Source organism: Oncorhynchus gorbuscha, unplaced genomic scaffold, assembly GCF_021184085.1.
Source record: "Oncorhynchus gorbuscha isolate QuinsamMale2020 ecotype Even-year unplaced genomic scaffold, OgorEven_v1.0 Un_scaffold_2455, whole genome shotgun sequence".
NCBI classification, from domain to species: domain Eukaryota; kingdom Metazoa; phylum Chordata; class Actinopteri; order Salmoniformes; family Salmonidae; genus Oncorhynchus; species Oncorhynchus gorbuscha.
The window spans coordinates 1-72,089 of NW_025746964.1; the positions used below are offsets into that span (position 1 = coordinate 1).

The 72,089-nt window shown below is 43.1% G+C and overlaps 2 protein-coding genes and 3 pseudogenes across 2 annotated transcripts; 1 reads left to right on the top strand and 4 right to left on the bottom strand.

Moving 5' to 3' along the window:
* Positions 1 to 3,483: 3,483 nt before the first annotated feature.
* LOC124025809 (eukaryotic translation initiation factor 5B-like) lies at positions 3,484 to 31,299 on the bottom strand. The gene is made up of 8 exons (XM_046339131.1): positions 31,182 to 31,299; positions 10,943 to 11,808; positions 10,028 to 10,588; positions 4,882 to 5,160; positions 4,531 to 4,635; positions 4,179 to 4,221; positions 4,017 to 4,092; positions 3,484 to 3,736 (listed from the first exon to the last, which is right to left on the bottom strand). The coding sequence occupies exons 1-8, from the start codon at positions 31,267 to 31,269 to the stop codon at positions 3,514 to 3,516; spliced, it is 2,241 nt and encodes a 746-aa protein (XP_046195087.1). The 5' UTR covers positions 31,270 to 31,299; the 3' UTR covers positions 3,484 to 3,513.
* Positions 31,300 to 43,434: 12,135 nt separating this feature from the next.
* LOC124025808 lies at positions 43,435 to 49,984 on the top strand (annotated as a pseudogene).
* Positions 49,985 to 50,539: 555 nt separating this feature from the next.
* Positions 50,540 to 54,734, bottom strand: LOC124025810 (serum paraoxonase/arylesterase 2-like). The gene is made up of 7 exons (XM_046339133.1): positions 54,667 to 54,734; positions 54,181 to 54,346; positions 53,206 to 53,335; positions 52,866 to 53,066; positions 52,651 to 52,732; positions 52,380 to 52,508; positions 50,540 to 51,323 (listed from the first exon to the last, which is right to left on the bottom strand). Exons 2-7 carry the CDS (start codon positions 54,326 to 54,328, stop codon positions 51,162 to 51,164), a joined length of 852 nt encoding a protein of 283 aa, XP_046195089.1. The 5' UTR covers positions 54,329 to 54,346; positions 54,667 to 54,734; the 3' UTR covers positions 50,540 to 51,161.
* Positions 54,735 to 59,029: 4,295 nt separating this feature from the next.
* LOC124025807 lies at positions 59,030 to 63,990 on the bottom strand (annotated as a pseudogene).
* A 2,655-nt stretch (positions 63,991 to 66,645) lies between these two features.
* LOC124025805 overlaps positions 66,646 to 72,089 on the bottom strand; it is a 10,224-nt pseudogene continuing 4,780 nt past the window's right edge.

The window sequence follows — 72,089 nt, forward strand, 5'->3', positions numbered from 1 at the left end:
GGTCTTTTCTACATGACTCCAGTATATAGTCTGGCTCCAGTATATAGTGACTCCTAGTCTGGTCTTTTCTACATTACTCCAGTATATAGTCTCCCTGGTCTTTTCTACATTACTCCAGTATATAGTCTGGTCTTTTCTACATGACTCCAGTATATAGTCATTACTCCAGTATATAGTCTGGTCTTTTCTACATGACTCCAGTATATAGTCTGGTCTTTTCTACATTACTCCAGTATATAGTCTGGTCTTTTCTACATTACTCCAGTATATAGTCTGGTCTTTTCTACATTACTCCAGTATATAGTCTGGTCTTTTCTACATTACTCCAGTATATAGTCTGGTCTTTTCTCAGTATATAGCCTGGTCTTTTCCATGACTCCAGTATATAGTCTGGTCTTTTCTACATTACTCCAGTATATAGTCTGGTCTTTTCTACATTACTCCAGTATATAGTCTGGTCTTTCTTCATGACTCCAGTATATAGTCTGGTCTTTTCTACATTACTCCAGTATATAGTCTGGTCTTTTCTACATGACTCCAGTATATAGTCTGGTCTTTTCTACATGACTCCAGTATATAGTCTGGTCTTTTCTATTCCATTAGTCTGGTCTTTCTTCATGACTCCAGTATATAGTCTGGTCCAGTATATAGTCTGGTCTTTTCTACATGACTCCAGTATATAGTCTGGTCTTTTCTACATGACTCCAGTATATAGTCTGGTCTTTTCTACATTACTCCAGTATATAGTCTGGTCCTCCCTGGTCTTTTCTACATTACTCCAGTATATAGTCTGGTCTTTTCTACATTACTCCAGTATTTAGTCTGGTCCAGTCATATAGTCTGGTCTTTTCTACATTACTCCAGTATATAGTCTGGTCTTTTTACATTACTCAGTATTAGTCTGGTCCTCCCTGGTTCTACATGATAGTTCCAGTATATAGTCTGGTCTTTTCTCTGGTCTTTTTCTTTTCTACATTACTCCAGTATATAGTCTGGTCTTTTCTACATTACTCCAGTATATAGTCTGGTCCTCCCTGGTCTTTTCTACATTACTCCAGTATATAGTCTGGTCTTTTCTACATTACTCCAGTATATAGTCTGGTCTTTTCTACATGACTCCAGTATATAGTCTGGTCTTTTCTACATTACTCCAGTATATAGTCTGGTCTTTTCTACATGACTCCAGTATATAGTCTGGTCTTTTCTACATTACTCCAGTATATAGTCTGGTCTTTTCTACATTACTCCAGTATATAGTCTGGTCATGACTCCTGGTCTTTTCTACATGACTCAGTATATAGTCTGGTCTTTTCTACATTACTCCAGTATATAGTCTGGTCCTCCCTGGTCTTTTCTACATTACTCCAGTATATAGTCTGGTCTTTTCTACATGACTCCAGTATATAGTCTGGTCTTTTCTACATGACTCCAGTATATAGTCTGGTCTTTTCTTCATGACTCCAGTATATAGTCTGGTCTTTTCTACATTACTCCAGTATATAGTCTGGTCTTTTCTACATTACTCCAGTATATAGTCTGGTCTTTTCTACATTACTCCAGTATAGTCTGGTCTTTTCTACCTGGTCTTTTCATGACTCAGTATATAGTCTGGTCTTTTCTACATTACTCCAGTATATAGTCTGGTCTTTTCTACATTACTCCAGTATATAGTCTGGTCTTTTCTACATTACTCCAGTATATACATGACTCCAGTATATAGTCTGGTCTTTTCTACATGACTCCAGTATATAGTCTGGTCTTTTCTACATTACTCCAGTATATAGTCTGGTCTTTTCTACATTACTCCAGTATATAGTCTGGTCTTTTTCATGACTCCAGTATATGTCTGGTCTTTTCCAGACTCCCAGTATAGTCTGGTCTTTTCTACATTACTCCAGTATATAGTCTGGTCTTTTCTACATGACTCCAGTATATAGTCTGGTCTTTTCTACATGACTCCAGTATATAGTCTGGTCTTTTCTACATGACTCCAGTATATAGTCTGGTCTTTTCTACATTACTCCAGTATATAGTCTGGTCATGACTCAGTGTATAGTCTGGTCTTTTTCATACATTACTCCAGTATATAGTCTGGTCTTTTCTCTGGTCTTTTCTACATTACTCCAGTATATAGTCTGGTACATTACTCCAGTATATAGTCTGGTCTTTTCTACATGACTCCAGTATATAGTCTGGTCTTTTCTACATTACTCCAGTATATAGTCTGGTCTTTTCTTCATGACTCCAGTATATAGTCTGGTCTTTTCTACATTACTCCAGTATATAGTCTGGTCTTTTCTACATTACTCCAGTATATAGTCTGGTCTTTTCTACATTACTCCAGGATAGAGTCTGGTCCTCCCTGGTCTTTTCTACATTATTCCAGTATAGAGTCTGGTCCTCCCTGGTCTTTTCTACATTATTCCAGTATAGAGTCTGGTCCTCCCTGGTCTTTTGTACATCATAGTTCCAGTATATAGTCTGGTCCTCCCTGGTCTTTTGTACATCATAGTTCCAGTATATATGTCTGTCCTCCCTGGTCTTTTGTACATCATAGTTCCAGTATATAGTCTGGTCCTCCCTGGTCTTTTCTACATGATAGTTCCAGTATATAGTCTGGTCTTTTCTACATTACTCCAGTATATAGTCTGGTCCTCCCTGGTCTTTTCTGGTTTTCTACATGATAGTTCCAGTATATAGTCTGGTCTTTTCTACATGATAGTTCCAGTATATAGTCTGGTCTTTTCTACATGATAGTTCCAGTATATAGTCTGGTCTTTTCTACATTACTCCAGTATATATTTCTGTCCTCCCTGGTCTTTTCTACATGATAGTTCCAGTATATAGTCTGGTCCTCCCTGGTCTTTTCTACATGATAGTTCCAGTATATAGTCTGGTCTTTTCTACATTACTCCAGTATATATTTCTGTCCTCCCTGGTCTTTTCTACATGATAGTTCCAGTATATAGTCTGGTCCTCCCTGGTCTTTTCTACATGATAGTTCCAGTATATAGTCTGGTCTTTTCTACATTACTCCAGTATATATTTCTGTCCTCCCTGGTCTTTTCTACATGATAGTTCCAGTATAGAGTCTGGTCCTCCCAGGTCTTTTCTACATGATAGTTCCAGTATATAGTCTGGTCCTCCCTGGTCTTTTGTACATCATAGTTCCAGTATATAGTCTGGTCCTCCCTGGTCTTTTCTACATGATAGTTCCAGTATATAGTCTGGTCTTTTCTACATTACTCCAGTATATAGTCTGGTCCTCCCTGGTCTTTTCTACATGATAGTTCCAGTATATAGTCTGGTCTTTTCTACATGATAGTTCCAGTATATAGTCTGGTCTTTTCTACATGATAGTTCCAGTATATAGTCTGGTCTTTTCTACATTACTCCAGTATATATTTCTGTCCTCCCTGGTCTTTTCTACATGATAGTTCCAGTATATAGTCTGGTCCTCCCTGGTCTTTTGTACATCATAGTTCCAGTATATAGTCAGTCCTACCCTGGTTCTTACCTGTATGTGCGGTGCAACTCCATGACCTTGTCCTCCAGCTCTTTGCCCTGTCCCGGGGCCAGCCTCAGCTCCTTGGTGTAGTGAGAGCCGTGGACCTCTGGATCATACTCCCCCAGCTCAGACTGGGCCGTGTAGGAGCCTAGCATGGCCAGAGTTACAAAGGAGCATGGCAGCAGGCCACTCAGGATGTCTTTACGCAGCTGTAGACACAGGTAGTACCTGCGAGAGGGAGGGGGAGAGAGGGAGGGGTAGATGGAGGAGAGAGAGAGAGAGAGAGAGAGAGAGAGAGAGGGGGGGTGGAGGAAGAGAGAGGTGGGTGGAAGGAGTGAGAAAGGAGGTGGGTGAGGACAGAGGGGTGGAGAGAGCAGGAGCAAGAGAGCAGAGAGGTGGGGGTGAAGGGTGAGAGGAAAGAGAGAGAGAGAGGGAGGGAATGGGAGTTAACCACTGACACCCTGAAATTGAGTTAACGGCAGATATTTAGATGTGTGTGTAGATTAACCTGGTGAGGTCTTCTGTGAGCTGAGCTGGATCAGGAGGGTAGAACTTCACGTTGAAAGTGAACTCGTATGTATAATCTGGAGATGAATACAGTGTGAGTACTGTTGGTCATTTGAGTTAGAAACATGTATTTACTGTAGGTCATCGTATTGACATCACCCACCTGCCACCTGTTTCCGGATCTCTTTGGAGGCGTCCAGCCACGTCTGTAAATGACAGCGGGAGAACAGACTCAATGAACGCCATCGTACTGGAAGAATTACTGGAAGTCATTTTGCCCTATGTGGTGAAACTGCACCTTCCACCCTATAGGTACTGTTTCTCTAATGGGCAAGAACATGCAGTCAAACTACACGCAAAACAACACACTCACTGAACATATCTTTCTCTCCCAAAGGAAATCTCCACAGATGAGATGCCATCTACCCTCCTTTCACTTGGAAGGTTAAGATTACTGTTCGCCACTTCACCCTAGATTAGCACCCCATTCTTAAACCAGGCAAAGTTTACTGTACCCTGGAAGTGGGGGTATCCCAGACGGCCAGGCCACAGTAGTCTCTCTCCAGCAGGTTGAGGTGGTCACACACCTTCACAAACAGATCCGAGCCCGTCGCATGTTTCTACACAGGAGACAGAGGAGATCACACAAACATTCAGTAAGAAAGAAATATTACTGGTTGTACTCATAACCAATCACAAATAAGCATTCAGTAAGGAAGAAATATTACTGGTTGTACTCATAACCAATCACAACTATGCATTCAAAAAGATTAAGTCAGAAACAGAGTTGATGGGCAATTATTTGAAGTGTAGAAAATACTAGAACAAGGCTGAAAAGACAACGGTGTATTTGAAAAGTGTCTTACACCGAGCGCACACTCAAACAGAGTGTCATCCAGGAGGGTGACTTTACACTGCATGATCCGCGGACGCTTGGAGGGTTTGGGCTCCTCTGCTAAAGCCATCTTGTCTTCTCCATTAGTGTTCTCCCCTTCCCCTCCGTTCGCCTCTCCCTCCTCCTCCTCCATCTGCCCGGCTGGCTCTTCCTCTGTTTCTTCTTTCTTCTCTTTCTCCTCTACTCCCGCCTCCTTCTCTTCCCCCTCCTTCTCTACCTCGGCGTTCACCTTCTGCTCCGCCTGTGCTGGCTAGGGGGTCACAGAAAGGTCATATGACAGACATGTTGTTAGGATATTTCATTTCTAATTACAGACAGTTACATTTATGTAATAGACAGAGTGACTCAAACTATAATACAGTCATTATCCTCAGGAAATAAGGACAAGTGACTTTCAGTGTAGCTGTTAGAGAGAAGAGCATGGCACGCACTGTAGTCCTTCTTCATACCGCCATGCTCTTCTCTCTTCCAACTACACTACACACACTGTAGTCCTTCTTCTGTGTTATAATAAACAACTTTCATACCGCCATGCTCTTCTCTCTCCAACTACACTTCACACACTGTAGTCCTTCTTCTGTGTTATAATAAACAACTTTCATACCGCCATGCTCTTCTCTCTCCAACTACACTACACACACTGTAGTCCTTCTTCTGTGTTATAATAAAAACAACCGCCATGCTCTTCTCTCTCCAACTACACTTCACACACTGTACCTGTGTTATAATAAACAACTTTCATACCGCCATGCTCTTCTCTCTCCAACTACACTACACACACTGTAGTCCTTCTTCTGTGTTATAATAAACAACTTTCATACCGCCATGCTCTTCTCTCTCCAACTACACTTCACACACTGTAGTCCTTCTTCTGTGTTATAATAAACAACGTTCATACCGCCATGCTCTTCTCTCTCCAACTACACTTCACACACTGTAGTCCTTCTTCATACCGCCATGCTCTTCTCTCTCCAACTACACTTCACACACTGTAGTCCTTCTTCATACCGCCATGCTCTTCTCTCTCCAACTACACTACACACACTGTAGTCCTTCTTCTGTGTTATAATAAACAACGTTCATACCGCCATGCTCTTCTCTCTTCACACACTGTAGTCCTTCTTCACTCCAACTACACTTCACACACTGTAGTCCTTCTTCTGTGTTATAATAAACAACTCTTCACTACACACACTGTAGTCCTTCCATATAATAAACAACGTTCATACCGCCATGCTCTTCTCTCTCCAACTACACTTCACACACTGTAGTCCTTCTTCTGTGTTATAATAAACAACTTTCATACCGCCATGCTCTTCTCTCTCTCTCTTCCTGTGTTACTAAACAACTTTCATACCGCCATGCTCTTCTCTCTCCAACTACACTTCACACACTGTAGTCCTTCTTCTGTGTTATAACAAACAACTTTCATACCGCCATGCTCTTCTCTCTCCAACTACACTTCACACACTCTTCTCTCTTCCAACTACACTACACTACACACACTGTAGTCCTTCTTCTGTGTTATAATAAACAACGTTCATACCGCCATGCTCTTCTCTCTCCAACTACACTACACACACTGTAGTCCTTCTTCATACCGCCATGCTCTTCTCTCTCCAACTACACTTCACACACTGTAGTCCTTCTTCTGTGTTATAATAAACAAGTTTCATACCGCCATGCTCTTCTCTCTCCAACTACACTACACACACTGTAGTCCTTCTTCTGTGTTATAATAAACAACTTTCATACCGCCATGCTCTTCTCTCTCCAACTACACTACACACACTGTAGTCCTTCTTCTGTGTTATAATAAACAACTTTCATACCGCCATGCTCTTCTCTTCCAACTACACTTCACACACTGTAGTCCTTCTTCTGTGTTATAATAAACAACGTTCATACCGCCATGCTCTTCTCTCTCCAACTACTTCACACACTGTAGTCCTTCTTCTGTGTTATAATAAACAACTGTAGTCCTTCTTCATGCTCTCTCTCTCCAACTACACACACACACTGTAGTCCTTCTTCTGTGTTATAATAAACAACGTTCATACCGCCATGCTCTTCTCTCTCCAACTACACTTCACACACTGTAGTCCTTCTTCTGTGTTATAATAAACAACGTTCATACCGCCATGCTCTTCTCTCTCCAACTACACTACACACACTGTAGTCCTTCTTCATACCGCCATGCTCTTCTCTCTCCAACTACACTTCACACACTGTAGTCCTTCTTCATACCGTTCCAACTACACTTCACACACTGTAGTCCTTCTTCTGTGTTATAATAAACAACGTTCATCATTCTCTCTCCAACTACACTACACACACTGTAGCCATCTCTTCTCTCTCCAACTACACTTCACACACTGTAGTCCTTCTTCTGTGTTATAATAAACAACGTTCATACCGCCATGCTCTCTCCAACTACACTACACACACTCTCCAACTCCAACACTTCACACACTGTAGTCCTTCTTCATACCGCCATGCTCTTCTCTCTCCAACTACACTTCACACACTGTAGTCCTTCTTCTGTGTTATAATAAACAACGTTCATACCGCCATGCTCTTCTCTCTCCAACTACACTACACACACTGTAGTCCTTCTTCTGTGTTATAATCATACCGCCATGCTCTTCTCTCTCCAACTACACTTCACACACTGTAGTCCTTCTTCTGTGTTATAATAACACAACTTCTTCATACCGCCATGCTCTTCTCTCTCCAACTACACTACACACACTGTAGTCCTTCTTCTGTGTTATAATAAACAACGTTCATACCGCCATGCTCTTCTCTCTCCAACTACACACACACTGTAGTCCTTCTTCTTGTGTTAGTCCTTCTTCATACCGCCATGCTCTTCTTCTCCAACTACAACAACTGTAGTCCTTCTTCATACAACGCCATGCTCTTCTCTCTCCAACTACACTACACACACTGTAGTCCTTCTTCTGTGTTATTTCATACCGCCATGCTCTTCTGTAGTCTTCCAATAAACAACGTTCATACCGCCATGCTCTTCTCTCTCCAACTACACTACACACACTGTAGTCCTTCTTCTGTGTTATAATAAACAACTTTCGCCATGCTCTTCTCTCTCCAACTACACTTCACACACTGTAGTCCTTCTTCATACCGCCATGCTCTTCTCTCTCCAACTACACTTCACACACTGTAGTCCTTCTTCTGTGTTATCCAACTACACTACACACACTGTAGTCCTTCTTCATACCGCCATGCTCTTCTCTCTCCAACTACACTACACACACTGTAGTCCTTCTTCTGTGTTATAATAAACAACTTTCATACCGCCATGCTCTTCTCTCTCCAACTACACTACACACACTGTAGTCCTTCTTCTGTGTTATAACAAACAACTTTCATACCGCCATGCTCTTCTCTTTCCAACTACACTTCAACTCTTGTCCTTGATTATAGTGCTGATAATTGTTTTGTTTTTTAAGTCTGGTTCGGTTTCGGTTCGATTATTAAAAAATAATCTCAGTTTTTGATTTGGGTTTCTATAAAACATTTTTTTTACAATAAATGCAGCATGCATTATGTGGGTTAAAGGTCGTAACAACACAGAATCAAACCATTAATAAAAGTCCCATGATGGTAATGACTGACCTTTGCTTATCACTTATTAACCATTTCTTCACAGTAATTTACTTTAATAAAATATTTGTTTTATTTGATGACTTTATTACTTCATTCCAAGTCATCATCTCATCTGTACAGAGCTGCTGCCTATGCTATCTGACAAAATCACTATTTTAGTAGTTCTTTAAAGTAAATAAGGCATACTTTTATGCTTAATACCAACTATCAATCACTTAGATGATGTATTTTCAGGTAGAGATACCTCACAAAGCAACTGCTCTCTATCCCTCTCTCTTGTTCTCTCATCTCTGCTCCACACAGACCGAGAACAGACAAGCAATGGATTATGTTCATTGTAGTTAATTACCACATTTCTGCTGTAAACTATGTCCAATTTTGGTCTGTTGGAAACTTTAACCCCCTACTACATCGTCACACAAACTGAGCATCAAGTTGTTTTTTTTCGCTCAGCACTACTAGATTAGTAGTACTAGACTACTATGTAACAGCAATGTTACTTCAGTTATTAAATAATTACTTGAAGCGGTACTTTTCCTAACGCAGACTAGATCTAGGTGGCTCTAGACCTGCACAGAGCAGCTAGTCAGTTCTACCGAGTCAGCAGCCCAGTCAAGCACCAAACTAGTTGATGTTCTGTCCTGTACCTCTCTCTCCTGCTACGCTGAGTGTCTTCAGTGTAGCTATTCTCTGAATGCTATGGTTGTTGATCAGACTCTGGGAAACATGTTCCTTCAGTTTCTGTGCTTGATGTTCACTTCACTTATTTTTACTCCAGTCTCTCACTTGAGACTCATTGGCCTACATCTTCAGTCTGCTGCAATGCAGGCCCTCAATGTGCAAAATAATAACAGCATTGTAAAAAAATATATTAAAAAATGGGAAGGCAACTCATTGACACGTTTAATAATATACTGAAGAAAATATAAACGCAGCAATTTCAGTTACAGTTCATATAAGTAAAAAAGTCACTTCAGCAATTCAGCAAATAAAGTCAATTCAGCATGGCAACAGCACACTCCCTCAAAATGTGAGACATCTGTGGCTTTGTAGCCTTTTATTGTCCCTAGCACAAGGTGCGCCTATGTAATTATCATGCTCTTTAATCAACTTCTTGATTATACCACACCTGTCAGGTGGATTAATTATCTTGACAAAGGAGAAATGCTCACTATCAGGGATGTACAAACCAATCTGTGCATACCATTTCAGAGAAAATAAGCATTTTGTGCATATGGAACATTTCTGGGAGCTTTTATTTCAGCTCATGAAACATGGGACTAACACTTCACATGTTGCGTTTATATTTTTGTTCAGTGTAGGTATGATAATTCTGCATTTTTGTTTTTTTGCGCACTGCAAAAGCTGTCTCCCACAATCTAAATCAGAACAAAAAAACCCAGCAGGATAGCATTCCCCTAGGAAAAGAGTTGTGCACCCATGCCCTAGGTGAGAAGTTCACTGTGTCTGTCTCCCTCACTCACCTGTGTCTCTGCACTGCTGATGGAGTGATGGTCCTGGGCCTCTACCTGCTCCTCCTGCCTCTCCTGTTCAGCCTCCCCCTCTGCTCTGAGCTCTGGCTCCGGGGCCGCGATGGGGGCTTTCACCTGCACCTCTGTTGTGGACTGCTCCCCTGCTTTGTGCTCCTCCCCTGCTTTCTTTTTGCCCTTCCGTTTTTTCTTCTTTACCTCTTTATTCTCCTCGTTCTTCTTTACCTCTTTATTCGCCTCGTTCTTCTTCCCCTTCTCCTCCTCTTTATTTTCTTTCTCTTTCTTCTTCCCCTTTTGTGTTTTTTTCGTTGTCTTTTCCTCCCCTTTCTTCTTCTCCTCTTTCTTTGCTGCCCCTTCCTCCTCTTTCTTCTTCTCTGCTTTCTTTGCTGACTCCTCTTTGTCTTTCCTCTTCTTCTCTGCTTTGTTTGCTGCCTCTTCCTCCTCTTTCTTTGCTTCCTCTTCCTCCTCTTTCTTCTTCTTCTCTGCTTTCTTTGCTGCCTCTTCCTCCTCTTTCTTCTTCTTCTCTGCTTTCTTTGCTGCTTCTTCCTCCTCTTTCTTCTCCTCTGCTTTCTTTGCTGCCTCTCCCTCCTCTTTCTTCTTCTCCTCTTTCCTTGCTGCCTCTCCCTCCTTCTTCTCTGCTTTCTTTGCTGCCTCTTCCTCCTCTTTCTTCTTCTCCTCTTTCCTTGCTGCCTCTCCCTCCTCTTTCTTCTTCTCCTCTTTCCTTGCTGCCTCTCCCTCCTTCTTCTCTGCTTTCTTTGCTGCCTCTTCCTCTTTCTTCTTCTTCTCCTCCTCTTTCTTTGCTGCCTCTTCTTCCTCTTTCTTCTTCTCCTCCTCCTTTTTCTTTGCTGCCTCTTCCTCTTGATTCTGCTGCTCTGCCTCTTTTTTCTTCTTCTCTGCTTTCTTTGCTGCCTCTTCCTCCTCTTTCTTCTTCGCTTTCCTTGCTGCTTCTTCCTCCTCTTTCTTCTTCTTCTCTGCTTTCTTTGCTGCCTCTTCTTCCTCTTTCTTCTTCTTCTCTGCTTTCTTTGCTGCCTCTTTCTCTTCTTTCTTCTTCTTCACTGCCTCTTTCTTTTCCGCTTCTTCCTCTTCTTTCTTCTTCTTCTTCTCTGCTTTCTTTGCTGCTTCTTCCTCCTCTTTCTTCTTCTCTGCTTTCTTTGCTGCTTCTTCCTCCTCTTTCTTCCCCCCCCTTTCCTCTGGCTCTTTCTTCTCCTCCCCCTTGGCCTGCTCTAACTTTTCCTCCTTTGTTCCAGCCTCTGCCTTCTCTTTCCTGTCCTTCTCCGCCTTCTCGACCTCAGCCCACTCTACGTCTGAGCACTGCGAGCGCCGCTTGAGGAAGGAGGAGAAGAGGCGTGAGAGGCCCCGGCTGGCTGAGGTGCGCTGGCGGGGCTTCACTAGCTGCTCCTCCTCAGTGGTGGTGGTGAAGATGGGGGTCTCTGTGGAGCCAGGCTCTGAGGCCTGCTCCTGGGTCTTCTGGCTGGGCTTCTCCCTCTCTGGCCCCGCTGCTGCTGCCTCTGGGCTCTGCTTGTTCTCCAGTTGTATCTCTGCCTCCGTGCTCTGCTTGTTCTCCGGTTCTCTCTCTGTTTCTGGCTCCGGGCTCTGCTTGTTCTCCGGTTCTCTCTCTGTTTCTGGCTCTGGGCTCTGCTTGTTCTCCAGGTGTATCTCTGCCTCCGAGCTCTGCTTGTTCTCCGGTCTTCTCTCTGCCTCTGCTACACTGGGCTTCGGCTTGCCCTCTGTGTCCGCCTCGCCCACCGCGCTGGCCTCTGTTGTCATGGTACACACTGCAGAACATGACATGGAGGAGTCAGCGATAGGAAAGAGAAAGCTTGTGTGTGTTGTCATGTTGGATGATGCACAGCAACATACACACAAGCAATACATGATTATGGACAGTCAACAGTGATGCACTGGTGCCATTCTATAGCATGAGCTACTACTACATTTTCTCAGACTGGAGTACTCGATCAAATATGCCACAAACACTTTTTCATATGGAGTTATGAGTGTATCCCACTCCACAATGGCACCGCTTGTTGAATGAGTGTGTGTGTGTGTGTGTGTGTGTGTGTGTGTGTGTGTGTGTGTGTGTGTGTGTGTGTGTGTGTGTGTGTGTGTGTGTGTGTGTGTGTGTGTGTGTGTGTGTGTGTGTGTGTGTGTGTGTCTGGGAGGACCTCTTGAGAGACAGGCAGCTCACGACAGTGTGTGTCTACCAGAAGCTCATTAGAAACACACACAATGGAGTCTTTCTGCTCCGTCGCAGCCTGGAAGTCTATTAGTACAGCTCCAGTCAGTATCATCCTCAGCACTAACCCAACACGGCTCTTTCATCCGTCCGCTGTGGCCCTGCCGGCTTCATACGGTGGGCCAAGATGTCCCAATCTTACATTGCATGACAATGCATCGCTAAATTGGTTTAGAAATTCACAGGACATACAGGGCTTCTGAGAAGTAAATGGCCAGTTACTGTGTTCACTTCAAGGTGTGAACTTGTCTTGCTGTTGTGAGGCTGTCATTGAAAGAGTTACAGCAGCATCAACGTACTTGTGTTATATCATAGCAGTTCATCATCATGTCTAGTAGCCCTCCATGCAGTGTTAACAGAGATTGCATCTACTTAGCCCACTGTTAGCATCTAGGCTAGTCTGATGCTGCTAGTTGTTGTCATTGCTCAACATCTAGGCTAGTCTGATGCTGCTAGTTGTTGTCATTGCTCAACATCTAGGCTAGTCTGATGCTGCTAGTTGTTGTCATTGCTCAACATCTAGGCTAGTCTGATGCTGCTAGTTTTTGTCATTGCTCAACATCTAGGCTAGTCTGATGCTGCTAGTTGTTGTCATTGCTCAACATCTAGGCTAGTCTGATGCTGCTAGTTGTTGTCATTGCTCAACATCTAGGCTAGTCTGATGCTGCTAGTTGTTGTCATTGCTCAACATCTAGGCTAGTCTGATGCTGCTAGTTGTTGTCATTGCTCAACATCTAGGCTAGTCTGATGCTGCTAGTTGTTGTCATTGCTCAACATCTAGGCTAGCAGTTCATTAAATGTCTAGGTCTGCCATACAGTGGGGGGCAGGGAGACACTTCGCTAGACAGGATGGCAGATCTTCCAGCTGCCCACATACGGCTGTCCTTACCCCAGAGGGTGCCTGACACACACACAGTGCTCCATCGCTATAGGGACAGCAGGGGTATGGGGAGGAGAGGAGGGGGGACCACAGAGACCAAATCCTCTTTAGTCCTCCCATTGTTTGTGTCTAGTGACCAATAACTGTGGTGCACTCTAACTAATCCTGGCCTTCCCTTCCCCCACCGCAACAACCCCCATAGGCCTGTTCCCTAGGTCAACCCAAACACTCACACACACACACACACACACCGAGCAGCGTGGTGTACGCCTCAGTGCTCAGGATCTCCTCTGGGTCTTTTAATGTAGCGTAATCTCAATGGTAATAGTCAGGAAACAGACATGGTGTTAATGGACCAGATGAGACGTCTTGTGTCTGCTGCTGCCTCCTACATGACTGCCTCCTCCATTGTCTTCACTAGGTAACATCTAGATTCTCTGCTAAAGGCCAGGTGAGCAGCTCTGGCCTGGCTTCTAACCTGAGGAAGTAACAGGGACTCTCACAACCACACTGTGTCCCAAATTGTACCCTATCCACTATGTAGTGCACTACTTTTGACCAGGACCCAACTACTTTTGACCAGTCAAAAATAGAGCAATATACAGGAAATAACGGTAGTTCTGCCAATCTTGATCAAACTGGTGCCCTTTTGAAAACACTTTTCCATAGTGCATAGAGGCCCTATCATTTCTCACATAATGTTCTACCTCCAGTAGGCCAGCTGACATCCCGATCATCATTACTACTGTATAAATCAACCATCATTACTACTGTATAAATCAACCACCATTAGGCTAACTAGCTGCCAGATATAAAGATTGCCCTGCAGAAATGGGTGAACAGCGTGTTCAGCTGTTGGGTCAGGTGCACGTCAGATGCTCCGACCATCTGTGTGTCTCCCAAATGGCACCCTATTCCCTTCATAGTCCACTATGGCCCTGGTCAAAAGTAGTGCACCATGTAGGGAATAGGGTGCCATTTGGGGTGCACCTATGACTAAAGAAAGGGAAAGGGGTTGAATAAGATGCTATAGGAAAGGAGTTAAGATGACGCCGGAGAAGAAGGCTGACATTTTACGTGTTTCTATCCAATTGTGTTGTTTGTTTCTTTGTATTGTTTGTAACTTATTTTTTTACTTATTTTGTACATAATGTTGCTACTACCGTTTCTTATGACCGAAAATAACTTCTGGACATCAGAACTGCGATTACTCAGATTTTTTCTTTAACGAGTCCGACGTGAATGACATACTGCTTTCCCGTGAAGAGAAGGCTGAGAAAAAGGGGCCGGAGGGTGGGCTGCCTTCTGAGAATTTGAAGGCGATCGAATAAACCCCCACTGCCTTCCATTCTGCTAGCAAACGTGCAATCTTTGGAAAATAAATTGATGACCTACGCAGAAGACTAAACTACCAACGGGACATTCAGAACTGTAATATCTTTGCTTCATGGAGTCGTGGCTGAGGGACCATATTATCAACATACAGCTGGCTGGATATACGCTGTATCGGCAGGATAGAACAGCCGCGTCTGGTAAGACAAGGGGAGGCGGACTATGTATCTCATGATAAGCTGTAGACCACACCATCTACCTAGAGAGTTTTCATATGTATTTTTCATAGCTGTCTACATAGTGCCAGTATCAGTCTGTGGTGTTAAGACCGCAATAAATTAGCTGTAAGCAAACAAGAAAACGCTCACCCAGAGGTGTCGCTCCTAGTGGCCAGGGACTTTAATGCGGGGAAACTTAAATCTGTCTTTTTTATCAGCATGTTTCTATCAGCATGTTAAATGTGCAACCAGAAGGGAAAAAACTCTGGACCACCTTTACTCCACACACAGAGATACCTTAAAAGCTCGCCCTCCATTTGGGAAATCTGACCATAATTCTATCCTCCTGATTCCTGCTTACAAGCAGATGCTAAGCTACATGAGTGTTCTGCTAGCACAGACTGGAATATGTTCCAGAATTCCTCCGATGGCATTGAGGTGTACACCACATCAGTCATTGGTTTCATCAATAAGTGCATCGACGATGTCGCCCCCACAGTGACCGTGCGTACATACCCAAACCAGAAGCCATGGATTACAGGCAACATCCGCACTGAACTAAAGGCTACAGGAATGGGACTGTATAACCCGGAAGCTTATAAGAAATCCCGCTATGCCCTCCGACGAACCAACAGGCAAAGCGTCAATACAGGACTAAGATCGGATCGTACTACACCGGCTCTGACGCTCGTCGGATGTCGCAGGGCTTGCAAACCATTACAGACTACAAAGGGAAGCACAGCTGGGGGATACCCAGTGACACGAGCCTAGCAGATGAGCTAAACTACTTCTATGCTCGCTTCGAGGCAAATAACCCTGAAACATGCATGAGAGCACCAGCTGTTCCAGAAGACTATGTGATCACGCTCACGATGTGAGAAAAGACATTTAAAACAGGTCAACATACACAAGGCCGCAGGGTCAGTTGGTAGAGCATGGCGCTTGTAACGCCAGGATAGTGGGTTCAATCCCCGGGACCACCCATACGTAGAATGTATGCACACATGACTGTAAGTCGCTTTGGATAAACGCGTCTGCTAAATGGCATATATATTATTATTATTATTACTGCGAGCATGCGCTGACCAATTAGAAAATGTCTTCACTGACATTTTCAACCTCTCCCTGTCCGAGTCTGTAATACCAACATGTTTTAAGCAGAAAACCATAGTGCCTGTGCCCAAGAACACTAAGGTAACCTGCCTAAATGACTACCGACCCATAGCACTCCAGTCTGTAGCCATGAAGTGCTTTGAAAGGCTGGTCATGCCTCACATCAACACCATTATCCCAGAAACCCTAGACCCACTCCAATTTGTATACCGCCCCGTGCCTGCTCAGTCCCCTCCTGTACTCACTCCCTGTTCACTCATGACTGCATGGCAGGCACGACTCCAAAACCATCATTAAATTTGCCGATGACAACAGTGGTAGGCCTGATCACTGACAACGACGAGACAGCCTATAGGGAGGTCAGAGACCTGGCCGTGTGGTGCCAGGACAACAACCTCTCCCTCAACGTGATCAAGACAAAGGAGATGATTGTGGACTACAGGAAAAAGAGGACCGAGCACGCCCCCATTCTCATCGGCGGGGCTGTAGTGGAGCAGGTTGAGAGCCTCAAGTTCCTTGGTGTCCACATCAACAACAAACTAATATGGTCCAAGTACACCAAGACAGTCATGAAGAGGGCATGACAAAGCCTATTCCCGCTCAGGAGACTGAAAATATTTGGCATGGGTCCTCAGATCTTCAAAAAGGTTCTACAGCTGCACAATCGAGACCATCCTGACTTGTTGCATCACTGCCTGGTATGGCAACTGCTCGGCCTCCGACCGCAAGGCACTACAGAGGGTAGTGTGTACAGCCCAGTACATCACTGGGCCAAGCTTCCTGCCATCCAGGACCTTTATGCCAGGAGGTGTCAGAGGAAGGCCCTAAAAATTGTCAAAGACTCCAGTCACCCATGGTCATAGACTGTTCTCCCTGCTACCACACGGCAAGCAGTACCGGAGCGCCAAGTCTAGGTCCAATAGGTTTCTAAACAGCTTCTACCCCCAAGCCATAAGACACCTGAACATCTAATAAAATGGCTAACTAGACTATTTTCATTGCCCCCCCATGTTACACCACTGCTACTCTCCGTTGTTATCATTTATGCATAGTCACTTTAATAACTCTACCTACATGTACATATTACCTCAATTACCTCGACTAACCGGTGCCCCCGCACATTGGCTCTATATACAGGGGGGTACTGGTACAGTCTCGCTATTGCTATTTTACTGCTGCTCTTTAATTACTTGTTACTTTTTAAAAAGTTTAACTGCATTGTTGGGTAGGGGCTGGCATGTAAGCATTTCACTGTAAGGTCTATATACCTGTTGTATTCGGGGCATTTGACTAATAAAACTTGATTTGAATGAGAAAGGGGTTTGAATAAGACGCTATAGGAAAGGAATGGGAAGTGGTGTTGGATAAGATGCTGTATGACAGGAAAGGGGGGTTGAATAAGATGCTGTAGAACAGGGAAGGGAAGTGGTGTTGGATAAGATGCTGTAGAACAGGGAAGGGAAGTGGTGTTGGATAAGATGCTGTAGAACAGGGAAGGGAATTGGTGTTGGATAAGATGCTGTAGAACAGGGAAGGGAAGTGGTGTTGGATAAGATGCTGTAGAACAGGGAAGGGAAGTGGTGTTGGATAAGATGCTGTCGGACAGGGAAGGGAAGTGGTGTTGGATAAGATGCTGTAGAACAGGGAAGGGAAGTGGTGTTGGATAAGATGCTGAAGAACAGGGAAGGGAAGTGGTGTTGGATAAGATGCTATAGGACAGGAAAGGGAAGAGGGGTTGGATAAGATACTGTAGAACAGGGAAAGGAAGTGGTGTTGGATAAGATGCTGTAGAACAGGGAAGGGAAGTGGTGTTGGATAAGATGCTGAAGAACAGGGAAGGGAAGGGGTGTTGGATAAGATGCTGTAGGACAGGAAAGGGAATGGGGGTTGGATAAGATACTGTAGGACAGGAAAGGGAAGGGGGGTTGGATAAGATGCTGTAGAACAGGGAAGGGAGGGGGGATTGGATAAGATGCTGTATGACAGGAAAGGGCTGATGGATAAGATACTGTATGACAGGAGAGGGAAGAGGGGTTGGATAAGATGCTGTAGGACAGGAAAGGGGAGGGGATGGATAAGATACTGTAGAACAGGGAAGGGGAGGGGGTTGGATAAGATGCTGAAGAACAGGGAAGGGGAGGGGGTTGGATAAGATACTGTAGAACAGGGAAGGGGGAGGGGGTTGGATAAGATACTGTAGAACAGGGAAGGGAAGGGGGGGGTTGGATAAGATACTGTAGGACAGGGAAGGGGGGGGGTTGGATAAGATACTGTAGAACAGGGAAGGGAAGGGGGAGGGGGTTGGATAAGATGCTGTAGGACAGGAAAGGGAAGGGAGGGGTTGGATAAGATGCTATAGAACAGGAAAGGGAATGCTGTAGGGGGGTTGGATAAGATACTGTAGGACAGGAAAGGGAAGGGGAGGGGGTTGGATAAGATACTGTAGGACAGGAAAGGGAAGGGGAGGGGGTTGGATAAGATACTGTAGGACAGGGAAGGGGAGGGGGTTGGATAAGATGCTATAGAACAGGAAAGGGAATGGGGGTTGGATAAGATACTGTAGAACAGGAAAGGGAAGGGGAGGGGTTGGATAAGATACTGTAGAACAGGAAAGGGAAGGGGGGTTGGATAAGATACTGTAGGACAGGAAAGGGAAGGGGGTTGGATAAGATACTGTAGAACAGGAAAGGGAAGGGGTTGGATAAGATACTGTAGGACAGGAAAGGGAAGGGGGTTGGATAAGATACTGTAGGACAGGAAAGGGAAGGGGGGGTTGGATAAGATACTGTAGAACAGGAAAGGGAAGGGGGTTGGATAAGATACTGTAGGACAGGAAAGGGAAGGGGGGTTGGATAAGATGCTGTTAGACAGGAAAGGGAAGAGGGGTTGAATAAGATACTGTAGGACAGGAAAGGGAAGAGGGGTTGGATAAGATACTGTAGGACAGGAAAGGGAAGGGGGGTTGGATAAGATACTGTAGGACAGGAAAGGGAAGGGGGTTGGATAAGATACTGTAGGACAGGAAAGGGAAGGGGGTTGGATAAGATACTGTAGGACAGGAAAGGGAAGGGGGGTTGGATAAGATACTGTAGGACAGGAAAGGGAAGGGGGTTGGATAAGATACTGTAGGACAGGAAAGGGAAGGGGGGTTGGATAAGATACTGTAGGACAGGAAAGGGAAGGGGGTTGGATAAGATACTGTAGGACAGGACAGGGAAGAGGGGTTGGATAAGATACTGTAGGACAGGAAAGGGAAGAGGGGTTGGATAAGATACTGTAGGACAGGAAAGGGGGGGGTTGGATAAGGCTGAGGGGAAGGGAAGGGTTGGATAAGATACTGTAGGACAGGAAAGGGGGGGATGGATAAGATGCTGTAGGATAAGGACTGTAGGACAGGAAAGGGAAGAGGGGTTGGATAAGATACTGTAGGACAGGAAAGGGAAGGGGGGTTGGATAAGATACTGTAAGACAGGAAAGGGAAGAGGGGTTGGAAAAGATACTGTAGGACAGGGAAGCCATGATCCCTTATTGATGTCACTTGTTAAATCCACTTCAAAATCAGTGAGACTTGTGTATGTGTGCTATGCAGAGGATGAAATGGCAAGACACAAAATGTAAGTGCCTTTGAACAGGGTATGGCAGTAGGTGCCAGGCACTCCGGTTTGAGTCAAGAACTGCAACGCTGCTGTTTTATTTTACACTCAACAGTTTCCCGTGTGTATCAAGAATAGCCCACCACCCAAAGGACATCCAGCCTACTTGACAACTGTGGGAAGCATTGGAGTCAACATGGGTGTGTGCAATTGTGTGTTGAGCAGAGCTTGTGGAGAACGTGTATAGTTCTCAGGATGTTGTCGACTAATTAGGATATCTCATGTCACTGACTGCAGTGCACACACACGCATTCCCTCACAATTTCGCTCTCACTCAGACATAGACACACACACAACACTAAGCAGTAAATTGTTGGTATCAGGCCGAGGACATTTCTTCATTCATTCATTCATAGTTGGTGTGAACAGCAGCCATCTCCATCTCAACCACATCCCCAGCACCAACACTAACACCGCTGACCCTTAAGCACATTGGATCATATTTGCCCTACAGGGGAAGTGAGAAACAGAAACATGCGTGGTAGGTGCTGAGAGTGAATTTAGTGAGTGGGATTTAGCCTGGAGTTTAGTGTTAATCAGGCTCCAAGTGAGATTATCTCTCTTCCTCCCTCCCTCCCTCTCCTCTTTCTATTCTCTCTCCCCCCCCCCCTCTCTTCTCTCACTCTCTTTATCTCACTCCCCTCTCTCTCTCAGAGAAGATCTGGCAGGTTGTGATCAGCTGTGCTGATTCATGGTTTATGCTAAGTCCCACCCACCTATTAGCCCCTCCCACCTGGCCAAAAGTCCAAATTAAAGGAAATAAATGCCAAAGATATCTGTAAACACATGCGCTTGCACAGCGGTATAGAGGCAGGCTCTCCCATGCCCACGCACAAACACATTTACAAACAAACATGCATCCTATCACATGCCCACACAGATACTCACCGATTCACGGCTGCAGTCATTCACATAGACATATACACACACACACACACACAAATAAAATATGGAAATGGTTTCAAAAGAACATTCCCAATGCTCTCAGCAACATTGATATAGAAACCTTTAACACTAACCCATTGATTTAAAACAGAAAAGCAGTGCAAAGGGCTTTACACTGGTTAGTTCTTAAACTCTCAGCTATAATGGGCACTGTGCCATGTAGGTCTATTGGTCTTCTAGTGTGTAACTTTATCTCCAGCTCTCTGTTTCAACCTAATCAATACCCCGACAGATGGTTCTGATGTTGTAACGTGAACCGCTTGGGGACCAGGCTGAATGGAGTCATCCCATTGATCGACTGTGGTTGGGCTGAAGGAGCAGACCAAGCTTACACTTAAATTCAATCCAGTTTAAACCGGACTTCAGCCAAAGCAATTTGATTGAAGGTGAAATCTGTATATTAGTGGAACATTATTTCAGAAGTGTTCATGTCTGTGTATCTTATGGTACCAGAGATAATTCATATTTGTAAATTAACAGTTTCCATGGCGTGTCTGTCAATAGGGCGACAGGTAGCAGGTTGCAAAAGGTTGCTGGTTTGAATACCCGAGCGGACAAGGTGAAAAATCTGTCGATGTGTCCTTGAGCAAGGCACTTAACCCTAATTAGCTCTAGGGGTTAGACCCTGTAAAACAACACATTTCACTGCACCTTTCCAGATTTATGTGACAATACAACATTTTATTTTTTATATGCTGTAATTGTCAATGGATAATATCCATGTGTTTGTCAATAATACATCATTGTAAATGTAAAGTATCGATGACATGTCTGTCAATGATTGTGCCTATAACAGTATCTAGACATGCTGTGGATATACAACAAGTTCACAGTCCACTCCAGTCACATGTGGAATAAAGACATAGTGGCAAGAAAAAGTATGTGAACCCTTTGGAAATACCCGGATTTCTGCATAGATTGGTTATAAAATGTGATCTGATCATCTACGTCACAACAATAGACAAACACAGTCTGCTTAAACTAATAAAACACAACGAATTACACGTTGTCATGTCTTTATTGAACACACATTCACAGTGCAGGGTGGGAAAAGTATGTGAACCCTCAACCAAACCTTTTCTGTAGTTGCGGATCAGAACTGCACAACGTTGAGGGGGAATTTTGGACCATTATTCTTTATAAAACGGTTTCAGTTCAGCAATATTCTTGGGATGTCTGGTGTGAACTGCTCCCAAAGTCATGCCACAGCATCTCAAAATCGGGTTGAGGTCAGGACTCTGACTGGGCCACTCCAAAAGACGTATTTTCTTCTGTTGAAGCCATTCTGTTGTTGATTTACTTCTGTGTTTTGGGTCACTGTCCTGTTGCATCAGCCATCTTCTGATTCAATTGGCCGACAGATAGCCTAACATTGTCCTGCAAAGTGTCTTGATAAACTTGGGAATTCATTTTTCTGTCGGTGGTAGCAAGCTGTCCAGGCCCTGAGGCAGCAAAGCAGCCCCAGGAAAGCAGCCCCAGGAAAGCAGCCCCAGGAAAGCAGCCCCAGGAAAGCAGCCCCAGGAAAGCAGCCCCAGGAAAGCAGCCCCAAAGCTGTTTTTTTGGACAGCAGTGGCTTCTTCTGTGGTATCCTCCCATGAACACCATTCTTGTTCAGTGTCCTACATATCGTAGACTCGTCAGAGATGTTAGCATGTTCCAGAGATTTCTCTAAGTCTTTAGCTAACACTAGGATTCTTCTTAACATCATTGATCATTCTGCACTGTGCTCTTGTAGTCATCTTTGCAGGACGGCCACTCCTAGGGAGTAGCAACAGTGCTGAACTTTCTCCATTTATAGACCATTTTTCTTACCGTGGACTCATGAACAGCAAGGCTTTTAGAGATATTTTTGTAACCCATTCCAGCTTTATTCAAGTCAACAATTCTTAATCTTAGGTCTTCTGAGATCTCTTTTGTTCGAGGCTTGGTTCACATCAGGCAATGCTTCTTGTGAATAGCAAACTCACGTTTTGTGAGTGTTTTTATAGAAGGCAGCTCTAACCAACATCTCCAATCTTGTCTCATTGATCAGACTTCAGGTTAGCGGACTCCTGACTCCAATTATCTTTTGGAGAAGTCATTAGCCTTGGGGTTTCACATACTTTTCCCAACCTACACTGTGAATGTTTACATTATATATTCAATATAAACAAGAAAAATACAATAATTTGTGTGTTATTGAAGATCAGATCAAATTTAATGACCAATTTACACAGAAATCCAAGTAATTCCAAAGGAATTCACATACTTTTTTCTTAACACTGTACAATTGGAAACTCTAGATCTTATCAGAGAAAAAAACATCACTCTTAAAAAACAGAGCAATTGACTTCGTATCTTGTACTGTGTGCAGAGTGTTGGCCCTTGGCACTAGGCTTGGGCGTTATACTGTATACACCGTATACAAGGGTATTTGGAAATAGCCATGGGATGGTTTTTCAATACCTCTTTGAAGTCTTAATATTGGTGGCTACTTTAAGTAGATACCTGCAGTCAACTTGTGCAATGTGTTAGGAGATAAAGCAGCTCGCGTTCTTCATTTCACCTTTCACATTATGAAGCTCACTGTAGTTCCCCAGAACAGTTGAGACAGTCACATTATTGTACATTATGAAGCTCACCGTAGTTCCCCAGAACAGTTGAGACAGTCACATTATTGTACATTATGAAGCTCACCGTAGTTCCCCAGAACAGTTGAGACAGTCACATTATTGTACATTATGAAGCTCACCGTAGTTCCCCAGAACAGTTGAGACAGTCACATTATTGTACATTATGAAGCTCACCGTAGTTCCCCAGAACAGTTGAGACAGTCACATTATTGTACATTATGAAGCTCACCGTAGTTCCCCAGAACAGTTGAGACAGTCACATTATTGTACATTATGAAGCTCACCGTAGTTCCCCAGAACAGTTGAGACAGTCACATTATTGTACATTATGAAGCTCACCGTAGTTCCCCAGAACAGTTGAGACAGTCACATTATTGTACATTATGAAGCTCACCCTAGTTCCCCAGAACAGTTGATCGAGTCACATTATTGTACATTATGAAGCTCATTATTGTACATTATGAAGCTCACCCTAGTTCCCCAGAACAGTTGATCCAGTCACATTATTGTACATTATGAAGCTCACTGTAGTTCCCCAGAACAGTTGAGACAGTCACATTATTGTACATTATGAAGCTCACTGTAGTTCCCCAGAACAGTTGATCCAGTCACATTATTGTACATTATGAAGCTCACTGTAGTTCCCCAGAACAGTTGAGACAGTCACATTATTGTACATTATGAAGCTCACTGTAGTTCCCCAGAACAGTTGAGACAGTCACATTATTGTACATTATGAAGCTCACCGTAGTTCCCCAGAACAGTTGATCCAGTCACCTGTTTGTTCGTAAAACAACAGGAGAAAAGGGGAGCAGGTGAGTCCAGCTGTGTGTTGACAGGGGTTGTGTTTTATATTGAAAGTCAGGTCTTCAATAGAGTGATCAGGCACGTGCAACTATAATTTTCCTTCACAGAAAATACATTGGTGAAACACATTCAGCAGAAAATAGCTTCATTTTCCTCAGATGACAACAGAAGTGCAACGCTCTGTCTGGCAGCCACACAAGTAAATGAGCTTACAATGAAAAAGTCAAATCCCTTTGAATGAGTTATTTACTTGCGTTTTTTCCTCCTCTCTGTTCTCAGCCCGTCTCCTCCTACCCCCTATTCTCTGAGCAGACATGCCGTTGCCCTAGCGACTCCAGACTCCACACAGACACAGCATGTAGCCTACACATGTTGCTCCAGAGCCTGTACTGTTCTTCATTCAGACAAGCATGTCAAAACTTTGTTCATTTGCACAATGTCTCTCGTTCACAATCACTTGGAAATGTACAAACTCACCAAAAATGCCATTCGCTAGTTCCTACCTATATATGTATAACTTTGTGAGCTGGATTGCCTGTCTTTGCAATTTGTTTATTTTCATTTCTGCATTTTAGCATATTTAGCTAGCAGCCTCCATAGAAATGAGCTTTTACTAGTGCTAATTTTGTTAGCATTCTGGTAATAGACGCCCAATAGGTTTGTTTTGGCGTCCCCTTGTGTACGAAACCAGTAATACCATAAATCCCAGGACGACAGAAGGAAGGCATGACGACATGAAAATCTAGATAGTTCCCTACCCTACTTGGCACAAACAAACCTCACAGTAGTAATTTACTAAACTAATGCAACGTCACTCTTTCTCCTTCCTAACTCTTCTTCACCAGTCCACTCTCACTAATACACTAAAACTTTCTCTCTCTCACTAATACACTAAAACATTTTCTCTCACACACACACACTTGCTCTCTCTCAGATCTCCCTCTCGTTCAGGTGTCTCTCTCAGTGTTCTCTTGCCCCTCCCACATCATGTTTTCATCCCTTCATAACAGATTATCTTGCTATATATATATATATATATATATATATATATATATATATATATATATATATATATATATATATATATATATATATCCCAGCAGTATCAATGGAGGATGGGCTTACTGGATGAGTTGCCCTTCAGTGTGTTACAGGCAGCAGCAGCAGATACACATTACTGTACTCAGGATAGCCTCCTGGCTACTGCAGAGTTGGATTTATACTTAACACGCCGAAGAATGAATCATGTCAATCACATTTAAACCAGAAGCAGCTCAAATAACTGACAGCATGAACGATACCAGAGCAGAGGTCTTCTCAGACATAGTTGTGTTCTGAAAGACGATTGCAGGCAGAGCACACAGAGAACAACATGGTGAATGGTGGTGTATTGGCTACGGTGTTAAAACAAAAGACACTAAGGTTGTGGGACACTTTCCTAGACACAGAATAAACCAATTAGTCTGTTCTTGTCATTTTAGTAACAAGGCCAGGCTCAATAGTTTTCCCCCCACAAAGTTATGTCAAGTGCAATGGTAAGTTGTGATGATTGACCTTTTCCTGCCCATGTTTTTGTGTTGAAAATCTGCACACACAAAAGCCATTTAACTTGTCATCAAGAGACTGATAGTAGGCTAGTGATGGCCAATGGGATGAATGACTATTGAGCACAGTTAACATACAGTAGTAGATCCATCTTGCTACAGAAAAGTCCAAAGAAGAAAAGGAACCAGAAGTGTTTGTAATGTTGTAATATTTGAATAAATGCATGTCCTCATTGTCCTGATTGTAATCCAAAAACACTGCACTACAAATAGCCATCTTAAAATGTTGGGAAATTGTATTCAATTATTGTAAGAAAAATGTTGAATTAGGTCGAGTTGTTTATTTCACATTCATTGGGCCACAAACAAATGCCACAGGATATGGATAAAAGACCCTGGAGCAGTGAGCGGCCAGGCAAATGAAATACCCTGGCGTGCCCATTCTAATCATCATGACCGTTCATTCACTTGTTTTTAACTGAAGATGTTGGAATTTGGAGGTAGTCCAAACGCAGATCTCTTTCAACTTTTACAAAACATTGATTTATTTAAGGTGTGATTTTTTTTTTTTAAACACCATCTCCCGTGTGCGCGTCAGATACACCGCGATGCTTATAGCGCAGGCATTTAAATCATCTTAGTATGAAAATGGCGCCGAATGTAGAAAACAAATAAACACCAACTCTAAATCCCATCAGCCGCCAGAAATACATTCAAAAGTGCGCTTACCTAAAATAGAAATACCATCAATGAAGAACTATAATTAGTTAAATCCAACGCAACCGAATATTCCGTTCATCCAGTGAAGTTACATTAATGAAGTTACAACGTTGCAGAAACCGGACGCATGCTTTGTTGTGTTGAAGATGCTTATCCGCGCTAGTAAAGGGGAGGAGTCACCATACTGAAGTATCGGACTTTGTTAACCGCATGCACCAATTGAACACAGCTAAATTCTAGATTAACCTATGAGAAGTGGGGGAGATGTTGAATCATATGGTCCATTTCGATAACGATGTTTGAATTGAGTGCTTCATAATTAATCACCAAATTCTCAGAAATGATCCTGAGAGTTTGGTCCAACACCTATGACAGGATGAAAACGCCGAAACAATAACCTATTCTATTTCTCGGCTTTTTCTTATCTATATTATTTTATTACTGCATTGTTGGGAAAGAGCTCGTAAAGTAGCGTTTACTGTTTTACACCTGCTGTATCCTGTGCACGTGACAAATACACTTTGAAACGTGAAACTACAGACGATTGAAATAGACTTAGAGCCTAAGCATAAAGAAATTATTTATCATGGTCCTACAAAAAATATGAATCCAAAGTCATGCTAATTCGAGAGCTAGTCTCCATCACTCACTCAATTATTTCCCATTGATGAACAACAATTCATTGTAACACCATATAATGAATAGCCTATAGTGCTCCAGAGTGGTGCAGCGGTCTGAGGCGTCACTACAGACCCTGGTTCTTTCCCAGGCTGAATCACAACCGGCCGTAATCGGGAGTCCCATAGGGCGGTGCACAATTGGCCCAACGTCGTCCGGGTTAAAGGAGGGTTTCATTGTAAATAAGAATTTGTTCTTAACTGACTTGCCTAGTTAAATAAATAAAAGGCCTATAGCGATAATTCATCAGCATTATCCTCCCAGCCTCTCACTTCTCAATGAATCACCTAATTTTAATATGCAGTAAATCAATTACACTATCAAATGAATCCACAGCAGCACATGTATCCACCATCCTCCCACTAGGCAGGGCTGGCCAATGAATGAGCCGGCCTAGGTTAGTGCTGTGTCATTAGGCATCGGGAGAACTGGTCTACACGACACAACCCTCCATCCAAGCCCTTTTCAGGCAGCGCCCCAGCACTTTTCTTTCTGCTGTAGGCTTCCATGCTGTGTGAGAGTCACCACCTAGAACTCCCTCTGCTATTGGCTACCATGCTGAGTGAGAGTCACCACCTAGAACTCCCTCTGCTATTGGCTACCATGCTGAGTGAGAGTCACCACCTAGAACTCCCTCTGCTATTGGCTACCATGCTGAGTGAGGGAGTCGCCCCCTAGAACTCCCTCTGCTATTGGCTACCATGCTGAGTGAGAGTCACCACCTAGAACTCCCTCTGCTATTGGCTACCATGCTGAGTGAGGGAGTCGCCCCCTAGAACTCCCTCTGCTATTGGCTACCATGCTGAGTGAGGGAGTAGCCCCCTAGAACTCCCTCTGCTGTAGGCAACCATGCTGTGTGACGGAGTCGCCCCCTAGAACTCCCACTGCTATTGGCTACCATTGCTGTGTGAGGGAGTCGCCCCCTAGAACTCCCTCTGCTATTGGCTACCATGCTGTGTAAGGGAGTCACCCCCTAGAACTCCCTGTGCTATTGGCTACCATGCTGTGTGAGACAGAGACACATAGGATCTGCCTCCAACCAATCCTCAGAAGTGTCTCCCCATTTTCAAGTGTAATGGGCCAGCACTGCTCATTTTATGTAGTGCCCCCCTGCTACACACACACAGACTCTCTTTATTGGGGATGACATGGTCCCCACCCATCTGTCTGACCCCATTAGTGCCATACGGCTCATGGAGAGGCTAGGGTTGGGGAGGCAGGGGGAGTGGGAGGGTTCAATATTCTCTAAACAACCCATAGAGGGAAAGAGTACAGGTTTTTGTTTTATATATATATATATATATATATATATATATATTATTTAACCTTTATTTAACTAGGCAAGTCCGTTAAGAACAAATTATTATTTACAATGACGGCCTACCCCGACCAAACCCGGACGACGCTGTGCGCCGCCCTATGGGACTCCCAATCACGGCCAGATGTGATGCAGCGAGTTAGGGTACGGTATACAGAGTACATGGTTAGGGTACAAGGTTAGGGTACAGGGTACATGGTTAGGGTACAGGGTTAGGGTACAGAGTACATGGTTAGGGTACAGGATTAGTGTACAGGGTTAGGGTACAGGGTTCGGGTACAGAGTACATGGTTAGGGTACAGGATTAGGGTACAGGGTTAGGGTACAGAGTACATGGTTAGGGTACAGGATTAGTGTACAGGGCTAGGGTAAAGGGTACATGGTTAGGACACAGGGTTAGGGTACAGAGTACATGGCTAGGGTACAGGATTAGGGTACAGGGTACATGGTTAGGGTACAGGGTGCATGGTACATGGTTAGGGTACATGTTCAGGGTACAGGGTACATGGCTATGGTACATGGTTAGGGTACAGGGTACATGGTTAGGGTACAGGGTTAGGGTACAGGGTTAGGGTACCGGGTACAGGGTTAGGGTACAGGGTTAGGGTACAGGGTTAGGGTACAGGGTTAGGGTACAGGGTTAGGGTACAGGGTTAGCCACTGTCACCTTTGTCTCTCCAGACCAACTTCATGTGGCATGAGATCACAGACGACTGTCAGACTGGGCCATGGCATCTGGAAATACTACAGGTCTGTTCCTGTTTTTACAGTATTGAGATGACCAAATATGGGGCAAATCAGTTTCTGTATCTATCATTATAACGTTGTTACTGACCACAAGTGCAGAGCTGGAAACAAGGGGGAATGTTGAAATGGCATTAACAAGCCTCTGGTGTATATACGGATACAGTATACAAGAATATTGTTATTTTTTACTCTGATGTCGTACTGTAACATAATCCAAAATAATTACTGGACATGGTCACAACATGACAAGGGCAGAAGGAATGTAGACAGTCAGATAGGTGTGTTTTACTACACACACCCCTCCCTCCACCCCCCAGTTGTCTAGAAACCCCTCCCTTTCCCTCTCCCTAATGCAGGGAGCAGGTGCTGGGCTGGACCCCAGAGAGATGAGGAGAGGGCACCACTCACAGATGCACCCTCCCCAGAGACTCTGACAGACACAGACAGCCAAGACACAAAACCTCTCACTCTAAGAAAGTAATCACCACACACACACACACACACACACACACACACACACACACACACACACACACACACACACACACACACACACACACACACACACACACACACACACACACACACACACACACACACCTTTAGTTGGGCACATGGAGTGTGTTTATATCTCTCGTCTTCATCCCTCTCTTTGGCTCCATCACGGATTACATAACGGCCCCTATACCCCTCCCTCCCCCTCCCGACTCCTCTCCCGTTGCCTTCCTTCCTCTGTCCTGTTAGCTACTGCATCATGGTTGAGAAATCTAACACCTTGTTTTGCATCACACAATATATCTATAATACGTAAAACAATATTTGCGGCTGTGAACATCTGGTATTCATAAAATAATGCCAGTCGGCACATATAGTACTGTCTGTAGCATGCTTTAGGAGACTTAGTTTGTGGTTGGAGATCTAAGCTCTAGAAAGCACTAAGGGCATGGATGGATGGTAGGCTAACCGCACATTAATATTCATAGTGCACCATTATGGTATCAAGTATTTATGAAGCAGGAATGTTCCATGTTTCTGCAGTATTCTCCCAGTAGATAGCATACTATAGGAGCAGTAGCTGTGTTGCCCCTCCCCGCTCATGCCCAGTTTGGATGCTTCAGGGAGACATGCTAGTCTAGTTGCACAACATTAGGGTCATCATGTTCAGTAGGAACCAATGAGAGAAAAACATTTGAACGGGGGAAAAATCAAATAAATGGTTATTGAACAAGCTCAGGTAGTATTTGCTCTGTTTCAGTAAGTTTTCTCCCAGTTCACACCCACTGAACGCACCCGAGGTTTTCTTACAGAGCTAAACATTTAATACAGACAAGTGAGATGACTGAAAATAGCCACGCCAATGAGAACGTCTGCCCTGTCTGCATCACTGAGATCAGAGGGTTTCTAAAATCTTGGTGATGATGCACGCTCTCAGATTCAACAACAGTCAAAGACACGGGCCTGTGTCAGGGCATTGCTCCATCTATTATGAAACAGCTTAATCCACTTTATAGGCATTATGAAGCTATGTCCACCACAGCCTTTGTGTTTACATCTATTCATGTTATTGCTGTATTCAGTGTTCATCCTCCTGTATCTGTGCCAGTAGAATCATCCCTGAGTTTGTGCTTCCACCTGGTGGCTAAAGAGACAACGACAGTTCTTGGCTCAACCACATACAGAAAGCTTCCCCCAAGAGTATTCCTGACAGGGTTGTCTTTGAAAGTGGTGTTGGCCTTCTTCAGCAGAAATGCTCCATTGCAGGTTATGTTCTGGTCAGTTATATGTGATAGTTATTACTACTCTAGAACACACAGTTATTTAGATGAAATCCACATTAGATAAAGACCAAAATTCTGGCACATTGTGTGCTAACAGCACCAGTTGAGAGTCATAGGGGAAACCCATAGAAGGGAACACTTTTTCCATTACACCACGATGCCGCAGTGCATGTTGGGACGGCAAGTGTTTGGGAGAGATAAAGACGCCAGAAGGTCTCAGCCAGATGTGATGCCACCACTCCCTACTTCAGCCTGGGTGAGCAGCACCAAAGCACAGGCATGCCAGAAGAAATACTCACACATCAGATCAGTTGTAGCAAACTGGCTCAAATTAAGATCCTACATATGTAGCTCTATGCTTGGTGGGATTAGAGCTCAAATATTCAAACAAGGGGATATTGTATTTCGGACTCCCATAGACCAAAATACAGGCCCTTCAGTCATGTTCCTGTCTGCCTATAAGTAAAACATTTAGCACATGATGTAAAATAAACACATGAAACAGCCTACTTCAATGACTCTAAAGAGCAGCTTTTAGCAGCACTGAAAATAGAATTGGATACTCACCAAACATCAGCATGGAAACACAGGAGACATCCCAGACAGGACGGGGTACAGGGATCCAGTCCAGACGAGTGAGAGAAAGGAATAGCATCAGTAAAATAGATCAGGAAGGGTTGAAATATATATTATAGCTCCCTATCCCTGTGCACTACCAGAGCTATGGGCCCTGGTCAAAAGTAGTAACTATATAGGTAATAAGGTGCAATTAGTGACATATTCGGCATATTCCTTCCCAATTAATTCTATTTCACAAATGTTCACAATTTTATGTATGAAATACATATAATATTACAAAACTGGCCATCTTGCATTGCATAGTTGTATTGGTCAGCTTTTCTCTGTGAAACGTCAGTGCCTTTAGAATGTATTCACACCCCTGGACTTTCACATTTTGTTGTGTTACAAAGTGGAATTCTTCTTTTTAACCTCTATTTAACTAGGCAAGTCAGTTAAGAACAAAATCTTATTTTACAATGACGACCTTAAAATGTATTAAATTGTCATTTATTTTGTCGACGATCTAAACAAAACAAAATACTCTGTAATGTCAAAGTGGAAGACAAATTCTGACATTTGTAACAAATTAATGAAAAATAAAACACTAATATATCTTGATTTGATAAGTATTCGCCCCGAGTCAATACATGTTAGAATCACCTTTGGTAATGATTACAACAATCATTACAACAAACGATTACAGTCTTTCTGGGTAAGTCTCTAAGAGCTTTCCACACCTGGATTGTGCAACATTTACCCATTATTCTTTTCAAAATTGGTCAAATTGGTTGTTGATCATTGCTAGACAACCATTTCCAGGTCTTGACATAGATTGACTTAAATCTTGCCAGCAGATTTAAGTCAAAACTGTAACTCAGCCACTCAGGAACATTCACTGTCTTCTTAAGCCACTTCAGTGTAAATTTGGCCTTGTGTTTTAGGTTATTGTCCTGCTGAAAGGTGTATTAATCTCTCCTCTAGGAATTTCCTCCATTTAGTTCATTTTTTTATCCTGAAAAACTACACGATCTTTCACGATTACAAGCATACCCATAACATGATGAAGCCACCACTATGCTTGAAAATATGGATTTGCCCCAAACATAACACTTTGTATTCAGGAGAGAAAAGTGAATTGCTTTGCCACATATTTTTGCAGTACTACTTTAGTGCCTTGTTGCAAACAGGATGCATGTTTTGGAATATTCTTATTCTGTACATGCTTCTTTCTTTACACTCTGTCAATTAGGTTAGAATGGTGGAGTAACTACAATGTTGTAGATCCATCCTGTTTCCTCCTATCATAGCCATTAAACTGTTTTAACGTCACCATTGGCCTCATGGTGAAATCCCTGAGCGGTTTACATTTACATTTACATTTAAGTCATTTAGCAGACGCTCTTATCCAGAGTGACTTACAAATTGGTTTCCTTCCTCTCTGGCAACTGAGTAAGGAAGGATGCCTGTATCTTTGTAGTGAATCTGTGTTTTGATACAACATCCAAAGTGAAATTAATAAATTGACCATGTTCAGACATTCATGTCAGTTGTATTTTTTACCCATCCACCAATAGGTGCCCTTCTTTGCAAAGCATTGGAAAACCTCCCGGGTCTTTGTGGTTGAATTTGTGTTTGAAATTCACTGCTCGACTGAGTGACCTTACAGATTATTGTATGTGTGGGGTACAGAGATGAGTCATTCGAAATCATGTTAAACACTATTAGTGTAAGATAAAATCCACGCTAAGCAAATTTTTACTCCTGAACACATTTAGGCTTACCATAACAAAGGGGTTGAATAGTTATTGACTCAAGACATTTAGACTTACTGTAACAAAGGAGTTGAATAGTTATTGACTCAAGACATTTAGACTTACTGTAACAAAGGAGTTGAATAGTTATTGACTCAAGACATTTAGGCTTACTGTAACAAAGGAGTTGAATAGTTATTGACTCAACTGTAACAAAGGAGTTGAATAGTTATTTCAGCTTTAAATGTTTAATTAAATTGTAAAACTGTCAAGAAATAACGTCTATGGCTCCTCTGCTCGGTGGGTACTGGACTCTAAATACACACACCAAAGAGGCCTATATTATGTATATTTTAAAAAATCAAATAGCCTAATACAAATCAGCAAAATATGAAAGAACAATAATAACAGGTAGTATTGTATTAAACGGAGGTATTCCAAATATAAGCAAGTGGACTGTCTTGACAAGGCCAAGCGCAAAGGCTTTCTGTGGTAGGCTCAGAAACACCTGTTCAACATCAATGTAGAAGAAATAGGCTAGTAAACCAAAATTCGGATCTCAAAGGGAGGCAAGTCTGATAAATGTAATAGTTATTATTGAAATAACACAACGTCTAGGGCTATATTTGGATCAATTGCAACGCTGTTTGTGAAGAAAAGCGAAATATTTTGACTAAACGGCTGAGTAGTCAGACACCATCCCAATTGTAGTCCACCAATGACACGTTTGGACACCGATAATTACACCAATTGTTAACATTCTTGTTGTCCCCCCCCTTCCCACAAACACGGCGCAATTTGAACTTCAAGCGAACTGAATTGACGGCTGCGCAAAAAAAAGAAACCGATTTTTGCCTTCCATATTAGATTATATTAGACTTTCGATGTTTCCCTAACATGGCACTCTCGTTTTTATTTACCTGAGAGGTGAGACGTTTCTTCCTGATTTCTTCCTGGTATTATTCCGCCATCATAATTCAAGTGTTTCCCGACGCCTTCAGAAGTTACAGCATATTGATCCGAGTATTCCAGTGACGCGTCTTGCAATGACGAAGCACGTCTCTGCTGGTCGCAGGCAGCTGAGGGTGGGTGGGGATACCCCTGTGGACTAGGTCAGGTGCTCACTCCAATAGAAACCAAACCTTAAACGATACCAGATGATATGCGCTCTACTTGCTGGGTAAATCAAATAGATGGTAACCTAATGTTGCTGGATGGGAGCATTGGAGCAGGTAGCTTTTCTTGTCAATGCAGGGATACTATTTACCTGACCACGGTGCCATCAGGTTTATGCAGTGGAGTGCATAACAGGTTTGGAATGTGTGGTCAAAGAACGCTTTGTTCAACTGGGCCTTGTGCCAGCGTGATTTCTCTCGCTTCTGTTGTAGGATCTTCCGTTGTAATCCCGCTGTGTATACGGGGTATAACACACTTGCACGAATCTACATGTCAAGGAGACAATAATACTTTTTGACTTCAAACTATCCTGGATTCCGCTACCCTCGTATATTTTAATAACCTTCGTAATAAGGTTAGTGTATTCATCTAAAATAAAATGTTAAACTTTTTTCATTCACAATTAATATGATGAAAAATGTATGACAGTCAGATGCACTCCTCCTCAAAGAGGTATGCATTTGAAAGCCCTCAAAGAGGTATGCATTTGAAAGCCCTCAAAGAGGTATGCATTTGAAAGCCCTCAAAGAGGTATGCATTTGAAAGCCCTCAAAGAGGTATGCATTTGAAAGCCCTCAAAGATGAATGCATTTGAAAGCCCTGTCTCTGGGTAAAGCATTTGAGCACTAAGCACAGTTCAAGCCCTCAAAGGGACATTTCATTTAAACAGCTGTGCTGTCTGAGCATCTGTCCCAATATTACTACTAAGTCCCAGTGGCCATTCCTGGTACATTTCTCTTGGTACAAAAATAACACAATGACATAACCTATCTGCCTGGTTCAGCACCATGGTATATGGTATTTAATCTGACCTGAGTGACAACATTAATGCTCTCTTTCCCCCACCTGACCACATTGATGCAAAAATCTCAATTTAACCTACCTGACCACAGAAATTTTGGTATTTTCCCCACATGACCACATTAATGCTCTCTTTTCCCCACCTGACCATATTAATGCTCTATTTTCCCCACCTGACCATATTAATGCTCTATTTTCCCCACCTGACCACATTAATGCTATCTTTTCCCCACCTGACCACATTAAGGCTCTCTTTTCCCCACCTGACCACATTAATGCTCTCTTTTCCCCACCTGACCACATTAAGGCTCTCTTTTCCCCACCTGACCACAGAAATGCTCTCTTTTCCCCACCTGACCACAGAAATGCTCTCTTTTCCCCACCTGACCACATTAATGCTCTCTTTTCCCCACCTGACCACATTAATGCTCTCTTTTCCCCACCTGACCACATTAATGCTCTCTTTTCCCCACCTGACCACAGAAATGCTCTCTTTTCCCCACCTGACCATAGAAATGCTCTTTTCTTTTCCCCACCTGACCACATTAATGCTCTCTTTTCCCCACCTGACCATATTAATGCATTCTTTCCCCCTCATCTGCTTTTGGCCTAAACCTTCTTGTTTTCTCTATGAATTATCTGAGTAAGATTAAGGCCTCATTCTTATTTTCCACAACTCTTTGAGAATGCTATCGTTTAGAAATATACTACTAGTAATATGCATAAATATATATGCGCATATATTATCAACTGTTGATAACTGTTATAGTTTCATAAAATAAGAAATACATTTTCTAATCTGAGTTTTCAGAGGTTTCCGGTATAGGCTACATTAGTTATTTTTTCTTAGACTAACAGGAAAGATGTCATACAGTGAGTGACCTTTTCAAAAGCCCTCATTAGAGAAGATACACCTCTCACTTGTTTTTCAGTACAGTGAGAAAATGTGTGTGTGTATGACGGTTGCTCTTATCTCTGTTTGTGTGTGTGATTGTGTGTGTGTTTGTGTGTGTGTGAGCTCCGAAAGGGCTGGTCAGTTTAGAAGCTAATCTACCCAACACAAGGGCGATTCTCCCCTGCTCAACACGATAATGGTGAATGGGGTGGTCCCTCCCATTGACTCCAGAGTGAGTAATATTGTAATGTTGAGAATGTTGAGCCCCACAGTGGAGGTGTCATAATACCCACAAAAACCTAGCGGTCAAACAGGGAAAGGGAAAGGGGGATACCTAGTCAGTTGTTCAACTGAATGCATTCAACTGAAAAGTGTCTTCTGCATTTAACCCAACCCCTCTGAATCAGAGAGGTGCGGGGGCTGCCATAATCGACATCCACGTTTTGGGCGCCCAGGAAATGGTTCCAATAATTTTTCAACCATTCATTTTTACTATAGGGGATTTTAGAAACACTAAAAATAAGGCCTGTGTTACGTGTAGGCTTTTAAACATCTTATTTAACCGTTATTTAACTAGGCAAGTCAGGCTTTCTTTTTCAGACAAGGTGACTTTTATCAATATATTCGGCTTTATTTACACTCAGATTCCAAAGTGCTAATTAGCATCAAATTAGTCATCATGCAAGACTACAAATGTCATGTTTTATCATTGATTATCATGTCTTGTCTCTGTGCTTTCCTTCTATTCGTTTCCCTCTGCTGGTCTTATTAGGTTCTTTCCCTCTTTCTATTCCTCTCTCTCCCCCTCCCTCTCTCCCTCTCTCGCTCTCTCTCTCTATCGTTCCGTTCCTGCTCCCAGCTGTTCCTCATTCTCCTAACTACCTCATTTACTCTTTTCACACCTGTCCCCTATTTTGCCCTCTGATTAGAGTCCCTATTTCTCCCTTTGTTTTCCGCTTCTGTCCTTGTCGGATCCTTGCTTGATGTTCGCTGTTCTGTGTCCTTGTTCCGCCCTGTCGTGTTTTACCTTCTTCAGATGCTGCGTGTGAGCAGGTGTCAAAGTCAGCTACGGCCGGTGCCTTCCCGAAGCGACCTGCAGTCTGTGGTCGCGTCTCCAGTCATTCCTCTCTACTGACGAGGGGATTGCATTAGGATTATCGCTTTTGTTTAAGACGTGAATAAAGACTCTGTTTCCGTTAAGTCGCTTTTGGGTCCTCATTCACCAGCATAACAGAAGGATCCGACCAAGAATGGACCCAGCGACTACGGATTCTCGCAACACTGCCGTCGAGATCCAGGGAGCAATGCTCGGCAGACACGAGCAGGAATTGTCTGCTGCTCGTCATGCCGTTGAGACCCTGGCCGCTCAGGTTTCCGACCTCTCAGGACAGTTTCAGAGTCTTCGTCTCGTGCCACCAGCTACTTCCTGGTCTTCAGAGTCTCCGGAACCTAGGGTTAATAACCCACCATGTTACTCTGGGCAGCCCACTGAGTGCCGCTCCTTTCTCACCCAGTGTGATATTGTGTTCTCTCTCCAACCCAACACATACTCAGAGAGAGAGCTCGGATTGCTTACGTCATTTCACTCCTTACTGGTCGGGCTCGGGAGTGGGGCACAGCTATCTGGGAGGCAAGAGCTGAGTGTTCTAACAATTATCTGAACTTTAAAGAGGAGATGATACGGGTTTTTGATCGTTCAGTTTTTGGTAAGGAGGCTTCTAGGGCCCTGGCTTCCCTATGTCAAGGTGATCGATCCATAACGGATTACTCTTAGTTTCGCACTCTTGCTGCCTCCAGTGACTATCCTGCTCGCTCGTTTTTTCACCGTCACTTAAAGATTCATGTTCAGCACGTTCAGCGTGTACTCCAGCGCCATTTTAGAGAATTGTCTCTACGTGAAGGCTGGAAGTGCGCCTTTCATGTCTCCTCTGTCAACCATTTCCCTCCGGTTCTGTTATTTCCGCTGAAGGCATTCAGATGGATCCCGCTAAGGTCCAGGCTGTCAGTGATTGGCCCGTTCCAAAGTCACGTGTCGAGTTGCAGCGCTTTTCTAGGTTTCTGCTAATTTCTATGTCATTTCATTCAGTAAGGCCAGAGCTCAAGTTGCTACCCCTCTCACAGCTCTTACTTCTGTCAAGATCCTGTACTTTGTGGTCCGGTTCCGCTTCCTGCAGTGCTTTTGATCTCTCTGAGGGTTGTTTTTACATGGGCTCCTATCCTTGTTACTCTCAGACGTCACTAAACAATTCATTAGATGGTAGTCTTCTCCCCAGTATCAGATGTGAGACACTACCTTTAACCCTCATATTCTATCCCAGTGAGACCATTTCCATTCTGACGTTCACCTTTTAACCTGGTCCATCCTTGCGCTTATTTTCTCATCGCCTGTCGCCATCGGAACGCAACTATGATGTGGGAAGTGTTTAACTGCTCGCCATCCGTTTCTTAGCCCTAGGAGGAATGGGCGACAGTGGTTGGAGGGGTGACTGTTCCGGTTTTGTCGTTTGGACTGACCATAAGAACCTTGAGTACCATCCGTTCTGCTAAACGACTTAATGCACGTAAGGCTCTCGAGGATTATTTGTCTGATTATTCCGCCGGAGGCGGGGGTTTTGTTAAGAAGAAGGACGGTCTGTTCGGTTAGCTCGTTGGGCGTTGTTTTTCGCTCGTTTCGGTTCGTGATTTCTTATCGCCCGGGTAATAAGAACACCAAGCCTGATGCCTTATCCCGTCTCTTTAGTTCTTCTGTGGCTTCTACCGACCCCGAGGGGATTCTCCCTGAAGTTGGCGTGTTGTCGGGTTGACTGTCTGGGGAATTGAGAGACAGGTAAAGCAAGCACTCACTCACATTTTGAATACCGGGTTCTGCCGTTCGGTCTCGCTAATGTCCTAGTAACCTTCATTTTAATGATTCCTGTCTCTACTCGTCTGGCTGTTCTTCAGTGGGCTCACTCTGCCAAGTTAGCTGGCCACCCCGGTCTCTCGTGAAGGCACGCTTGCTTCTATTCTGTCACATTTCTCGGTTTTTATGGCCTACTCAGGAGCGTGACACGCGCCAGGCTTTCGTGGCTGTCTTGTTCGGACTGCGCGCTTTCTAAGTCAGGTATTTCTCTCCTCCTGCCGGTCGTCTCAGACCCTTCCCATTCCTTCTCGACCATGGTCTCACATCGCCTTAGACTGACGCTTCAGAGGTGGGCGTGGGAGCCATTCTATCCCAGCTTCCATCTTATTACCGGTCTGCCTTCATCTGCGGGGAAGACTGTGATTCTTACGGTTGTCGATAGGTTCTCTAAGGCGGCACATTTCATTCCCCTCGCTAAGCTTCCTTCCGCTATGATGTGGGTAACAAATCATCATTGAGAATGTGTTCAGAATTCATGGCCTCCCGTTTGGACTGACCATAAGAACCGTTTCAGACAGAGGTCCGACTTAATTCACGTCACAGTTTTGGAGGGAGTTCTGTCGTTTGATTGGTGCTTCCGCCCAGTCTCTCTTCCGGTTTTCATCCCCAGTCTAACGGTCAAGAGAAAGGGCCAATCAGACGATTGGTCGCATATTGAGAGACAGCCTTTCTTTAAAGCAAAACCCTGCGTCTTGGGCAGAACAGCTCCCTGGGCAGAATACGCTCACTGGCTGTTCTTCAGTGGGCTCACTCCTTCGTCTGCTACCGGGCTATCTCCGTTTCAGAGTAGTCTTGGGTACCAGCTTCCTCTGTTCTCGTCCCAGCTCGCCAGTCTCAGCGTTCCCTCCGCTCAGGCTTTTGTCCTTTATTACCGGTGATCTGCGCACCTGGAGGAGGGTCAGGTTCTCTGCACTTTGCCGTTACAGGGCTTCCAGACTAAGGAGCCGCACAAATCATCGTTGGATTAAGAGTCCAGGTATTGTCAAATCGGTCAAATCAAGTTTATTTATTCCACTCGTAACCTGATATCTCCCTGTACGACAGCTAAAACCCCAAGTTGACAATGCAGGTTCATTGGTCCGTTCCGTGTCAAAACCTCAGGTCGTCAATCCTAGAGAGGAACCGCTGTGAGGAACCTGCTTCATGGCCTCCGCGACATCTTTCAGCATCCACCCTGTCTTCCATGTCTCCTGTGTCAAGCCTTTTCTTCGCGCCCCGTTCGTCTTCCCCCCCGTCCTTGTCGAGGGCGCACCTATTTACAAGGTACGGAGGATCATGGACATGCGTTCTCGGGGACGTGGTCACCAGTACTTAGTGGATTGGGAGGGTTACGGTCCTGAGGAGAGGAGTTGGGTTCCATCTCGGGACGTGCTGGACCGTTCGTTGATTGATGATTTCCTCCGTTGCCGCCAGGGTTCCTCCTCGAGTGCGCCAGGAGGCGCTCGGTGAGTGGGGGGGTACTGTCATGTTTTGTCATTGATTATCATGTCTTGTCTCTGTGCTTTCCTTCTATTCGTTTCCCTCTGCTGGTCTTATTAGGTTCTTTCCCTCTTTCTATTCCTCTCTCTCCCCCTCCCTCTCTCCCTCTCTCGCTCTCTCTCTCTATCGTTCCGTTCCTGCTCCCAGCTGTTCCTCATTCTCCTAACTACCTCATTTACTCTTTTCACACCTGTCCCCTATTTTGCCCTCTGATTAGAGTCCCTATTTCTCCCTTTGTTTTCCGCTTCTGTCCTTGTCGGATCCTTGCTTGATGTTCGCTGTTCTGTGTCCTTGTTCCGCCCTGTCGTGTTTTACCTTCTTCAGATGCTGCGTGTGAGCAGGTGTCAAAGTCAGCTACGGCCGGTGCCTTCCCGGCGACCTGCAGTCTGTGGTCGCGTCTCCAGTCATTCCTCTCTACTGACGAGGGGATTGCATTAGGATTATCGCTTTTGTTTAAGACGTGAATAAAGACTCTGTTTCCGTTAAGTCGCTTTTGGGTCCTCATTCACCAGCATAACAACAAATCCCTGCAAGCTCCTGCACGTCATCTGTAGCTGACATCTTTGCTAACAGGTATTGTGTCAATTTCAAACTTGCAAAAGACAGTTCACAGAGTTGTCAAATTAAAGAGATTTAGCCAATTTATGAATTACTACATTTAGCTAACACTAGATAGTTAATCCAGAGATTTTTTTTAACCTTTGCCTCGATTCGGCAGGCTCGTCCAGATCATCATGGGATTTGGAGTTCTTTATGATAGCCACATTAGCAGCTAATTAACATTTCATTTTTTTTTTTTGTTTTGGGGGGGGGGGTAAATACAGGCAAATACATTGATAAAAGTAACTTTGTCATAGAGATATTTACACTGTTATCAAAACATCACAGAAGGGAAGCCTACACAAAACACATGCCTTATTTGAAGTGTTTCTAAAATACCTTGTGGGGAAAATGACTGATAGAAAAACAATTGGAACCATTTCCCTGTTTGTTATGGGTATTATGACTCATACTGTGGTACTCTATAGAGAGCAATAGTACATGGTGTCTTTTTGTAGGCACTAACTCCACAATGTCTCGTTGGCCCAAACTTATGTGGAAATTCATGTTTGAGGGGGGTTGGATAAACGCCGAAAATAATGTCTGTGGTAAATACAAGTTTAGGAGCTCTTATACTTTTTGTTCTATGAGATCATCTCAGCTAACATCACCTTTTGTGAATTTTGAAGCATTTATGTAATCAAAACAAGCACATAAAGGTTTCATAATTCATAGTCACATTAACTGACTGATATCTCATAAAACAAAATGTATAAGATCTCCTGAGTCTGTGTTAGCCTCAGACCTTATTTTTGGCGTTTTTCCCAAAACCCCATTCTTTCCCGATTCCTTTCCCTTCATAGCTGAACGAACCAGAGGTAACTCTATTCTGTTTTTTGGGACTACAAGCTGGCCAACTCAACTTAGTGCCTCTATTGTGCACTTGTGTGTAGGCAATGCCTGCAAGTAAATGTGTGTGTGTATCTGTATTTTATGAAAGGCAATAATGTAGGCTATTATGTTATTATAGCCTACATATCATGTTATTATATGTCAGTAATGTAGCCTACATATAGGTTAATAACATTATACATGCCCAGTAAGCATAATAACGCTGTAAATACGTATTTTCCTGACGTTGAAGTTAGGTTCATTTTCAGTTCTGAATGACAGGTGAAAAGACATCATTGACCAAATTTAAACTGTACATACATTCTCAATGAAGTAAACATAATATCACAATAATACATTTTAAATACATTTAATATAGGAAAGAGGAGCCGAGCGAAGATTGCAACATAGAATATATATTATGGCTCCCATCTGTAAACATGCACTTATGTTAGCTTTCCAAAAGCTTACAAACTGGCAGCAATGATGTTCAAAGTAGTCCAACCTACAGAATAAACCATCAGACCACATCAACTACAATAACATTCTCAGTAATATTCTCAGTCATATTTTTTGTCTTGCTATGACTGTGATATGTTGTTTATCTACCTTAGTTGAATGCACTGACTGTATGTCGCTCTGAATAAGAGCATCTGCTGAATGACCAAAATGTAAATGTAAAAAACAAATACTTGCAAACTGGAAATTATACTAAGTACAAATGTGGTTGCTCCGGACCAGACCAAATCTGAAAGAATCATAGACGTCTAGGCTATGCTTCACAAACTTGAACAGCACAGTACGACACAGTTCAGTACAGTAGAGCACAGGATAATACAGTACAGTAGAGTTTGATTCAGTAGAGTACAGTAGTTTAATTAAGTAGAGTACATTAGAGTAAAGTAGGATACAATTCAGTACATTATACTGTACTGAACTATACTGTATTGTACTGTACTCTACTTTTTTAATGTAATGTACAGTCGGTTACTGTATAGTTCTCTACTGTACTGTGCAGTCCAAACAAAACTTAGTCATCTGTGTTTGCGGGCAAATGGACCAGACCAAATCTGAACCAATTATACCCTTACAAAAAAAAGAGTCCGTTTTGAAACAGCCGTAAAGGTGCAGTAACTGCAGTCAACTGTGGTATTTTGGACGCAGTAATTACAGAATAACCAGTGTACTGAAGTTGAACTGCAAATACACTGCAAAATTACTGCAGTAAAAAAACGGTATTATTTTGGATGCGGTATTTGCAGCATACACCAGTTATACTGTAATCTGTTTTCGTAAAGGTAGACGTCTTTGTGGCTGTTTTCCATAAACACATCCACAGACAGAGACTTTCAATCAGTCAAAACTCAATAAAGATATTTAATTTGAGACCTTTAATCCACACAGCATTACATCTGAGATCAGCATACAGTGAACAGTGCCACTGGTCGCGTTTCTTATTGATTTGGCTTTGATTGTGAAGCTTGAGAAGTACATAATCTGCTGTTCTATCGCACTGCAATGATGTGCAATGATGTCTGAGGGGGAAAAAACAGTGTTCGTTGTTTGAAGTAGCTAGGCGAACGTGGCAGTTTCACAGCTACGGATTCCAGCTTTAAACCCATATAGCTAGGTTGTGGAAGTCAGAAAGGCACATAACGTTTTTCTGTCTCTTTGAAAATGATACTATAGGCTAAACAATGGCGCACACCTGAAACGATGTCTTGTATGTGGACTGGGTTGAATTTGTCCTCCTCCATTGCATTATCACAATCCCAGTCTCCCACGTTTGTAATTACCCAGCACAGGAACCAGGAAGAGGTTTGAATGCAACACGCGTCCTATTTTTTGTTTTGGGCAACAATTCTGATGCGAGTTTATAATGAGGTTTACTTTGAAGTGATCGGCAATGTCTGATAAGGGTCCTGTATTAACGTCAGGTATCATTTTTTACCTATCGATCGGGGCAGCAATATTTCAAATACTTGAAGAACCCAATTGGAAACTGGCCAAATCCGAATATTCCCGTCAAAAGGAAAACATTCTTAAAACATATCCGTGCTTGACTAAAGAAGATCTGAACTATATTTTGGGGGTATGTAGGGATTCAATTTAGAATACATGTATTATCTTCCCAATCGGCGTTTTAATGATTATCATTACTGTGTTGTCAGCTTGGTCAGCATTGGAACTTTATTATGTCTCTAAAACTGTATTTTACACCATGGGCGATTCCAAGGTGTAACAGCAATTGCTGAATGTCGGATTTTTCCATTTCAAATGTATGTCAAACAAAAAACAATAATTGCAAAGTTAAACAAACCGTACAACTCTATGCACTTTTGTTCTTCAAGCAAATGTATTGTAAACATTTCAGTGGAAGTTGTTAAAAGTAGTCCTTGTGCATGGAGTTGTGTGGTTTGTTGAATTTTTTGCAATCATTGTTTTTTGTTTATTTTAAAGTGAAAAAAAATCCGAGTCTCAGAATCCCTCTGTTACCATAGAATTGCCACTATGTTTTAGGCCTACTGTTCGACAACTATTTAGGCCCATGGACGTTGTCCCTGGATAATAAACATACCCAGGGCATTTCAGGTGCTGAATGAAAGCTTAGACCTCTGGGACCTCGAAAATAAGTGTTATATGGATGTCAAAAATACTTATTTTCTGGACGTTGAAATCAGGTGCATTTTAGAGGCTGAATGAATGGGAAAAAATATGTATTTTCCAGACGTTGAAAATGTGTATTTTTCAGACATTGATTCTATGGCAAAAAATTAAATGCTATACATGTTCTATTAAGTAAGAAACCAAATATGTATTATTGCTCCCATCTATCACATGCAGTAATGTTATCTGTTCCAAATGCTTTAAAACTGGCTGCAATGATGATCAAAGTAGGCCAGCATACAGAATGAACCAACAGACCACTTTAACTACAATAACATTCTGAGTAATGTCTACAGAATATTTTGTCTTGCTATGACTGGGATATGTTGTTGTTTATCTACCTTGGTTGAATACACTGACTGTAAGTCCCTCTGGATAAGAGCATCTGCTGAATGTCCAAAATATACATGTACAAACAAACAGTAGCTGGGTATTGTTGTAATGATAAAGTACACATCTGGTCTGTGTGGACCAGCTCCACGTCTGTGTTTGGGCCAAATATAGGCCAAAAATCCACCTTCGTGGACATTGAAATCAGGGCTCCAAAAAAATACCCCCAAAATATGGAGGATCAGAAAAAGACGTCCAAAAGGCGATGCCTGATGTCAAATGCTTTGTGGGTCATTTTACCTGAAAAAATAACATTGTAGATCATCTGAAATTATTTAATCTAAACAAAGCTTGTCAAGTTGGGACATTTCAGTCCTTGTCAGTACTGATATGGCTGTGTTAATGATAATATATGTGCATATTTGTATTTTTATATGTTATTATGAATATATTATTTTCACTGTTGCAGTAAAAGCTTGGAGTACTTCTACGCTTATAAATCAAGTTTCCATTATAGCAACAGAACACATCACTGATGAGCCTACATACGTTTTCATCATCTCTGTGCTCTTCAACCAAGGAGCCAAGTCAGCATGTTAGGACAGTTCAGAAGAACTGGTTTGCCATTTTCTTTGCTCCGATAACAATGCAGATGCAACGTTGGTAACAGAATGACGTCAGAAGATTGCAGTCATTATGTTGCCAAACTTTGCGTCTGCACTGTTCTTCAAGCCAATATGTTTTCAGTGGAAATTGTTAAAAGTAGTCCCTGTGCAGAGTTGTATGTTTTGTTTAACTTTGCAATCATCCATTTTATAGTGTCAAATCAGAGTCTCAGTGCCACTCTGCTACCGTGGAATAGCCAAGGGGCAGCATATTTTCAGAGGGCGTTGTCTCTCTAGATATCCGGGTTGCCTCCAATGTTTCAATGCCACTGCTGTCTAGGGTCGTGTTGACGAGACTACAGAGGGCGTTGTCAGTTCCTTCATTACGGTTGTGTCCTTCTATTTGAAGGTTCTGGAAATATATAACAGGGGTCTATTGTTTGTGTGTAATGACTAAAATATACTTTTCAAACAAATCAAAGTGGGAACATATTATATTTTTATTTGCTCAATCTCAGTGAATTTAGATTCCCAAAGTCACTCTGTGTTTACCTAGAGTGTGAAGACTCCTGAAATGAATCCCAATGAAACCCGTTACCGGTTAAGATCAGCTCTGTTTGTACAGTGTGATAACCCACTCTGTTCCCTAGGTGGTGTCAGACGCTGCTGGACAAGGTGTGACCATCACTGGAGAGAATACCTACAACAACTGGGACTGGACCAATTCGGTTGTCTTTGCTGCCACTATTGTCACTACCATAGGTGGGTAATATGTTGAATACAACACTGGAAACATTGAATCATGTTCATCTCTCTCCGATAACAGCTGCTAACTCAGTTACCCAATGTCTAACCATAGCACAAATGAAGCTGCCACCCCTGTCTGAAAGCCTATACGTTTGTGATTTGCAGGTTATGGTAATGTTGCCCCAAAGACGGCTGGCGGCCGTATATTCTGCATCCTGTATGGCCTGTGTGGGATCCCTCTCTGCCTCACCTGGATTAGTGAGCTGGGCTCGTTCTTCGGAGACAGAGCCAAGCGCCTGGGACAGGTCCTGGTACTCAAAGGCCTTAGTGTGGTAAGACTCACTGGGAGTCTCTCAGCACGTCTAATGTACTGATTTGGATTTCTATCAATGACTTTTGGGGAGGTGCAATACATGACTTAATCATTTATTAACAGCGGTTCGCCAATGGTAAGCCACGTTTAGCCACTGTAGCTGGGTACTAATGACTGAATCCTGTATGGTCCAACTAATGGAGAAGTGTTAGCCTACAAGACATGTTAGCCTTATCACCAGATCTGGTGGAACACTCAAAAATGACAATTGACATGGTCAAATCAAAGGGATTGGTCTAACATTGTCACTTGTGTCACATGCCGATGCTTTGGTTGCTCTCTAGGGTCTAGGCTGGCTCACTGTGCTTTAGCTGATGCTTTGGTTGCTCTCTGGGGTCTAGGCCGGCTCACTGTGCTTTGGTTGCTCTCTGGGGTCTAGGCCGGCTCACTGTGCTTTGGTTGCTCTCTGGGGTCTAGGCCGGCTCACTGTGCTTTGGTTGCTCTCTGGGGTCTAGGCCGGCTCACACTTTGTTGCTCTCTGGGGTCTAGGCCGGCTCACTGTGCTTTGGTTGCTCTCTGGGGTCTAGGCCGGCTCACTGTGCTTTGGTTGCTCTCTGGGGTCTAGGCCGGCTCACTGTGCTTTGTTGCTCTCTGGGGTCTAGCCGGCTCACTGTGCTTTGGTTGCTCTCTGGGGTCTAGGCCGGCTCACTGTGCTTTAGCTGCTGCTTAGGTTGCTCTCTGGGGTCTAGGCCGGCTCACTGTGCTTTGGTTGCTCTCTGGGGTCTAGGCCGGCTCACTGTGCTTTGGTTGCTCTCTGGGGTCTAGGCCGGCTCACTGTGCTTTAGCTGCTGCTTAGGTTGCTCTCTGGGGTCTAGGCCGGCTCACTGTGCTTTGGTTGCTCTCTGGGGTCTAGGCCGGCTCACTGTGCTTTAGCTGCTCTCTGGGGTCTAGGCCGGCTCACTGTGCTTTGGTTGCTCTCTGGGGTCTAGGCCGGCTCACTGTGCTTAGGTTGCTCTCTGGGGTCTAGGCCGGCTCACTGTGCTTTGGTTGCTCTCTAGGGTCTAGGCCGGCTCACTGTGCTTTGGTTGCTCTCTAGGGTCTAGGCCGGCTCACTGTGCTGGTTGCTCTCTAGGGTCTGCTCACTGTGCTTAGGTTGCTCTCTGGGGTCTAGGCCGGCTCACTGTGCTTTGGTTGCTCTCTAGGGTCTAGGCCGGCTCACTGTGCTTTAGCTGCTGCTTTGGTTGCTCTCTAGGGTCTAGGCCGGCTCACTGTGCTTTGGTTGCTCTCTAGGGTCTAGGCCGGCTCACTGTGCTTTGGTTGCTCTCTGGGGTCTAGGCCGGCTCACTGTGCTTTGGTTGCTCTCTGGGGTCTAGGCCGGCTCACTGTGCTTTGGTTGCTCTCTGGGGTCTAGGCCGGCTCACTGTGCTTTGGTTGCTCTCTGGGGTCTAGGCTGGCTCACTGTGCTTTGGTTGCTCTCTGGGGTCTAGGCCGGCTCACTGTGCTTTGGTTGCTCTCTAGGGTCTAGGCTGGCTCACTGTGCTTTAGCTGCTGCTTAGGTTGCTCTCTGGGGTCTAGGCCTGCTCACTGTGCTTTAGCTGCTGCTTAGGTTGCTCTCTGGGGTCTAGGCCTGCTCACTGTGCTTTAGCTGCTGCTTAGGTTGCTCTCTAGGGTCTAGGCTGGCTCACTGTGCTTTAGCTGCTGCTTTGGTTGCTCTCTGGGGTCTAGGCTGGCTCACTGTGCTTTAGCTGTTGCTTTGGTTGCTCTCTGGGGTCTAGGCCGGCTCACTGTGCTTAGGTTGCTCTCTGGGGTCTAGGCCGGCTCACTGTGCTTTGGTTGCTCTCTGGGGTCTAGGCTGGCTCACTGTGCTTTAGCTGCTGCTTAGGTTGCTCTCTAGGGTCTAGGCCGGCTCACTGTGCTTAGGTTGCTCTCTGGGGTCTGCTCACTGTGCTTTGGTTGCTCTCTAGGGTCTAGGCCGGCTCACTGTGCTTTGTTGCTCTAGGGTCTAGCCGGCTCACTGTGCTTTGGTTGCTCTCTGGGGTCTAGGCCGGCTCACTGTGCTTAGGTTGCTCTCTGGGGTCTAGGCGGCTCACTGTGCTTTGGTTGCTCTCTAGGGTCTAGGCCGGCTCACTGTGCTTTAGCTGCTGCTTAGGTTGCTCTCTAGGGTCTGCTCACTGTGCTTTGGTTGCTCTGGGGTCTAGGCTGGCTCACTGTGCTTTGGTTGCTCTCTGGGGTCTAGGCCGGCTCACTGTGCAGCTGCTGCTTTGGTTGCTCTCTGGGGTCTAGGCCGGCTCACTGTGAAGCCCTTTTTACATCAGCAGTTGTCACAAAGTTCTTTAAATACATTTAAATGATTGATTGATTGTGACGTCTGCAGAAAAAGGTCCAGTTGATCTGCATGGCCATCTTCCTCCTGTGGGGTCTGCTGGTACACCTGGTGATCCCCCCGTTTGTGTTCATGTCCCTGGAGGGATGGTCGTACCTGGAGGGCTTCTACTTCTCCTTCATCACCCTCACCACTGTCGGCTTCGGGGACTACGTCGCAGGTAGTTACATAGGCTTTTCATGAAGTAGATGGCATTCCTCAGAAAATATTAGTCTATGTTTAAGAGATATCATGATATCACCTAATTCACGTTAGAGGATCATACAGTTATTTGGAGTTGGATTCATTGCCTGGTGCAATCCTGCTTTGTCCAAGCTGAAGAAAGGGTGACATATACTTAATTAAACTATGTTCTCTTTTTGACTCCACAGGTATCAATCCAAACATAGACTACCCAAGGCTGTACCGGGTGTTTGCAGAGGTGTGGATCTACATGGGTCTGGCCTGGCTGTCTCTGTTCTTCAGCTGGAACGTCCACATGGTTGTGTCGGCTCACAAGGTCCTGAAGAAGAGAAGACAGAGACACAGGATGGACCACCTGACCATCGATGGCAGTTCGAGAAGGACGACATCCGCAGCCCTCGCCGCCTCCCCACCGCCGTCGACATCTTCAACTTCCTGTCTGAGAAGCATGAGGACTACAGCACCGCCATCAGGCAGATTGGCGCTGCCGCGAAGCCGAAGACGGAATTCAAGGAGTTGAGTCGTTCAAAGAGCTGTAGTGACATCCTGGGGACGAATATCCAAACCCTGGAGCATTCCCCACGCCGCCTGAGGCGCCACCTTAGCATCAGTCACAATATGTTACTCAGCAGCTTTGGGATGGGAGAGGAGGGGCAGAGGCTTATCGAGGATGACCCTGTCTTTATGAAAGACCCTGTGTTTGAGGAGAACTGTCTGGATAGGGACACTAGAGCGAAGGCTGTTTATGTGTCCAACTCAAAAGAGAACCTAAACCCCGTCGATCTAGGTCCTAACATCAACAAAGAGGAGAATGTTCAGAATCAAGATGGTGGAGAGAATAGGTTTACTGTATCAAAGGTAGTGGAGGGGGATTCGGGAGAGGAGAATGATGAGAAAGGCTGAAGCCTTGGATCCATCCTCTTCCTGGAGAACTGAATGATGTAATCAAAAGGGGACTATCACGCTCTCCTAGAAGTTTGGTTGGTGCAGAAAACCTGTGAATTCAGATGAATAAAAAGGTATGATGGGTCTGTGATGGGTCCGCGGATCATCACAACTTTTTATTTATTGTACCATCACACCTTTTTATTTATCACCCCATCACACCTTTTAATTTATCACCCCATCACACCTTTTAATTTATCACCCCATTTATCACCTTTTTATCCATCTGAACTGAATGATGTAGAAGCATCATAACAAGGTCCTGGGACAACCAGATTGGACTGGTGGTGAGGAGTGGAAACAAATTTTCAACGGTTTTCCTTAACATAGTGATCAGTGAAATGTATGACCCAAGATTATCAAGGCCTAAGATCATGAACACAGTCTGGACAACTTCATGTCTTCTCTGTTATCTTTATCTCGATGTTAAACACACATTTTGGTCTGTGGGAAAAGTAAAAGAAGGAAAATATAGCAAACGATGGACTCCTCAGAGTTGCCAGTGTGATTTACCTGACTCTAAAATGAGAAACTGAAAGCAATGTAGTTTGTCTATTGTTACAAACTGCCTACAGAAATAAAGTTTACATGTGTTTCTATGCAATTTCCATGTTTTTTATATGAGTAGATGTAGTGGTTTATGATAAAGGAGATATAAGATATAGAATCATTTTGTATTTTTTGCTTTGTCATTACCCTCCCCTGAAAAATATTCCCCCAAAGATCGATGATCAACAATATGTCAAAGAAAAATAATGAAATATAACTGTTTAATCAATACAAATAGTCCACCATTTTCGACAGTGTGCAGGTCTCTCATCTTTTCCAGTATTCTTATTTTGACTCCTACGCACCTGGAACAGACACTATTGAGTACTAAGGAACTTAAAAGAGCCCAGACGGCCTCTTATCATTTAACATAATTACAATTGTAATTACAGTGTTATATTGTGGCAACCATGCGGAATATTTATACTTTTCAATCATATTACACCAGACAAGCACAGACTTTGAGTACAATACAGTTTGAGTGTCATTACTGCATCTATATATACACACACAGACTTTGACTACAATACAGTTTGAGTGTCATTACGGCATCTATATATACACACACAGACTTTGACTACAATACAGTTTGAGTGTCATTACTGCATCTATATATACACACATAGACTTTGAGTACAATACAGTTTGAGTGTCATTACTGCATCTATATATACACACATAGACTTTGAGTACAATACAGTTTGAGTGTCATTACTGCATCTATATATACACACATAGACTTTGAGTACAATACAGTTTGAGTGTCATTACTGCATCTATATATACACACACAGACTTTGGAAATCAGATGTCTGGAAGGAATTATTGGCTACTTCAGATCACAGACCAGGGCTTTGTGGTAGACTGTTCCTATGAGAAGCTTTCCTTCATAGGGAGCTGCTACAGAGGATCCTATGAGCACACTGCCATCATCAGCATAGACCTGAGTCACCACTGGCTTCTCATAGTGGATGTCCTGAATCCTAATGACCTATAAAACAAATTATGATAAAGAAAACCAATTAAAGCTTTTGGTACATAGGCTGTGTCCCAAATGGCAGTCTATTCCCTATACAGTGCACTACACTACTTTTGGCCAAGGCCCATAGGGAGTATACACTACAGAGCAGGTATTCCCAAACTGGGGTGATATATACTCTATAGGGCAGGTATTCCCAAACTGGTGATGTGATATAGCGAAGCACCTGAGTGAGTTGGGTGTGAAATTACGCAGATACTTCCCCGAAACGGATGACACAAACAACTGGATTGGTTATCCCTTTCATGCCCTGCCTCCAGTCCAATTACCGATATCTGAACAAGAGAGCCTCATAAAACGTTGTAACAAGCAGTTCAGTGAAAATTTAATTTAATCAGAAGCCACTGCCAGATTTATGGATTGGGCTGCACTCAGTTTGCCTTGGAAAATCATGCTGTTAAAACACTGATGCCCTTTGCAACCACGTACCTATGTGAGAGTGGATTCTCGGCCCTCACTAGCATGAAAACTAAATACAGGCACAGACTGTGTGTGGAAAATGATTTAATACTGAGACTCTCTCCAATACAACCCAACAATGCAGAGTTAAGTGCATCCTTTCAAGCACACCCGTCTCATTAACCTGTGGTGTGTTATGCACAATTTTCAATTAACAAATAAGGTTTTATATCTAAGATGGTTAAATAAAAAGCAAAATTATTGACTATTATTATATTATTATTTATGCCCTGGTCCTATAAGAGCTCTTTGTCACTTCCCACGAGCCGTGTTGTGACGACAACTCACACTTACGTTTAATAAATGTATCGTATAGTGTGTGGGTGGCAGGCTTACAATGGTGGCAAAAAAACAACATTTGAGAGTGCGCTGACCCTGGTGCTAAAGGGGTACGCAGCTGGAGGTTGAATGTTTGAAGGGGTAGGGGACTATAAAACGTGTGGGAACCACTGCTATAGGGAATAGGGTGCCATTTGGAACTGAGATCAGAGTGAATTTATTCCTATAATATAATAGAACTAGAGAGGACATGGTAAATGACATACTAACCTCAGATCCAGGTAGATCCTCAGGGTCATATACTGCTACCTTTGCTCCATTAGGGTGACAACCCAGCCAAATGTCACCTGTTACATGGTCCACCTCGATGTTGTCACAGAGAGACCCAACGGCTACAGACTGGTTGGAGACAGACATCATTAGGAATGTGATGTCTGATTGTATTACAGCGTGTTGGACCATCTCTAGAAACAATACAAAATATAATATTTTGCCCGTAAAGAAGTTTGCGTTCATATTTGATGTAGTGAAAAAGTTTTACCTTGACATGTACCAAGTCTTTATTTTTCTTTATCTCAAAAACAGCAATCTCATGGTCCAAAATAGCAGACACGTATAGATACCTGGGAGGAAAAAACACATTTATTGTTTTACTGCATAACACACTTCCAAAGAGCACAATCAATTTGTACATTTTAAACTGTTCGATTCTCAATTGTGTAGACTTTACTGCAATTGTGGAAACAAAGAAGGCACCTTTTGTCGGGTGACATGTTGATGCCGTTTGCAGATAGGAAGCCATGGCCCACTGCCTTCACTCCTCCAGGGCTGTAGTAAACCACGTCAGCCCAGGGTAGACCCAGGATCACAGCCAGCATGTGTAGCACTGCACTGGGATAGGAGTGATCGTTGGTGGCATAGAAGCTCTCCACTCCCACAGCCACAATGTCATTCACACTGCGAGAGTAAAGGGCAAAAACATACAGAGTTATCCAAGCAGAAACACACCACTGTGGAACTCTCACTGGTCATACTGTACAGTACATAGCCAATGTGGTTCATCCACATCATGTAAATGTAAACATCTCACACCTACCTATGAAGGAGATCATGCTTTATAGTTTTCAGGTGCACAATGGTGTTGTCCTCTTCGACAAATAGAAAGATCTCTACCTGGCTCGTGTAATGTTGAGGGTGATTGACAACAAACAGATGGATGGTTTTATCTGGAAGGAGATGGGAGTTCAGCAGTGAGAAATATCGTCTCTACTGTCTCCTCTGGTGTCTAAGGCTCTCTATTGATTGACAGGGAAGACACACACACACACAGTAGTGGTCTGGTCTGGAATGGAGGAATTTGCTGCGATTTCTGACTTGAGTAACTAGAATAATTGCTGACACATGTTTTATACTGTACTCTTTTACTGTGTACTGTTGTACTGTATACTGTATTGTTTTACTGTATACTGTATTAGTTTACTGTATACTGCACTGTTTTGCTATATAGTACCAGTCAAATATTTGGACACACCTATTCATTCAAGGGTTTTTCTTCATGCCAAAGTGTGCAAAGCTGTCATCAAGGCAAAGGGTGGCTAATTTGAAGAATCTAAAATATATTTAGATATGTTTAACACTTTTTGGTTACTACATGACTCCATATGTGTTATTTCATAGTTGTGATGTCATCGCTATTACTCTACAATGTAGAAAATAGTTTTTTAAAACAGAAAAACCCTTGAATGAGCAGGTGTGTCCAAACTTTTGACTGGTACTGTATATTGTACTTATATTTTATTAATAAAATATATTATAAACATATCTTGTGTAATTTCCATTTTTGTATGTTGTTGAATCAAACAGCTGGCCATTACGGTCTAGCCGGTCTTGAGGGAAAGTGACTAGCAGAGAAATTCACAGTCAAAGTGTGTCTCTATATACACTGTGGATTTTATTGGTTGGGTGGGTGATTACACAAAGCTCACTGGTCCACTTTGTGAAGTTATCACATGTCCGATGTTTTTGAAACAAATTCATTTCATATGTGAGAGCTAAATCTCCCATACTTTACCTGTCTCGTCAATGTAGACACTGATTCCATGGGGGTTGAAGGAGTCCTGGTCCAGGTCTCCTTTGATTGTCAGCTCCACAGGGATGAGTCTGGGGTCCAACAGGTCCAGGGTATAGATCTTCCCTGGGTCATCAGAGAAGGAGGGCATTCCAGGATATTTCAAGCCCTGGGTGGGGGTATTGATTTGACATGAGTGACAGGGTTAGGTTTAATGGCACCCTATTCCCTATATAGTGCACTACTTTTGACCAAATTAGTGCACTATGTAGGGAATAGGGTGCCATTTGGGATACAACATGGTGTATGTATTGTATCATTAAAAACAGCCATTTTATTCTGTAAAAATAGTTATTTTATCATTGGGGTGAGGAAGGTATGTTCAACAGGCAATATTATGAATTGAGGACAATATTTTAATTATTCAGTGTGCCTTACCAGAATATGCTTGCCATGAAGGATCGCATCATGACAATGGATTTTACTTACGGTGCTTATGATGGCCAGTCCATCTCGAAGTATGGTGAAGTCCTCTGCTCCATATTCTGTACATATAGGATTGTCCACAAACATTAGCAATAGCCTATATCAATGTATTATTTTTATCCCATTGGCCAAAGGCCTTCATTAAACATAACATCATCATTATGACACCAAACAAAGCATGCTGGGACACGTTGATACTTGGACTATTAGTCTAATGAACTTCAGCCCTGACACTTGCCCAACTAGCGGTTATACAGCCTGATCTCACACATACTGAGAAGACTCATTATTTTGAGCCTACTGGAATAACTGGAACAGGCTCAAAGTAGAACAGGCTATTTCAACATTACATTGGTATCTATCTCACACCGATGTGAAACATAGAAGAACTATACTATATGTACAGTGCCTTGCGAAAGTATTCGGCCCCCTTGAACTTTGCGACCTTTTGCCACATTTCAGGCTTCAAACATAAAGATATAAAACTGTATTTTTTTGTGAAGAATCAACAACAAGTGGGACACAATCATGAAGTGGAACGACATTTATTGGATATTTCAAACTTTTTTAACAAATCAAAAACTGAAAAATTGGGCGTGAAAAATTATTCAGCCCCTTTACTTTCAGTACAGCAAACTCTCTCCAGAAATTCAGTGAGGATCTCTGAATGATCCAATGTTGACCTAAATGACTAATGATGATAAATACAAGCCACCTGTGTGTAATCAAGTCTCCGTATAAATGCACCTGTACTGTGATAGTCTCAGAGGTCCGTTAAAAGCGCAGAGAGCATCATGAAGCACAAGGAACACACCAGGCAGGTCGAAGATACTGTTGTGAAGAAATTTAAAGCCGGATTTGGATACAAAAAGATTTTTGACCACTGCAAATCTACCAAGACCTGGCCGTCCCTCTAAACTTTCAGCTCATACAAGGAGAAGACTGATCAAAGATGCAGCCAAGAGGCCCATGATCACTCTGGATGAACTGCAGAGATCTACAGCTGAGGTGGGAGACTCTGTCCATAGGACAACAATCAGTCGTATATTGCACAAATCTGGCCTTTATGGAAGAGTGGCAAGAAGAAAGCCATTTGTTATAGATATCCATAAAAAGTGTTGTTTAAAAGTTTGCCACAAGCCACCTGGGAGACACACCAAACATGTGGAAGAAGGTGCTCTGGTCAGATGAAAACCAAAATTGAACTTTTGGCAACAATGCAAAACGTTATGTTTGGCGTAAAGCAACACAGCTCATCACCCTGAACACACCATCCCCAGTGTCAAACATGGTGGTGGCAGCATCATGGTTTGGGCCTGCTTTTCTTCAGCAGGGACAGGGAAGATGGTTAAAATTGATGGGAAGATGGATGGAGCCAAATACAGGACCATTCTGGAAGAAACCTGATGGAGTCTGCAAAGGACCTGAGACTGGGACTGAGATTTGTCTTCCAACAAGACAATGATCCAAAACATAAAGCAAAATCTACAATGGAATGGTTCAAAAATAAACATATCCAGGTGTTAGAATGCAAGTCAAAGTCCAGACCTGAATCCAATCGAGAATCTGTGGAAAGAACTGAAAACTGCTGTTCACAAATGCTCTCCATCCAACCTCACTGAGGCCGAGCTGTTTTGCAAGGAGGAATGGGAAAATGTCAGTCTCTCGATGTGCAAACTGATAGAGACATACCCTGCTAACTCTACAGCTGTAATCGCAGCAAAAAGGCGCTACAAAGTATTAATTCAGGGGGCTGAAGAATTTTGCACGCCCAATTTTTCAGTTTTTGATTTGTTAAAAGTTTGAAATATCCAATAAATGTTGTTCCACTTCATGATTGTGTCCCACTTGTTGTTGATTCTTCACAAAAATACAGTTTTATATCTTTATGTTTGAAGCCTGAAATGTGGCAAAAGGTCGCAAAGTTCAAGGGGGCCGAATACTTCTCGCAAGGCACTGTATTAATTAAAGCATGAACTGTTATAATGTCAATATGATTACAATTTAATGGACTGGTTCAGACATACCTATATTCTTAATAGGTGACAGTTGGGGAGGCGTTTACAGGCACTTCTCTGTTGGCAAGGGCTATTTCACTGCAAATAGAACCCGGTTAATATTACTTTGGTGTGAAAGAAAGAGCAATACAGATCATTCTGAATTCAGCTTTGACACTCTCACTCACACCACTGCTCAATTCACCTAAAGTAGTTCACAAACAAAGTTGCTAAAAGACTATTTTTCACATATCACTTTTAATGTCTGAGGCCTCTGCTGACACTGCCAATCAGGTCAATATTGTAAACTCTGGATCAGGAAATGTAGCATGATTCCGAAGACATTCCAAAGAAGATACACATGCCCTATAATGTTAAAATGTTCAGCAACCATGCAGCCTACCTCAATTTAAGAAGTCTTTGCCCCAAAAGAGCTGCAAATGCAGCAATGCAGATGGTAACAAGCACCCACTTCATGGCAGACAAACTCTTTCCTTGGTCAAAGGTTATGAAAGCCGTCAGCAAAATGTGGGTGTGTTGTGTACAGGCAGAGTGTAATTGCACAGTTGAACCATGGGGCGAGCTGTAGTTTAGCAATTCCTGAGGGAGGTCAAATCTGCAGTCCCAAAAACTGTGAGCCCCGGGTTCATGATGATGATATTGTCCACATCACTTGTTTGCTGCTTTTCAGACAAATGAGTTGACAACTAAACAACAGTTGAGACTTGCATGCCAAATTAGCAGCCCACATTTAATGTAAAGAAGTTAACACACTTGTGAAGAAAACAATATTCAGTTACATTACAACTGAATCTAGTTCACTTTACAAAGAGGGTAAAAAACATATCAAATACTTGTTTTCCATGTCAAATCAGTGAGATAAACATGACTTTAACCTCTACGCAGGGGTGTAAAGTACTTAAGTAAACATACTTTAAAGTACTACTTAAGTCGTTTTTTGGGGTATCTTTACTATTTATATATATTTTTTTAAACTTTTAACACTACATTCCTAAAGAAAATAATGTACTTTTTACTCCATAGAGTTTACCTAACACCCAAAAGTTACATTTTGAATGCTTAGCAGGACAGGAAAATGACCAATTCATGCACTCATCAAGAGAACACATGGTCATCCCTTCTGCCTCTGATTTGATGGACTCACTAAACACAAAAGCATATTTATAAATTATGCCTGAGTGTTGGAGTGTGCCCTCTGGCTATCCATACATTTTAAAAACAAGAAAATGGTGCCGTCTGCTTTGCTTAAAAGAAGGAATTTGAAACGATTTACACTTCTACTTTTTTCTTTTGATACTTAAGTATATTTTTACAATTACATTTACTTTGGATACTTATATATTTATAACCAAATACTTTATACTTTTACTCAAGTAGTATTTTACTGGGAGACTTTTCCTTTTACTTGAGTAACTTTCTATTAAGGTATCTATACTTTTACTCAAGTATGACAATTGGGTACTTTTTCCACCACTGCCTCTATGGGATCGGTCCCCCCACGGACAGTTGAAATAAAGAGCGCTAATGTGATTAGCATGACGCTGTAAGTGTTGGTCAAACTTCAACAGAGGATCAGGTCTATATAATTATCAAACATACATTAGTAATGGAAAGGAAACACAGACTTAGTTTAAGTATTAAAATACTCATTTTAGTAATACAATTGTAGGCAGAAGTTGGTACAGAGTACAGTATAGCAGTACATGATAGTTGTCCCCAAGTTCTGCAAAATGTGTAAGACATCCTGCAACTCATAGAGCCTCTCCCAGTCCTCCTTGCATGAGTTTCCTGGCAACAACATTTTAATAAATCTAACCTCCCTCTGACAGCAGTAACCATCTTATCAGCAATTAAAAGCTCAGAAGTGGGTTTAACCGAAACCGTGTAAGCATCTTCTGATAGGTGGCTGGTTTTATCAGGTCTGTGACAGCCTTGTGTTCTCAGAAACCAGATAACCACAGTGGGATCCAGACAGGAGGAGTCTGAATGTAGACGCCTTCTGATGTCTGAAGGTCACATCACTCAAAATCAGGTTAACACACACACAGAGGTCTCCTGAGAGGAGACCTTACAGTGTATCATAACATAATTTATTAACCCTTTAAAAGGTATAAGGCCTTGGTTTAACCCTCTTCATTAGTAACAAGAACATTTCCCAGGACATAGACATGTCTTGTATGGGCAGAAAGCTGAAAGCTTAAATTCTTGTTAATCTAACTGTACTGTCCAATTTACAGTAGCGATTACAGTGAAAAAATACCATGCTATTGTTTGAGGAGAGTGCACAACAACAAAAACATACATTTTTTATTATCATATCATTTTTGTATGTTCTCTATAGTTATGTACTTGTGTCATTTGACCAATTCGGCACATTTGGGCAGACTTGAAACAACATTTTGAACAGTAATGAAACGGTTCATTGGATCAGTCTAAAACTTTGTACATACACGACTGCCATCTAGTGGCCAAAATCAGAATTGCACCTAGACTCCTAATGGTATCAATAATATGCATATCCTTGCTTCAGGACCTGAGCTACAGGCAGTTATATTTTAGGCCCAAGCATTTTTTTTAAAGGGTCCTTAACAGTCAGATTATTCTTATCAAGTCATTTCTCCTGTCATTTATCAACTTTTATACAATGTGGCACTTGCAACATTACTATGTATCGTTACAGGTCTTGTTCAGTGCACCAGCGTTATCTTTGACATATCATTTTGTCAACTTTATTGCAAATCTAACTTCCTGTGATTGGACAGAGCGTGCAATGAATCAACTTAAAAATATTTTTTTTACTTGGCAAGTTGAACCCCACAGGCCACGGCAGAATTCAGTATGGCACAACATTGAGGAACTTTCAGCTAGATATACATGTATATTATGCAGAACAGACATCCCTCCCTGTCATATAGAGTAAGGAATCTTGTTAACTCTATTCATTGCATTTCCATCTGCAACATTCAGTATGTTGCACACTTGCACTCTTCCAACCACAACCCACGTTGGAAGCCTGTTTTATACATAGAGCATTGGCTACTGGTCTACCATGGCTAGATCACAGACCAAGGCTTTCTGGTAGGTGTTCCAATGAGAAGCTTTCCTCCGTAGGGAGCTGCTACAGAGGATCCTATGAGCACACTGCCATCATCAGCATAGACCTGGGTCACCACTGGCTTCTCAGAGTGGATGTCTTTAATCTGAATCACCTGTGAAAACAATATCATGAAATGTAGATGTATACCAGACAGTGAGCATTACAGAGAAAGACACCCACGCCAGGTCCAGTCCAAGTCCACCCAAGTTCACTTTTAGTCCACCCCAAGTCCACTCAATGTCCACTCCAAGTCCACTCTTAGTACACTCTAAGACCATTTTAAGTCCACTCAATGTCCACTGCAAATCCACCAAGTCCACTCCAAGCCCAGTCCATGCCCACTCCATGACCACTCCAACTCCACTCTGAGTCCACTCTAAGACCACTTTAAGTCCAGTCCATAGCCACCCCAAGTCCACTCTAAGACCACTTTAAGTCCAGTCCATATTCACTCTAAGTCCACTCTAAGACCACTTTAAGTCCAGTCCATATCCACCCCAAGTCCACTCCAAGACCACTTTAAGTCCAGTCCATATCCACTCTAAGTCCATTGCGCTTGTGTGTTTCCTCTCGTACAGTAGTTGGAATGTACTGTAGTCCAGCAGCTTTTACCTATAGCATAGTAGAGGCGTGAACATGTGAAAACAATGTTGGTGTATAGTACAGAGATACACTGCTGGTATATGATCCAGAAAGCAGTTCACTCAGGAAGTTTCAATAGCACACGGCAGGTGTACGAACCTCAGATCCAGGAAGATCCTCAGGATCATTTCGAAATAGTTTCCAGCCATTAGGGTGACAACCTATCCACAAGTCGCCAGTCTCAGGGTCAACATAAATGTTGTCAACAAGAGAGCCCACTTCCACGACCTGGTTTACAAAGAATAATATCACGTAAGCTATAAAAATAAAGAGTCACACACTCTATATATATAAACTCCCAGTAATTTATTGGGTAAAACACCTAACGTTTCGGCATCACTGTGCCTTCTTCAGGGCGCCTGAGAGCAGAGGGTGCCTTCTTCAGGGTGCCTGAGAGCAGAGGGTGCCTGAGAGCAGAGGGTGCCTTCTTCAGGGTGCCTTCTTCTGGGTGCCTGAGAGCAGAAGGTGCCTCCTTCAGGGTGCTTGAGAGCAGAGGGTGCCTTCTTCTGGGTGCCTGAGAGCAGAGGGTGCCTTCTTCAGGGTGCCTGAGAGCAGAGGGTGCCTTCTTCAGGGTGCCTGAGAGCAGAGGGTGCCTTCTTCAGGGTGCTTTCTTCAGGACACAGTGAATGCCAAAACGTTGTTTTTTTTACCCAATAAATTACTGGGAGTTTATAAATATTCGGTGTGCGATATTTAGACAGTTTATTCGCCGTTAGTCAGCACCTCTACACTGAATAATTTTCGTTGGGTGTGCACCAGCTCATGCTTTTTAAAATAATAATATCATGAAATGAGTTTTAAAGAGCCTATTCTGGATTCAGATACACAAGCAATGGGAGAGAATAAACACATCAGATTTAGGCTTTCAACAGAGCAGCATGTTTCAATAGTCCATTTGACTATTTACCAGGTGTAAAACGAATCTGCCATTCCTTATATTTTACCTTCACTGGGGCCAAACCATTGCTTTCCAGTCGCTCCAAAACATGTATGTTGTGGTCAAATAAGTCAGCCACATATATGTGCCTACATGAAAACATAAATAGTTCTATGTTACATAACATCACATTAGTTACATCAACAGACCTTATCGTGTCAACATGTGATATCCACTCTATAATCAAACACGTAACAGGTTTGACTGCCCATATGGACAGGATTATTGAACTGTGTGTACACAGGACAGTGCTCAAAGCGCTTTGAAATTGTTTGTGTCATGTCATTATTTTTTAAATTGTAATTTTATCAGACACCCTTATACAGAGCGGCTTACAGTAGTGAGTGCATACATTTGAGTACTTTATACTTTAAAAAAAAATGTCATACTGGTCACCAATGGGAATCAAACTCACAACCCTGGCGCCAAGCTCAACTGAGCTACACGGGACTGAACTACACGGGACTGAATACTTGAATAGCGCTATAGAAGTTGAATACATTATTTATATAATTATTGTACCTTTTGTCAGGTGAGATGTTGATGCCATTGGCCATGTAGAATCCCTCAGCCACTACTTTGACCTCTTCAGGGCTGTAATACACAACGTTAGACCAGGGCTGAGCCAGAAGTAACTCCAGAGTATTCAGAGTGCCTCCACTGAAATAGTGATCGTTGGTGGCATAGAAGCTCTCCACTCCCACAGCCACAATGTCATTCACACTAAGAGAAAACCACAGATCAACTTAAATCACTATTTACCTCTAAATGGCATATTAAAGAACTGCTGGATGCATAACAACATGACAAAACAAAAATGGCACTAGTTTGTGCTCAGTTCAAAATATCCCTAATTTCTCAAACTCTCAGTCTTTAGAGTAGCCAAGTTTAGAGGATAGCTACATTTCCATATTGTTATGTAATTGACACTTTCAGCACTTTTAATATGAAACTCTACCGACAATCTAGGTAACAAAACCAAATTGGTTTGAAGCAATGACATGACTTTTTAGCTCTTGCATACCTGTGAAGGAATTCATGCTTTACGGTTTTCATAGATTGGGGCGGGAGTGGTCCTCCTCAACAAACAGAAAGATCTCCACTTGTGTTTTCTGTTGAGGGTGATTGACCACAAACAGGTATACTGAGTTATCTGGAAAGTGGAGAAAAGACTCAGCTCAATCAATTGATCCGTCTTGTGTTTTTGACAGTTCTCTTTTCACACGAGAGAAGATTGGGAAGAGCAGCAGATGCATTTCAAAACCTGTTTGCGTCCCAAAATGGCACCCTATTCCCCATATAGCGCACTACTAATGACCAGAGCCCTATAGGGAATAGTGTGCCATTTGTGACACAGATTATGGGTTTTATTTACCCGTCTCATCTGTGTATACACTGATTCCATGTGGATTGAAGGAGTCCAGGTCAAAGCCTCTCCCCATGCGGAGCTCCACTGGTTTCATCCTAGAATCTTCACTCATATCAAGGGTGTACATCTTTCCAGGGTCATCTGAATAGGATGGCAATACAGGATCCTTCAAGCCCTAGTAATTCCAATAATATTAAGATTAATATTAGGATATGTTGATAGCCTAATACATTTTTTATGTTGCGTGTTTCATATAGGGCCAAGTCAATGTTGTAACTCACAGTGCTAATAATAGCAAGTCCATTGGGAAGTATTGTGAGGTCCTCTGATCCGTACTCTGTCAGAAATCAGATCACATGTGTTCAGATGTGGCTTTACAGGCAAATAACGTTGTACAGTTACTTCATATAATACCATTGAACATGTGGCATAGAGCTTATGGAAAGGCATGCCTTTTATATCCATGACAGCACTGTTAAAGTTCCCGATGTCCTGTACATTCATGTGTAATGTACGTACCAAGGCTTTTGATTGGATGGCAGTTTGGGAGGTGGGTTTGGACAAGCTTTCTGGAAGCAAGAGTCCTTTTCCTGCAACATGTAAAATAAGGTTCATAGTTACATCCCTTCAAATGGTTCAAACTCCAGAATAACACTGCAATTTTAACACTGTAGTTATGACTTAGGGCATTTTTATGTGTCTATGTACAAACAATCATAAATATAGCCGAGTCAGCTATCACATTTAGTATAGCCTCAGACTACTGTAACTTGAGCAGTTTATAAGTTCAGAAAAGTGAAAATAACCCAAACCATTATTACTCAGTAACAAAGCACTGGCTAATAAAGGAAAGCTAAATAGAAAAACAGGTTAGTTGGCTTATATTGCTTGCTGTCAACAAAACAGCTTTTTGAGGTTGCTAGCAAAAACACTAAATTGGCTAGCTAGCTACTATAACAGCTAGCATTCGATTTTATTCCAGCTAAAAAAGCTACAACTACATAAACACAGCCTACCGTAAATTAATAATTCTCTCTCCAAGAAATGCTGATAAAGCAGCAATAAAAAGTGATATGACAACCAGCTTCCCCATTTTGAATAATTAGATAGTAGTAAATTGAGCAACTTCCGAGGTAACTTCACATGTTCTGTTGAAGAGCTGCCAGTCTCCGCCCCGCCCGGAGGCGACCCCTGTCTCGCGCAGACACTCACTGAGCGGCAACAATGCAACTGTAGTTGATGTCAAATGTTAACACGAGCAGTGGCGGATGTCAAATGGTGCCACTGAATGTGTGCGATGTGCATTCCAATGTTGTGTATAAACTCTGGATGCCTAACAGGGAGCGCTTTATTGAAGCCATGTTGGTATTCCTTCTCCGTTGTACTTTTTATTTTGGTAGCTATAGAAATGCATGTATTAATGTCAACATTCGTTTGTGACATTTTTATTCTATTCCAGACATCTTCATACATACTTTTAAATAATATTATGTGAGCTAAACATACAAATACAAAATGAAAAATATATTAAAACATTTCCAGTTTTTTTAGTACCATTACTGTCCACACTACAAGAAAAAAAAACAAATACATGCCATTTTTTCCTTGAAACATTGAATTTAAATACTGTAGAATTACATTCATTCCTATGGAGGACTGCTCCCACTGGGGAGAGCCAATATGGTGGCTTCAAAGCCTCTCAATGGTCAATAGGAGAGGGTCAGCAATCCGGGGCTTAGATAGTACAGTGTATGCACTAATAATGTGATGTCAGTGATATAGTAGACTTTTCCTTGGTACCAGAATATTACCTTACATTATAGGCTATTCAATCAATTACAGATTCTCCCCCCACAACCAATATAACATATTTTAGGACAATTAGTGAATTTTATTTTAAAATCTCAATCTGCACATGAACAGCTGAAATCACTCATAGAACAGAATACAACATATCCTGTTATCAATGCAGTAGTGGAAATCAATAATAATATAGCCTGGTATCAACGCAGTAGGAAGGTGGCGATAGGTCACCATGCAACAATGCTCAATGTATAATACTGTTGTGTGGGAAACATTTTTGGGCTTTTTTCCATGAGACAAATAAAATGCGGAGTAACCCAATTAATTACCCTTTCTTGAACTTGAACACCAAAGTACTCATTCTCAGTTAAATCTGTTTGCAAGTTCCAAACTATTTGATATTTTACAAATTCCATGGCATTAGTGCCAGTGAATTTAAGCTTCAGTGGCGCAGTGGTCTAAGGCACTGCCTCTCAGTGCTAAAGGTGTCACTACAGACCCTGGTTTGATCCCGGGCTGTATCACAACCGGCCGTGATCGAGAGTCCCATAGGGTGGCGCACAATTGGCACTGCGTCATCCGGGTTAGGGAGGGTTTGGCTGGGGTAGGCAGTCATTGCAAATAAGGATTTGTTCTTAACTGCCTAGCCTAGTTAAATAAAGGTTAAATAAAATAGAAAACATTTGTTGTTTAGACTCCATTACATAATACGTTAGGCTGGGCTAGTTGAAATAAATTCATCTGTCTGTGTTGCTTTTACACCAATCTAACCATGCATATATTTCCCAGGGTTTCAACAGCATCAATGTCTGTACATTTCACAGAAAGAACAGAAAACATACAATGATAAAGGACTATTCATATTTGCCTGTTTAAAATTGTTTATTTATGAAGTCGATTTTTTGCAAGTGATAAGACTCCTCCCAAAATAAAACAAAAAGTTACAAAATTGCCTATGTATTCAAAATCATGTGTAAGAGACCACATTAAAAAACAAACAAACATGTATTCAGAAGTAAAAGTAACACCAAATTGGCAAACTATTGACCCTGTGATAGTCAGCATTTGGTGCATGCAACCTAACAGTTACTGTAGAGTATCTACAGATGTCCAATCCAAGTACGATAGCTTCTAACAACTTCAAAACACCGGTAACTCCTGCACTTAACAGTAGTGTGTGAGCAACTATCCAGCACTGCCAAGTGGGGGCTACATCAGAGAATCCTGTCTCGTTTTGTGAAGTTGTCTACAGGTTCAGTGTATTGCAACAGCAGGAATCCCCAAACAAACTGTTTCAAGCTAGACTGTATATTTGGGACATACAAAATAAATGTTATTATCCATTCTCTTCATCATCATGTCTACATCGTATGAGAATTCCTAGACCAAATCATCCAGACAGGTGACAAATAAAACATGATGTCAAGTCCAGAACTCAAAATATAACTGAACAGGGAAAAGCAATTTCAACATCTTTTCTCCGTCATTCTTCTCAATGTAATAAAAGGAAACCCACTGGCCAGGCCAACACATAGTAGAGAGTGGGGTGGGCTGAACCGACCCACGGGCCCACACAAACATAGGTGAGGAGGTCCCATGAGGAGGTGGTGGTTTCAGGGCTGTGCTCCGGCGGCTGATGGGAGGTGGAGGTTTCAGGGCTGTCCCCGGCAGCCGCTGGGAGGTGGAGGTTTCAGGGCTGTGCCCCGGCAGCCGCTGGGAGGAGAGGGGTGGAGGTTTCAGGTCTGTGCCCCGGCCGCTGGGAGGAGGGGGTGGAGGTTTCAGGTCTGTGCCCCGGCCGCTGGGAGGAGGGGGTGGAGGTTTCAGGTCTGTGCCCCGGCAGCCACTGGGAGGAGGGGGTGGAGCTTTCAGGGCTGTGCCCCGGCCGCTGGGAGGAGGGGGTGGAGCTTTCAGGGCTGTGCCCCGGCAGCCACTGGGAGGAGGTGGAGGTTTCAGGGCTGTGCCCCGGCAGCCGCTGGGATGAGGGGGTGGAGGTTTCAGGGCTGTGCCCCGGCAGCCGCTGGGAGGAGGTGGTGGAGATTTCAGGGCTGTGCCCCGGCAGCCGCTGGGATGAGGGGGTGGAGGATTCAGGGCTGTGCCCGGCCGCTGGGAGGAGGGGTGGAGGTTTCAGGGCTGTGCCCCGGCAGCCACTGGGAGGAGGGGGTGGAGGTTTCAGGGCTGTGCCCCGGCCGCTGGGACTTGTGGGGCCAGAGTGTTGGGGGCAGAAATGACAGGTGATCCAGCGTTGTTAGCCAGTGCCTTTGTGGAGGTGATACCTACAAGAGATAGTGGACACATTCTCACCAATGACTTCTACTGTCAGAACACTTATTGACAGGAAGTGAAAGAAGAGAGCAGTGTGATCTATGGTCAGGAGTAGGGCTGTGGCGGTCACTAAATCAGCCGGTGATTGTCAAGCAAATAACTGTTGGTCTCACGGTAATTGACCGTTAATTAACAAACACATTTAGCATCTTCTGGCTTCCACACATAGCCTTCAGGCCACTGATGCAGATGTTAGGGACATTTACATTGTAAAAAGTCTAATAAATATAGCCTACATCATCACAATAAATCCATGATTTATTTAAGACAGGTCTAAAGCCAGGTAGGCTGGCTGGCATGAAAATGTTGTAAATAAATTGATGTCAGAGTGATTAGAGGGACAATAGAGTGGAGTACCAAGCAGTTAGCAAGTTTGGTAGGCTACTAATGACCAGCAGCAACATTAGAGCTTGGAGAAGTCTAATTACTGTGACTAAACGGTCATGGGGAATTTGACTGCCTTCATGACTCGTGACTGCCAGTAATATGATCACTGCAACAGCCCTAGTCAGGAGTACTCACCATAGATCACAAATAAAACACTGGTGTTGGGAAACCATTCAAACAATATACAAAGTGTAATGATAACAGCACATCTTCCCAGGGAGTGGCACCCTATGCCCTAAATAGTGCACTACTATTGATAGGGCCCAATAGCACCCTATACCCTAAATAGTGCACTACTTTTGACCAAAGCCCAAAGACCAAAATGCAGTGTTGGATGACTTACCTGCCATCATACTGGAAGAGCTGACTGGAGTGGAGCTGGTAACTATTCCTCCAGGAGTGCTGCCCCTTCCCTGATCTTTAACAACGGAGTCTGGCATCAGAGAGAGAGAGAGACAATCAGATATCTTCAAAATCAACACTCATTAACACAATCCGCCGACAGCTATGATAGCAACACAATCCACTGACAGCTATGATAGCAACACTCATTAACACAATCCACTGACAGCTATGATAGCAATATTCATTAACACAATCCACCGACAGCTATGATACCAACACTCATTAACACAATCCACCAACAACTATAATACCAACACTCATTAACACAATCCACCGACAGCTATGATAGCAACACTCATTAACACAATCCACCAACAGCTATGATAGCAATATTCATTAACACAATCCACCGACAGCTATGATACCAACACTCATTAACACAATCCACCGACAGCTATGATACCAACACTCATTAACACAATCCACCGACAGCTATGATACCAACACAATCCACCGACAGCTATAATACCAACACTCATTAACACAATCCACCGACAACTATGATACCAACACTCATTAACACAATCCACCGACAGCTATGATACCAACACTCATTAACACAATCCACCGACAGCTATGATACCAACACAATCCACCGACAGCTATGATACCAACACAATCCACCGACAGCTATGATACCAACACAATCCACCGACAGCTATGATACCAACACTCATTAACACAATCCACCGACAGCTATGATACCAACACTCATTAACCCAATCCACCGACAGCTATGATACCAACACAATCTACCGACAGCTATAATACCAACACAATCCACCGACAGCTATAATAACAACACAATCCACCGACAGCTATAATACCAACACAATCCACCGACAGCTATGATACCAACACAATCCACCAACAACTATGATACCAACACTCATTAACACAATCCACCGACAGCTATGATACCAACACAATCCACCAACAACTATGATACCAACACTCATTAACACAATCCACCGACAGCTATGATACCAACACAATCCACCAACAACTATGATACCAACACTCATTAACAATCCACCGACAGCTATGATAGCAACCCTCATAAACACAATCCACCAACAGCTATGATAGCAACACTCATTAACACAATCCACCAACAGCTATGATAGCAACACTCATTAACACAATCCACCAACAGCTATGATAGCAACACTCATTAACACAATCCACCAACAGCTATGATAGCAACACTCATTAACACAATCCACCAACAGCTATGATAGCAACACTCATTAACACAATCCACCGACAGCTATGATAGCAACACTCATTAACACAATCCACCGACAGCTATGATAGCAACACTCATTAACACAATCCACCGACAGCTATGATAGCAACACTCATTAACACAATCCACCAACAGCTATGATACCAACACTCATTAACACAATCCACCAACAGCTATGATAGCAACACTCATTAACACAATCCACCAACAGCTATGATAGCAACACTCATTAACACAATCCACCAACAGCTATGATAGCAACACTCATTAACACAATCCACCGACAGCTATGATAGCAACACTCATAAACACAATCCACCACCAGCTATGATACCAACACTCATTAACACAATCCACCACCAGCTATGATAGCAACACTCATAAACACAATCCACCACCAGCTATGATACCAACACTCATTAACACAATCCACCACCAGCTATGATAGCAACACTCATAAACACAATCCACCACCAGCTATGATAGCAACACTCATAAACACAATCCACCAACAGCTATGATAGCAACACTCATAAACACAATCCACCAACAGCTATGATAGCAACACTCATTAACACAATCCACCACCAGCTATGATAGCAACACTCATAAACACAATCCACCAACAGCTATGATAGCAACACTCATTAACACAATCCACCAACAGCTATGATACCAACACAATCCACCACCAGCTATGATAGCAACACTCATTAACACAATCCACCAACAGCTATGATACCAACACAATCCACCACCAGCTATGATAGCAACACTCATTAACACAATCCACCAACAGCTATGATACCAACACAATCCACCGACAGCTATGATAGCAACACTCATAAACACAATCCACCACCAGCTATGATACCAACACTCATAAACACAATCCACCACCAGCTATGATAGCAACACTCATAAACACAATCCACCAACAGCTATGATACCAACACAATCCACCACCAGCTATGATAGCAACACTCATTAACACAATCCACCAACAGCTATGATACCAACACAATCCACCACCAGCTATGATAGCAACACTCATTAACACAATCCACCAACAGCTATGATAGCAACACTCATTAACACAATCCACCAACAGCTATGATACCAACACAATCCACCACCAGCTATGATAGCAACACTCATTAACACAATCCACCACCAGCTATGATAGCAACACTCATTAACACAATCCACCACCAGCTATGATAGCAACACTCATTAACACAATCCACCAACAGCTATGATAGCAACACTCATTAACACAATCCACCACCAGCTATGATAGCAACACTCATTAACACAATCCACCAACAGCTATGATACCAACACTCATTAACACAATCCACCACCAGCTATGATACCAACACTCATTAACACAATCCACCACCAGCTATGATAGCAACACTCATTAACACAATCCACCACCAGCTATGATACCAACACTCATTAACACAATCCACCACCAGCTATGATAGCAACACTCATTAACACAATCCACCACCAGCTATGATACCAACACTCAAACTCTCTGACGTCAAGAACAGACCGGTTATGTCTTCTTTTTTCCCCCCAAAACACTTGAGCGTGTCATCTCTGACCTAGTTCTCCCATGTCACCTGGTTCCTCCGCACATGCCACTTGCTTCCAGTCGAAGCTGGCATCATCTCCAAGACCCTGATGCTTGCCTACGCAGCAGCAAGAGGAACTGTCCTTCCCTACCATCAGGCTTATTTGAAAAGCCTACATCCCAACCCGAGCCCTCCGTTCCACCACCTCTGGTCTATTGGCCCTCCCACCCACACGTTGAGGGAAAGTGTACTTGATATGATTGTGATAGCTTGGTGAGACGACAATACATCTTAAGATGAATGCACTAATTGTAAGTCGCTGTGGATAAGAGCATTGACTAAAGGGCTAAAATGTCAAATGTATACTGTAGTCACATGAACTCCTCTGAAGAAACTGTAAATATCTGTTAAAAAGCCTTCTGCTTCAATGTGTTCAATGGCTGCAAGAGAATCCACTGAATATGAACCTTCTTTTTTAGCAAGTACTTCAAAAAGAAAAGTGTATTGAGGCATAATTTAGCACCATAATCTTAAGATCAAGCGAGGGTTCTAGCACTTAAACATTCAGTTAGGTGTCTTATGCAGCAGGCCTATATGGAGAAGTCTGAGTGGAGGCGGAGGGGAAACTCACAGAAGTATGGGTGTTCCATGGCCTCCCGGGCCGTGAGGCGAGCGTTGTGGTCGTAACGCAGCAGCTTGTCCAGGAAGTCCAGAGCCTCGGTGCTCACCAGGTGCTGGTTCTCACTGTGCACAAACCTCTCCCACCTCTTACGGGAGTGTCTGGAGAATGGACCAGGAGAGAGAGGTCAATACATAAAATCAATTCAACATTCATTCAGAGTGTAGATTCACAAAGTTCTCTCAATACACTTTTACAAAGACTTTTTGGGGAAAAGGAGACAACAAAAAATGAACAAGTCATATGAATAGATGGAAAGAGACTGGTGGCCAAATGGACCGTACCCATGAGTACTCTGTTGAATTGTCATGTCTGAGGGGCTTTCGCCGTTCAACTCTTTCTGTTAAATGGGTCAATATATTGGGCATTATTAACCTGAATTACTCAAGGCAGGGGTCAGGTAGAAATTGACATTCACATTGAGTATTTGGACCATTTAGTAATACATTCTGAAACCCAGTTCTGTTGAAGTAATCTGACGATGAAATGTTGGATATTCTTACCTGCCCAGAATGTCATTAAACCGTGGGTCTAGTTCAATGTTGTACTTGTCGATGTAGTCATACAAGTCCTCTGTGCCGAGGACTTTAGCAATCCGTACGAGCTGTAAAACAGAAACAGAACATTTTACAGGGAAGACAAACTAAAACAAAAGCCTGAGGCCTACATCTGGAATTCAAATGGCAGTCAAGTAAGAGGGCTAGAAGTATGCACTAAATATCAACCATCAGCCTTGTTGTAAAGACTGTCGTCTCATCATGATCAACACATTGTTTGAGGGTTGTTCATCAGCACTGAGAGACTCAATTCTTCTCACCTGATTGTAGACAAACCAAAACACTCAATCAAAATACTTACTTGTAATCCTACAGAAAGTTGCAATTCAACTGGCAGTCAACTAAGAGAGCAACAAGACATCCAGCTCAAATCAGTGC

Bases quoted from the DNA above. Each gene is read 5' to 3' on its own strand.
- LOC124025809 (XM_046339131.1), bottom strand. From the start codon at position 31,269: ATGCTATTCCTTTCTCTCACTCGTCTGGACTGGATCCCTGTACCCCGT. The intron at 4,222-4,530 runs GTACAGTAAACT...TGTCATTTACAG, and splicing joins GGGATACCCCCACTTCCAGG to ACGTGGCTGGACGCCTCCAA. The intron at 3,737-4,016 runs GTTAATCTACAC...TCCCTCTCGCAG, and splicing joins CTCACAGAAGACCTCACCAG to GTACTACCTGTGTCTACAGC.
- LOC124025810 (XM_046339133.1), bottom strand. From the start codon at position 54,328: ATGCCCTCCTTCTCTGATGACCCAGGGAAGATCTATACCCTGGACCTG. The intron at 53,067-53,205 runs GTAGGTGTGAGA...TTACTCTCGCAG, and splicing joins AAGCATGATCTCCTTCATAG to TGTGAATGACATTGTGGCTG. The intron at 51,324-52,379 runs GTTAGTATGTCA...TTTGTTTTATAG, and splicing joins AGGATCTACCTGGATCTGAG to GTCATTAGGATTCAGGACAT.